The sequence below is a fragment of the Schistocerca piceifrons genome, chromosome 5 (assembly GCF_021461385.2).
Source record: "Schistocerca piceifrons isolate TAMUIC-IGC-003096 chromosome 5, iqSchPice1.1, whole genome shotgun sequence".
Lineage (NCBI taxonomy): Eukaryota > Metazoa > Arthropoda > Insecta > Orthoptera > Acrididae > Schistocerca > Schistocerca piceifrons.
In genome coordinates, this window is record NC_060142.1 from 500,733,980 (window position 1) to 500,806,068 (window position 72,089).

Genomic DNA, 72,089 nt, shown 5'->3' on the forward strand with positions numbered 1-72,089 from the left:
GCCGTAGCCTTCAGTGGTTCACAACCCCACAACAGGCCACAGCAATCAACACGCCCCACCGCCAGCCCACGCCGAACCCAGGGTTTTTGTGCGGTTCGGCGCATAGTAGTAGCCCTTGGGCGGCCTGAGCGAGGCATGTCATCGACATTTCCTGTCTCTCTGTATCTCCTCCATGTCCGAACACAATCGCTTTGGTTCACTCCGAGACGCCTGGACACTTCCCTTGTTAAAGGCCCTTCCTGGCACAAAGTAACAATGCGGACACGATCGAACCGCGGTTTGACCGTCTAGGCATGGTGAACTACAGACAACACGAGCCGTGTAGCTCCTTCCTGGTGGAATGGTTGGAACTGATCGGCTGTCGGACCCCTTCCGTCTGATAGGCGCTGCTCATGCATGGTTGTTTACATCTTTGGGGGGGGGGGGGGGGGGTTAAGTGACATCTCTGAACAGTCAAACGGACTGTGTCTGTGATATAATATCCACAGTCAACAGTCAACGTCTATCGTCAGGAGTTCTGGGAACTGGGGTGATACAAAACCTTTTTTGAGATATATATATATATATATACACACTCTTGGAAATGGAAAAAAGAACACATTGACACCGGTGTGTCAGACCCACCATACTTGCTCCGGACACTGCGAGAGGGCTGTACAAGCAATGATCACACGCACGGCACAGCGGACACACCAGGAACCGCGGTGTTGGCCGTCGAATGGCGCTAGCTGCGCAGCATTTGTGCACCGCCGCCGCCAGTGTCAGCCAGTTTGCCGTGGCATACGGAGCTCCATCGCAGTCTTTAACACTGGTAGCATGCCGCGACAGCGTGGACGTGAACCGTGTGTGCAGTTGACGGACTTTGAGCGAGGGCGTATAGTGGGCATGCGGGAGGCCGGGTGGACGTACCGCCGAATTGCTCAACACGTGGGGCGTGAGGTCTCCACAGTACATCGATGTTGTCGCCAGTGGTCGGCGGAAGGTGCACGTGCCCGTCGACCTGGGACCGGACGGCAGTGACGCACGGATGCACGCCAAGACCGTAGGATCCTACACAGTGCCGTAGGGGACCGCACTGCCACTTCCCAGCAAATTAGGGACACTGTTGCTCCTGGGGTATCGGCGAGGACCATTCGCAACCGTCTCCATGAAGCTGGGCTACGGTCCCGCACACCGTTAGGCCGTCTTCCGCTCACGCTCCAACATCGTGCAGCCCGCCTCCAGTGGTGTCGCGACAGGCGTGAATGGAGGGACGAATGGAGACGTGTCGTCTTCAGCGATGAGAGTCGCTTCTGCCTAGGTGCCAATGATGGTCGTATGCGTGTTTGGCGCCGTGCAGGTGAGCGCCACAATCAGGACTGCATACGACCGAGGCACACAGGGTCAACACCCGGCATCATGGTGTGGGGAGCGATCTCCTACACTGGCCGTACACCACTGGTGATCGTCGAGGGGACACTGAATAGTGCACGGTACATCCAAACCGTCATCGAACCCATCGTTCTACCATTCCTAGACCGGCAAGGGAACTTGCTGTTCCAACAGGACAATGCACGTCCCGTGCCACCCAACGTGCTCTAGAAGGTGTAAGTCAACTACCCTGGCCAGCAAGATCTCCGGATCTGTCCCCCATTGAGCATGTTTGGGACTGGATGAAGCGTCGTCTCACGCGGTCTGCACGTCCAGCACGAACGCTGGTCCAACTGAGGCGCCAGGTGGAAATGGCATGGCAAGCCGTTCCACAGGACTACATCCAGCATCTCTACGATCGTCTCCATGGGAGAATAGCAGCCTGCATTGCTGCGAAAGGTGGATATACACTGTACTAGTGCCGACATTGTGCATGCTCTGTTGCCTGTGTCTATGTGCCTGTGGTTCTGTCAGTGTGATCATGTGATGTATCTGACCCCAGGAATGTGTCAATAAAGTTTCCCTTTCCTGGGACAATGAATTCGCGGTGTTCTTATTTCAATTTCCAGGAGTGTATATATATATATATATATATATATATATATATATATATATATATATATATATATATATATATACTGTGTGTGTAAAAAGAAAGTATGTATTTATCAAAATCGTTCCTCTCTCTTTCGTCCACCACATCAAAGTCGCTACGAATTCCTAAGCAAACTTCACGCCAAGTATTTTTGCTCGCGTCTCCGCCCTTGAATTTGTCGAGGATTTCATCCCACAAAAAAAAGGCCTCACTTTAATTAATGTAATTATAAATTCCTTCTCCGTATGTAGATTACTCGTGTTTGTAATAGAAAACATCCAGTTAACAACTGTGTATGGTCACGAAGCTCGGCTCAAACTAAGAAAATAAAAAGAAAGACTAGAGCTCGACCGTAAAACTACTAGCTAGGCGGTGACGGCAAAACTACCATCGGCGCCAAGCCGTACAGCTATCGCTGTCAGCAGATTTACCGCTCTTTTTGTTCGTTTGATGTGCAAGCTCTAATTTACTTCAGTGCACTACTGCTGGAACGGCGACGACGGTCAATCGACCGCAGCGGAAAAATCCACCGTGTGTGCAATTTTTAAATCGCTGCGTGAAGCTGAGACAAACTTTTAATCTTTGATTTATCATTTGGGGTTGTTCGGTTTTGTCAGCGGCGCCGGCAGCGGGGGAATGTAGCGGAACATTACTGAATGCAGTCACATGCGAATTCTAGGATTCCAGTCATCATTTCATACTGATAACTTAAGTATTTCAAAGGCTTTTGGTGAGACATTATTCAATGGAAAACAGACACATTTACTATTTCACTAACTATTTATCTTTGCGCTCTGTTTTTCGGGTTACTAGCCCACTGTCTAGCAGTACTGACAAATATGTTGTAAGAGGTCCATGACTAAGGAATTTATTGCTAGCGCACTCGAGCAGATGTAATTTCGATGGATTGCTCACGAGCTGCCTGCGATATGTAAGCTATACGAGAATCTCAGACCAGAGAGCAGTGTGGTATGCAGTAGTAGCTGTAGCTCGCAGCCTGACGGTTGGGCCGGTCGTGGGGAGCGATGGCGGTGCCTGAGCGATGTAGTATAAGGCAAAGGCAGCCGCGTGCATATGTAATTTGTAACAACTGACTTCGTACTATTTTTATATCAAGTTCCATGTAAATGTCTTTAAAAATCTTTTAATAATAATCTTTCTTATAAAAATAACTTTTGACAATCATTTATCTGAATTTAAAGATTTTACTAATTTCTCCTATCCATGGTCGTCCCCATTATCGTAAAGAAAAATCAGTTGTTTCTTTTTATACATAACAAATCTAGTGGTCAGCATTGCACTGGGCTGTGCCAGAAAAATTTCTTATAGGAGCAGATATATACGCGTTATCTGGCGACTTCATTGAGGTAAGAACTTTCAGTTTATTCAGAATGACTTTTCAGGGCCATGATGCAGCACTGCTGACGTCCAAAATTTGCCAGTTTAGATTCACAGTCAGTTAATTGTTGAAAGTTTATATATGAGTCACAATTTTATTGAGAGGTTAGTCACCTTATTATTCCGAGGTTACGGAAAGAATTTATCTGTTGGGAGGTTACACTAAAAGTGAATGTTATAATTATTTCATCTGTTGCAAGGTTACAATGTTACTGCGCAAACGGTGCAAAAGTAAACAACAAACAATTTACGACCACCAAAAAAATTAATCGTTAATACTCAATACGATATACAAAACAATACATTCATAATCGTAGGACACTACAGTAAATAAATGTGACGTTGACTTAATTGGGGCTCAAGTTAACAAACTAATAATATTAAGTTAATTGTTAATAGTAAATATAATATACAAAGTAATACATTCATTCTCATAGTACACAGCAGTAAATAAATTACAAACTTTTAATGTGTAATCAGTCAGATTTAGTATAAGAGATGATCAGTTTCCGTTCGGAGACCATAGAGTCCAAAATCGGTATGTCAAATAGGCAAAATCTCCGAGAGCACTGAGGAATCATCCCACCCACCCACCAGGTTGAAGACAGCCGCTTGGTGAAACACCGTGTCCTGCAACGTGAAGAACTCCGTAACTCCCTGCTGCACAGGGATTGTCAACCATTCAAGGCTATTTTTTTAACGGACGTAAGGCATGTGAATCGCATGGCGAGAGATCCGGGCTTTATGGCGGGTGCTCGAGTGCCACTCAATGGAGTAGGTGATGAGGCTACACTCCCAGATCGACCGGCGTCTTGGGTCAAATCGCAACCAGCATGGAACTTGGAGCACAGTTCCACAACGGTGGGTTTCGACAGACAGCTGCATCATACACACTGTTCATTCACCGATGCATGTGTGACTGTGTTTGTCTTTCTGCAGCTAAGGAGAGAATAACTGCACGTTGGTCATATTTTGACGCATTTGGTAATAACGACGCCATAGCTCGCGCTTCCACATTTACCACACTCACGTCGGGAGACACGAATACCACACTAATTCCCTGCCTACATGTCAGAGCTTATATACTCGTATCAGAGTCACGCAACGTTTCATGTACGCTGTAGCAACGCCCCCAAAGAGAAATTTTTCGATCAACCCTTACAGGATCTAGAACCGGAGAATAACTGAAGATTACCTGATCATTTAGAAGCTGTCCAGCATGGTTCTCGTACTGCCTCTTTGTCTACAGTATTTCAGACAGAGACAAGTTTTTCACATCGCGTCCAGATTGCAATATTTTTACATCTATCACACAACTCTATTTGGCTTCCACGCTGCGGAAAGGTGGAGTCTGTATTTTGCACGCTGCGGAAAGGTGGAGTCTGTATTTTGCAGCATCCAGATTCTGTGCTATACTTTAACTGTGGTGCACATTGACCTCCGTCTTTCTCCGATATAGTAGGATGGTACACCCAGATTGGGTTCACTGAGGACCGTTAGTCTTTGTGGTTATACAAATTTCGACCTACTATCTCTGTGGTGTAACAGGTCACTTGATAAATAATTGTTTATTTTTTCCATAAACTTTTTGTTCTCAGCTGTTTGATGATAACTTTTTAGTGTTTCATAGCAGCACATTTAGGTTAATTTAAAATTCATATTACCTGTAAGCAGAGGAAATAGAATGAACACTGTCCTTCAATGTCGCCTCTGCTTAGCTTATCTTAGCAACACGTTTTAAAGTATACTTGATCTGATCAGAAGTATTTGGATACCTGTTAACAGACATTAATAGTGATTGTGTTCTCCCTTCTCTTTTATGGCAGCTTGAACTGTGCTGGGGACACTTTCAGTGAAGTGCATGGAGGTCTGTCCAGGAATGGCAGCCCATCCTTCCTCAAGAGCTGAAACTAGAGAAGGTAAGGATGTTGGACGCCAGGGACTGGAGCGAACTGGACTTTCTGACTCATTCCAGCCATGTTCCACTCCGCTGACGTTGGAACTCGGGGCAGGCCAGTCCGTTTCACGAATGTTCCTGTCCACAGACCACTGATTCGCAGATGCTGCTTTATCAGAGGGTGCATTGTCACGTTGATACAACCGTCGTCTCCGGAATGCTCCTATACTGTACGTAGTACTCGCTACTCTAAAATCTGTTCATATCCTTCCCTATTTAGCGGTTTCTTTAGTGCAACGATGGGGTCACAACCTAATCACGAAAGCCACCACATCCTCTGTTGCCGTGATATATAATGGGAGGTGACGTACTCCAGGCATTCGCCAAGCCCAAACCCAACCATCGGACTGCCACAGGGTATAGCATGATTCATAACGCCAAATCACCAGCTTCCAGTCATCCATTGTCCAGTGACGACTCAAACGTCGCTAACCATTGAGTACAGAACGGTATAGCTGATGAGGAGCTCCTCGACCATTCGACCTCATTCTTTTTAGCTCACTACGCACTCTTACTGTGTTAGCTGGACGGCTGGTTACGCTTTGGAATTCGCGAGTGATTCCTTCTGCTGATTTCATGCGATTTTAACGAGCAGCCTCGGCAATACTCTACGATTTCTGTCCGCAAGTGAATGAGGTTTGCTGGTCTTGGCTTTTCCTCTTCACCATCACATCAACAGTCGACTTGGGTACTTTTAGATGTAGAAATGTCCCTGATGGAGTTGTTGCTCCGGTGACATCCAATAACTAGTGCACATTAGAAGCCAATGGGCTCTCCTGACCTAGCCGGCCGCTGTGACCGAGCGGTTCTAGGCCCTTCAGTCCGGAACCGCGCTGCTGCTACGGTCGCAGGTTCGAATCCTGCCTCGGGCATGGAAGTGTGTGATGTCCTTAGGTTAGTTAGGTTTAGGTAGTTCTAAGTCTAGGGGACTGATGACTTCCAGATGTTAAGTCCCATAATGCTTAGAGCCATTTGAACCATCTCCTGACCTACTGTGCTGTTACTGATTCTCCACTGACGTCACAGTACACGTCGCCTTCCTTTATATTGGCTGTTCTGCCTCCCTTGACATCTAATGGTCAATAACGCATTACATAGTGATGCCTGGAAACTTCTGATCGTGTAGTGTATATGCAGCTAGCTGTAATTTTTAGATTTTACGGTTTACGTTTGGTATAGCAGGGCGTGAAGAGACAGCTTTTCAGCATTAATGCAACAAGGTGATCACAAAATTTAGAGTGTCTCTCCATTGTACTTGTGTGGAGTACCGATGGTGATTTTATCGATACAGCCTGGAGTACCAACTATCGCTTGCCCGCATAGCATGCTCCTATGTGAGTGCAACGCAGGGCAGAAACGTGGAGTGAAGAGCCGTAGAGTCCTAATGAGGCAGGAGCGGAGAGCGCTCGCAGCCGAAGTGGAGAAGAGTGGCAATGGGCGCAGGGCGCACAGCCCCACTACGCTTCCGCTCTACAGACGGGCGCCACCCACAGCCAGCCAGCACTGCTGTATGGACAGTGGACACACACGCTCACTAGCTACAGACGGTGCCGTCGGTCAATTAACATTATAGCACATCCTTTGGGTTCTCTTTAACTCCACGATCATATACACTCCCGGAAATGGAAAAAAGAACACATTGACACCGGTATGTCAGACCCACCATACTTGCTCCGGACACTGCGAGAGGGCTGTACAAGCAATGATCACACGCACGGCACAGCGGACACACCAGAAACCGCGGTGTTGGCCGTCGAATGGCGCTAGCTGCGCAGCATTTGTGCACCGCCGCCGTCAGTGTCAGCCAGTTTCCCGTGGCATACGGAGCTCCATTGCAGTCTTTAACACTGGTGGCATGCCGCGACAGCGTGGACGTGAACCGTATGTGCAGTTGACGGACTTTGAGCGAGGGCGTATAGTGGGCACGCGGGAGGCCGGGTGGACGTACCGCCGAATTGCTCAACACGTGGGGCGTGAGGTCTCCACAGTACATCGATGTTGTCGCCAGTGGTCGGCGGAAGGTGCACGTGCCCGTCGACCTGGGACCGGACCGCAGCGACGCACGGATGCACGCCAAGACCGTAGGATCCTACGCAGTGCCGTAGGGGACCGCACCGCCACTTCCCAGCAAATTAGGGACACTGTTGCTCCTGGGGTATCGGCGAGGACCATTCGCAACCGTCTCCATGAAGCTGGGCTACGGTCCCGCACACCGTTAGGCCGTCTTCCGCTCACGCCCCAACATCGTGCAGCCCGCCTCCAGTGGTGTCGCGACAGGCGTGAATGGAGGGACGAATGGAGACGTGTCGTCTTCAGCGATGAGAGTCGCTACAGGCTTGGTGCCAATGATGGTCGTATGCGTGTTTGGCGCCGTGCAGGTGAGCGCCACAATCAGGACTGCATACGACCGAGGCACACAGGGCCAACACCCGGCATCATGGTGTGGGGAGCGATCTCCTACACTGGCCGTACACCACTGGTGATCGTCGAGGGGACACTGAATAGTGCACGGTACATCCAAACCGTCATCGAACCCATCGTTCTACCATTCCTAGACCGGCAAGGGAACTTGCTGTTCCAACAGGACAATGCACGTCCGCATGTATCCCGTGCCACCCAACGTGCTCTAGAAGGTGTAAGTCAACTACCCTGGCCAGCAAGATCTCCGGATCTGTCCCCCATTGAGCATGTTTGGGACTGGATGAAGCGTCGTCTCACGCGGTCTGCACGTCCAGCACGAACGCTGGTCCAACTGAGGCGCCAGGTGGAAATGGCATGGCAAGCCGTTCCACAGGACTACATCCAGCATCTCTACGATCGTCTCCATGGGAGAATAGCAGCCTGCATTGCTGCGAAAGGTGGATATACACTGTACTAGTGCCGACATTGTGCATGCTCTGTTGCCTGTGCCTATGTGCCTGTGGTTCTGTCAGTGTGATCATGTGATGTATCTGACCCCAGGAATGTGTCAATAAAGTTTCCCCTTCCTGGGACAATGAATTCACGGTGTTCTTATTTCAATTTCCAGGAGTGTACATCGGAACTTCGGAATGTTTTTAAAAGAAATGATCAAGTACTGCACTGTACAGATAATTAATACATGTACACACAATTTAACTTGTGGGGATATTGCTGTGCAAAGATGAACTTGGCAATGTGTAAGTTCCAGCAAACGTTAAGTCAAAATGAACTCTTATTTCGATCAAATAAAGCAGTGGCTCCGATCTGTTTAAGACATAGCCCACTTCGCGAGAGAAGTGTGAGATGTAGCTGATACGAATTTCCTAGTAAGCCATTTGTTAAAAACCTAGGCGTATATATCCAGGGTGGTCAGTAACAGCCCAGTAAGCTTGTAATGGTGTCACACGGCAGGTTCTGCTCAGAAATAATTGTTAAGACAAAAATTCGATACGTTGTGCTGTGTCCGAGTTATTTAGCACTGAAGTTGACCAGTCAGGTCGTAGCGCTCGCAAATTAAGCAACCTGCCAGAGAGAGTGTCGCCAGATTTGTTCTTCGTTTGATTTCCTCAAACCGAACAAACGTAGCTTTCTCTCTACTAGCTTAAACGCATAATTTCCGAAAAAGGCATATTTTAACTGGTATTGAGCATCTGAATAAGCGGTTGCTCAAGGACCCATCGGTGCCTGTGGATTTCCTCATGGCTTGAATTTGCGCGGGCTGACTAGCATGCTAAATAACCTAAATAACTCGAAACAGCTCCACAATTATTTCTCAGCACAACCTGCCCTGCACCACGCCTACCAGTTTTTCAGACTCTTTCTGACAATATATATAGGGTGGTTCATTGATCACGACTGGGCCAAATATCTCACGAAATAAGCGTCAAACGAAAATCCTACAAAGAACGAAACTTGTCTATCTTGAAGGGGAAAAACAGATGGCGCTATGGTTGGCCCGATAGAAGGCGCTGCCATAGGTCAAACGGATATCAACTGCGTATTTTTAAATAGGAACCCCCATTTTTTATTACATATTCATGTAGTACGTAAGGAAATATGAATGTTTTAGTTGGACCACTTTTTTCGCTTTGTGACAGATGGCGCTGTAATAGTCACAAACATATGGTTCACAATTTTAGTCGAACAGTTGGTAACAGGTAGGTTTTTTAAATTAAAATACAGAACGAAGGTACGTTTGAACATTTTATTTCGATTCTACCAATGTGATACATGTACCTTTGTGAACTTATCATTTCTGACAACGCATGCGCCATTCTGTCAAGCAGTGAAACATCTTGTAATAACATCGGTAGAACATTACGTAGGAAATCAGCATACATTCCACCATTTAGATGGCCATCGATAAAATGCGGGCCAATTATCCTTCCTCCCATTAAGCCGCACCATACATTAACCCACCCTGATGTTCCACTTGTCGCAGCCATCGTGGATTTTCCGTTGCCCAGCAGTGCATATTATGCCGGTTTACGTTACCGCTGTTGGTGAATGACGCTTCGTCGCTAAATAGAACGTGTGCAAAAAATCTCTCACCATCCCGTAATTTCTCCTGTGCCCAGTGGCAGAACTGTACACGACGTTCAAAGTCGTCGCCCTGCAATTCCTGGTGCATAGCAATATGGTACGGGGGGCAATCGATGTTTATATAGCATTCTCGAACCGACGTTTTTGAGATTCCCGATTCTCGCGTAATTTGTCTGCTACTGATGTGCGGATTAGCCGCGACAGCAGCTAAAACACCTACTTGGGCATCATCATTTGCTGCAGGTCGTGGTTGACGTTTCACATGTGGCTAACACTTCCGGTATCCTTAAATAACTTAACTATCCGGCGACCGGTCCGGACACTTGGATGACGTCGTCCAGGATACCGAGCAGCATACACAGCACGCGTGTGTTGGGTATTTTGATCATAACAGCCATAAATCAACACGATATCGACCTTTTCCGCAATTGGTAAACGGTCCATTTTAACACGGGTAATATATCACGAAGCAGATACAGTCCGTACTTATACGTTTGTGACTATTACAGCGCCATCTATCACAAAGCGAAAAAAGTGGTCCAACTAAAATATTCATATTTCTTTACGTACTACACGAATATGTAATAAAAATGGGGGTTCCTATTTAAAAAAACGCAGTTGATATCCGTTTGACCTATGGCAGCGCCTTCTAGCGCCATCTGGCTTCCCCCTTCAAGCTAGACGAGTTTCGTTCTTTTTAGTTTTTTCGTTTGATTCTTATTTCGTGAGATATTTGGCCCGGTGACTATCAATGGACCACCTTGTATAGCCTGTATTTTGAGTGTGGATATACTTATTTGTTACGTGTGAGTCTAATCAAGATTACTCTCGTAAATCGACAGACTGCAGTACAAAGCGAAGAATGTGTGTAGGTAACTAACGATATCGACACCAGTTAATGCGGTACTATAGAGGCAGTAACAGCGTTATGTGCACGTGACGCAGCAAGGAAAGCGGAGAGGAGGTGAATGGGGAATCGTTCTGACGACGATACAGACTCCAAATGAGAAAATCCACTGACACAAGCGGCTTTGACAAGGGGCAAAGTGCTATTGCTCGGCCTCTGGGAACGAACATCTCGAAAGCGACGAAGCTGGTCGGCTGTTGGCGTGCTGTTTTCGTGAGCAACCATGGAAAGTGGTTGAACAACGATGAAAGCACGAGTAGGCGACAGGGTATGGGACTTCCAAGCGCCTTCACGCAACGCAAATACCGTGTGCTCGCCAGCTCTATAAAGCAGGACAGATGACAATCTTTGGCGGATGTCACGAAGAGTCCAGTCCCGGTGCGGGCACAAATATTTCGGAGCACACCGTTTGTGTTGTTGTTGTGGTCTTCAGTCCACAGACTGGTTTGATGCAGCTCTCCATGCTACTCTATCCTGTGCTAACTTCTTCATCTCCCAGTACTTACTGCAACCTACATCCTTCTGAATCTGCTTAGTGTATTCATCTCTTGGTCTCCCTCTACGATTTTTACCCTCCACGCTGCCCTCCAATATTAAATTAGTGATCCCTTGATGCCTCAGAACATGTCCTACCAACCGATCCCTTCTTCTAGTCAAGTTGTGCCACAAACTTCTCCCCAATCCTATCCAATACTTCCTCATTACTTATGTGATCTACCCATCTAATCTTCAGCATTCTTCTGTAGCTCCACATTTCAAAAGCTTCTATTCTCTTCTGGTCTAAACTATTTATTGTCCATGTTTCACTTCCATATATGGCTACACTCCATACAAATACTTTCAGAAACCACTTCCTGACGCTTAAATCTATACTCGATGTTAAAAAATTTCTCTTCTTCAGAAACGCTTTCCTTGTCATTTCCAGTCTACATTTTATATCCTTTCTACTTCGACCATCATCAATTATTTTACTCCCCAAATAGCAAAACTCCTTCACTACTTTAAGCGTCTCATTTCCTAATCTAATACCCTCAGCATCACCCGATTTAATTCGACTACATTCCATTATCCTCGTTTTGCTTTTGTTGATGTTCATCTTATATCTTTCTTTCAAGGCACTGTCCCTTCCGTTCAACTGCTCTTTTAAGTCCTTTGCTGTCTCTGACAGAATTACAATGTCATCGGCGAACCTCAAAGTTTTTATTTCTTCTCCATTGATTTTAATTCCTACTCTGAATTTTTCTTTTGTTTCCTTTACTGCTTGCTCAATATACAGATTGAATAACATCAGGGGGAGGGTACAAACCTGTCTCACTCCCTTCCCAACCACTGCTTCCCTTTCATGTCCCTCGAATCTTATAACTGCCATCTGGTTTCTGTACCAATTGTAAACAGCCTTTCGCTCCCTGTATTTTATCCCTGCCACCTTCAGAATTTGAAAGAGAGTATTCCAATCAACATTGTCAAAATCTTTCTCTAAGTCTACAAATGCTAGAAACGTAGGTTTGCCTTTCCTTAATCTTTCTTCTAAGATAAGTCGTAGGGTCAGTATTGCCTCATGTGTTCCAACATTTCTACGGAATCCAAACTGATCTTCCCCGAGGTCGGCTTCTACCAGTTTTACCATTCGTCTGTAAAGAATTCGTGTTAGTATTTTGCAGCAGTGGCTTATTAAACTGATAGTTCGGTAATTTTCACATCTGTCAACACCTGCTTTCTTTGGGATTGGAATTATTATATTGTTCTTGAAGTCTAAGGGTATTTCGCCTGCCTCATACATCTTGCTCACTATATGGTAGAGTTTTGTTAGGTCTGGCTCTCCCAAGACTGTCATTAGTTTTAATGGAATGTTGTCTACTACCGGGGCCTTGTTTCGACTCAGGTCTTTCAGTGGTCTGTCAAACTCTTCACGCAATATCATATCTCCTAATTCATAGTCAGCTCAGTGCACTGGATTCAGTGCTTTACCAAACATTTCAACAAGTTATTTATCTCCTTCAAAAATAAATATTACATGTGTAAGTAATTTATATATAAATATATAATAGCCTGTATTTCTAGTGGGGATGTACTTATTTGTTACGTGTGAGCCTCATCAAGATTACTGTCGTAAATCGACAGATTGCAATACAAAGCCATGAATGTGTGTAGGGAACAAACGATATCGAGACCAGTTAATGCGCTACTATAGACGCAGTGGGTATCCCCTGGTAGCGTTGTGTGCACGTGACGCGGCAAGGAAAGCGGAAAGGAGGTGAATGGGAAATCGTTCTGACGACGATACAGACTGCAAATGAGAAAATCCACTGACATAAACGGCTTTGGCAAAGCACAGAATCCTATTGTTTGGCGTCTTGGAACGAACATCTCGATAGCGGAGAAGCTGATCGGCTAATGGCGTGCTGTTTTCGTGAGCTTCCATGGAAAGTGGTTGAAGAACGATGAAAGCACGAGTAGGCGACAGGGTATTGGATTACCAAGCGCCTTCACACAACGCGAAAACCGTATGCTCGCCAGCTCTATAAAGCAGAACAGTCGACGACGTTTGGCGGATGTCACGAAAGAGTTCAGTGTGGTGCGGGCACAAGTATACTACTGGCCATTGAAATTGCTAAATCACGAAGATGACGTGCTATAGACAAAAATTTAACCGACAGGAAGAAGATGCTGTGATATGCATATGATTAGCTTTTCAGAGCATTCACACAAGGTTGGCGCCGGTGGCGACACCTACAACGTGCTGACATGAAGAAAGTTTCCAACCGATTTCTCATACACAAACTGCAGTTGACCGGCGTTGCCTAGTGAAACGTTGTTGTGATGCCTCGTGAAAGGAGGAGAAATACGTACCATCACGTTTCCGACTTTGATAAAGGTCGGATTCTAGCCTATCGCGATTGCGGTTTATCGTATCGCTACATTTCTGCTCGCGTAGGTCGAGATCCAATGACTGTTAGCAGAATATGGAATCGGTAGATTCAGGAGGGTAAAACGGAACGCCGTGCTGGATTCCAACGGCCTCGTATCACTAGCAGTCGAGATGACAGGCACCTTATCCGCATGGCTGTAACGGATCGTGCAGCCACGTCTCGGTCCCTGAGTCAACAGATGGGGACGTTTGTAAGACAACTATCTGCACGAACAGTTCGACGACGTTTGCAGCAACATGGACTATCAGCTCGGAGACCGTGGCTGCGGTTACCCTTGACGCTGCATCACAGACAGGAGTGCCTGCGATGGCGTACTCGATGACGAACCTGGGTGGACGAACGGCAAAACGTCATTTTTTCGGATGAATCCAGGTTCTGTTTACAGCATCATGATGGTCGCATCTGTGTTTGGCGACATCGCGTGAACGCACATTGGAAGCGTGTATTCGTCATCGCCATACTGGCGTATGACCCGGCGTGATGGTATGGGGTGCCATTGGTTACACGTCTCGGTCACCTCTTGTTCCCATTGACGGTACTTTGAACAGTGGACGTTACATTTCAGATGTCTTACAACCCGTGGTTCTACCCTTCATTGCCGGCCGGAATAGCCATCCGGTTCTAGGCGCTACAGTCTGGAACCGAGCGACCGCTACGAACGCAGGTTCGAATCCTGCCTCAGGCATGGATGTGTGTGATGTCCTTAGGTTAGTTAGGTTTAATTAGTTCTAAGTTCTAGGCGACTGATGACCTCAGAAGTTAAGTCGCATAGTGGTCAGAGCCATTTGAACCATTTCTGCCCTTCATTCTATCCCTCCGAAACCCTGCATTTCAGCAGGGTAATGCACGAACGCATGTTGTAGGTCCGTACCGGGCCTTTCTGGATACAGAAAATGTTCGACTGCTGCCCTGGCCAGCACATTCTCCAGATCTGTCACCAATTGAAAACGTCTGGTCAATGGTGGCCGAGGAACTGGCTCGTCACAATACGCCAGTCACTACTCTTGATGAACTGTGGTATCGTGTTGAAGCTGCATGGGTAGGCCGTTATTACGGCTAGAGGTGGTTGTTCTGGGTACTGATTTCTCAGGATCTATACACCCAAATTGCGTGAAAATGTAATCACATGTCGGTTCTAGTATAATATATCTGTCCAATGAATACCAGTTTATCATCTGCATTTCTTCTTGGTGTAGCAATTTTAGTGGCCTGTAGTGTATTTCGGAGCACACCGTTTAGCGTACATTTTTGAACACGGTGCTCCGCAACGTGTTCGCTTGTTGACCCATCGACATAGTTACATTGGAATGGCTTCGCAATCAGAAAGACTGGACCGTGGTTTAATGGAAAAATGTCGCCTGATCGGATGAATCACGTTACTCGCTGCGCCACATCAATGGTCGTGTCTGGATGTGCCATCATCAACGTGAACGGTTGTGTGAAACACGTGCCGTGCAGCAGGCGCCGGTCAAAATCGTGCTACAATGGTTTGAAGAGCGCGATAGTGGGCTCATGTTGATGTGTTAGCCACTAAATTCTCATGATCTGAACCCGACAGAACATATCAAGGACGTTATGGGGAACTAACACAACGCCAGACTCACAACAGAACACAGTCCCATGATTTGCAGGAATCGCCTGACTCTTGCTTAGACATCTGGTGCCAGATACTTCCGGAAATCTACCGAGAAGTTGTCGACTCAAGAAGCTTTGCGGTAGTGCATTCCAAAACTGGACCAACACGTATTAAGCAGATGCTCAATGTTTTGGCTCGTCAGTGTATCTGACAAAGGGAAAAATGATTAAAATTTATTCCTGACATTCACTTAATTTTAATACGTACGGATGTACTACCTAAAGCGAATACGAAATTTTTTGCCATACCTGGAAGCCAGCCGGTGTAGCCGAGCGGTTCTAGGTACTTCAATCCGGAACTGCGCGACTGCTACGGTCGCAGGTTCGAATCCTGCCTCGGGCGTGGATGTGTATGATGTTCTTAGGTTGGTTAGATTTAAGTAGTTCTAATTTCTAGGGAACTGATGACTTCAGATATTAAGTCCTATAGTGCTCAGAGTCATTTGAACCATCTGAACCATATCTGGACTCTAAGCTCTATTTCCCACACATCACGAGCACTCGTCTTATCAAAAAGGCTGTCCGAGCACGCTCCGTACACTTACACAACTTCCATATGTCACACAACTATCTATTTCTTGTATTTTTCAAGAGTAACACATGGAACGTTACACTTTCATGTGGATGTTACTGAACTTTTACGATCGTAATTGTACGAGTACATCTCTGAACTCCAATCATGATTTGCCTAAAGCCTATTCAAAGGAACTTCCTACACTGGAGGGATACTCACCACCAGTTCCGACTAGTATCTTGTAAAGCCTAGTTTACACCAGAATGAACGAGCTCAACCGAACGAAAATTATCACTGTTTAAACAGTAACCAAACGCGAGGGGACTCAATTCGGTCGTTTTCCATTCGCGTTCGCCTACGCTTCCTCACGTTTTGCTGGTTCTCGATCTTTCAGAGATCTACCAAAGGAAGTTTGCGTCTTCTCTATTTTGACTCTAGCAGCTCTGAGAGCATTCGCCTGATGTTTTGCGAACTTTTGCTGCTGACCTGGATTGCATGGACGGTGCAGTAGTTTGAAGAGAATGTGTTTGTAATAGCAGAAAATTGATGGCATAGGTTCTTGTGATACGCCAGAGGACAAAGGCTATACCAGAGGATATCCGACTGATACGAAACGAAGCACTGGTAAGCTGCCACCTAGCTTTGATTAAAATAACTTTACAGTTATTTTGGTATTGAAGTTTGTAGGCATTGAACTAATTGTTCATGACAGCAGAGAAAGCCAGGTTTACGCCGAAGGCACACGCAAGATTTTCGTTTTTTAATTCCTACCCGAGTGCTTGCAACCAATTGCCGTGCCAAAGCCTTTACTATTTGTGTACACTAGTTCCCACCAAAATAATGTCGATTAGATTTTGTTTTAAAGGAAACACAGTTTAGATGAACACTGACTTTATTATTCTTTAGTCTGAGGTAAAATTTCTCTACATGACTATCACATTCCCGCAACAATCAAAATCACCCGTATAACACAGTTCCTTTGAGTTAACTATCGGTACTTTACGGTCACCTTTAAGAAACCATCACTCGAAGCAAAAATGTCTACTGAACATGGGCCCTAAATTTTATACCTAAATAGCTATGAACACTTCCTCATCTTCGATACTGTGAAAGAAATCTCTTCTACTGCAAGTTCTTTGCTTTCCATATTTTGAAGTACGGACCAAGACAAGAAACATGAACTCCAAAGTGCATACCTTAAGAACAATGAGCACTTCTTTAGTAGAAGACATGTGCTTCACGGTAGCAAAGATAACTAAGTGCTCAAAGCTCTTAAGATATTCCTTTCAGAGCCCGTGAATACTTACTTTTAGCTTAGAATAATTGTTCCTGTCACATCTTTGAATACTGACCATTAGTCCTGGGACGCCCAGTATAATGTTTCATAAAGCCCGAAATTAAACTTAATCTTTGGTCTACATATTTCCATAAGCGATTACATTCCGTTCAAGTATTCGGGATCTTCTGGGTATTCCGACCAAACCACGTCAGCCTCACAGAGAAAATCGATACGTGGCAAACCAAGCCCTGCTTGAAGTACATTGATCAGCCAGAACATTATGACCAGCTACCTAATAACTGGCACATCCACCGTTGGCACTGATAACAGGGGCGATGCGTCGTGGTATGGAACCATTGAGGCCTTGGCAGGTCTCTTGAGGCAGTTGGAACCACATCTGCACACACAAGTCATCTAATCCTCGTAGATTCCGGGAAGGGGGCAATGACCTCTGACGTTACATTCAGTCGCATCCCAAATGTGTTGGATCTGGCGAATGGGTGCGGGCGGGAGGGCGGGGGGGGGGGGGGGGGGGAGGGGAAGGGGGGTGGAGCACATCAATTGGAACTCGCTACTGTGTTCCTCGGTCCACTCCATTATATTGCTGGCATTGTGACATGGTGCATTATCTTGCTGAAAAATGCCACTTTCGTTGGGAACATGATGGAGGTGTGCACGTGGTCTCCAACCAGTGTGCGATATTCCTTAGCCATCATAGTGCCTTGCACGAGCTCCACTGAACTAATGGATGGCCACTCGAATGTTCCCCAGAGCATTACCGAACTATCAGTTTAATAAGTCACTGTTGAAAAATACTAACGCGCATTCTTTACAGACGAATGGAAAAACTGGTTGAAGCCGACCTCGGCGAAGATCAGTTTGGATTCCGTAGAAATATTGGAACACGTGAGGCAATACTGACCTTACGACTTATCTTAGAAGAAAGATTAAGGAAAGGCAAACCTACGTTTCTAGCATTTGTAGACCTGGAGAAAGATTTTGACAATGTTGACTGGAATACTCTCTTTCAAATTCTGAAGGTGGCAGGGGTAAAATACAGGGAGCGAAAGGCTATTTACATTTGTACAGAAACCAGATGGCAGTTATAAGAGTCGAGGGACATGAAGGGGAAGCAGTGGTTGGGGAGGTAGTCAGACAGGGTTGTAGCCTCTACCCGATGTTATTCAATCTGTATATTGAGCAAGCAGTGAACAAAACAAAAGAAAAATTCGGAGTAGGTATTAAAATCCACGGATAAGAAATAAAAACTTTGAGGTTCGCCGATGACATTGTAATTCTGCCAGAGACAGCAAAGGACTTGGAAGAGCAGTTGAACGGAATGGACAGTGTCTTGAAAGGAGATATAAGATGAACATCGACAAAAGCAAAACGAGGATAATGGAATGTAGTCAAATTAAATCGGGTGATGCTGAGGGAATTAGATTAGGAAATGAGACACTTAAAGTAGTAAAGGAGTTTTGCTATTTGGGGAGCAAAATAACTGATGATGGTCGAAGTAGAGAGGATATAAAATGTAGACTGTCAATGGCAAGGAAAGCGTTTCTGAAGAAGAGAAATGTGTTAACATCGAGTATAAATTTAAGTGTCAGGAAGTCGTTTCTAAAAGTATTTGTATGGAGTGTAGCCATGTATGAAAGTGAAACATGGGCGATAAATAGTTTGGACAAGAAGAGAATAGAAGCTTTTGAAATGTGGTGCAACAGAAGAATGCTGAAGATTAGATGTGTAGATCACATAACTAATGAGGAGGTATTGAATAGAATTGGGGAGGAGTTTGTGGCACAACTTGACTAGAAGATGGGATCGGTTGGTAGGAGATGTTCTGAGGCATCAAGTGACAAACACGATAAATACCTTAGATGCTTCCATGGAGTGAATGATCATAAGATTTTTGGTTATTTTAATTAAAATGTACCACCAGAATAAATTTCCTCGAACGTGAACAAGTACGTATATATATCGATTACGCTGAGTAATATTAGAGATGTAGGAAGCGTGATTATTCTCGTTGCTTATTTCCATTGCAGCTTTAATACATGGTTGATGCATCACTGCTATTTAAGAGATTTTTGATGTAATAACCGAATAAAGTTCGTTTTTCTGTGATCACGCTAGCTGGCCTCTAACAGATTGCACACCACAATCTGTTAAGTAGCTTATGTGACAGCTTGTATGCATATTCACATTTCATTAATCATGAAGAGACATTATCTACTTTGAATGTACTTTAATAAAATCCTAGAAGTGTTTCACATACGTAACTGAAGATATTAGGAACTGTCTCAGATATAGTAACTGTTCAAGTACGAAACAGTTTTAACGTAAACGTCTTCAGCTGCCAATGACGAGAGCATAATTGCTAGCCTTTTTTTAGCTTATATTGCTCGTTAATTCTAATACGTATTTCATCCCTCCCCTCTCCACCTCCCCCCCCCCCAATTGTAATGTAATGAGAAACCAAGGAAAACCGTCAGCCGAGATACGTGCAAAGTTTTGGAAGGCTGGCGCTACAATTCAGTGGTAAGTGTACTATATCTAAATCTACATACATACAACGCAAACCACCGTGCGGTGCGCGGCGGAGGGTACCCTGTACCACTACTATTCGTTTTCCTTCCTGTTCCATTCCCAAACAGAGTAAGGGAAAAACGACTATCTATAGGCCACCATATGAGCCCTGAAATCTTATGCTTATTTTCCTTATACGAATGTACGTTGGCGGCAGTAGGAGCGTTCTGCAGTCAGCTTTAAATGCCAGTTCTCTAAGTTCTCTCAATAGTGTTCCTCGAAAAGAACGGTGCCTTCCCCTTCAAGGATTCCCATTGTGACCCCGAAGCATTTCCGTAATACTTGTGTGCTGATCGAACCTACCTGTAACAAATATTGGAGCCGGCTTCTGAACTGCTTCGATGTCTTCCTTCAATCTAACCTGATAAGTATCCCAAACACTCGAGCAGTATTGAAGAATGTGTCGCACGAGTGTCTTATATGCGGCCTCCTTTACAGAAAACTCACTGCCCTAAAACTCGCCCAATAAACCGAAGTCCACCATTCGCCTTCCCCACCGCAATCCTCACATACCCGTTCCATGTCATATCGCTTCGCAACGATACGCCTAGGTCCTCTTCCAGAGGTTGCCCCTCAGTCTGCAAGATCCGGGCGGTCGCAGAGGGTGGGCTTACTGGTAGTAGGGAGCTCCAACGTCAGGCGCGTAATGGAACCCCTTACGGATATGGCAGCAAGAGAGGGGAAGAAAACCAATGTGCACTCCGTGTGCATACCGGGCGGAGTCATTCCAGATGTGGAAAGGGTCCTTCCGGATGCCATGAAGGGTATAGGGTGCACCCATCTGCAGGTGGTCGCTCATGTCGTCACCAATGATGTGTGTCGCTATGGATCGGAGGAAATCCTCTCTGGCTTCCGGCGGCTATCTGATTTGGTGAAGACTGCCAGTCTCGCTAGAGGGATGAAAGCAGAGCTCACCATCTGCAGCATCGTCGACAGGACTGACTGCGGCCCTTTGGTACAGTGCCCAGTGGAAGGTCTGAATCAGAGGCTGAGACGGTTCTGTGACCGTGTGGTCTGCAGATTCCTCGACTTGCGCCGTAGAGTGGTGGGGTTTCGGGTTCCGCTGGATAGGTCAGGAGTCCACTACACGCAGCAAGCGGCTACACGGGTAGCAGGGGTTGTGTGGCGTGGACTGGGCGGTTTTTTGAGGTTAGATGGCCTCAGGCAAGTGCAGAAAGGGCAACAGCCTCAAAGGGTGCGGAGCAAAGTCAGAACATGCGGGGACCAAGCAGCAATCGGAATTGTAATTGTAAACTATCGAAGCTGCATTGGTAAAGTACCGGAACTTCAAGCGCTGATAGAAAGCACCGAAGCTGAAATCGTTATAGGTACAGAAAGCTGGCTGAAGTCAGAGATAAATTCTGCCGAAATTTTTACAAAGGCACAGACGGTGTTAAGAAAGGATAGATTGCATGTAACCGGTGGTGGCGGTTTGTCGCTGTTAGTAGTAGTTTATCCTGTAGTGAAGTAGAAGTGGATAGTTCCTGTGAATTATTATGGGTGGAGGTTACACTCAACAACCTAGCTAGGTTAATAATTGGCTCCTTTTAGGGACCACCCGACTCAGCAGCATTAGTGGCAGAACAACTGAGAGAAAATTTGGAATACACCTCACATAAATTTTCTCAGCATGTTATAGTCTTAGGTGGAGATTACAATTTACCAGATATAGACTGGGACACTCAGATGTTTAGGACGGGTGGTAGGGGCAGAGCATCGAGTGACATTGTACTGAGTGCACTATCCGAAAATTACCTCGAGCAATTAAACAGAGAACCGACTCGTGGAGATAACATCTTGGACCTACTGATAACAAACAGACCCGAACAGGGAATCAGTGATCATAAGGCCGTTGCAGCATTCCTGAATATGGAAGTTAATAGGAATATAAAAAAAGGGAGGAAGGTTTATCTGTTTAGCAAGAGTAATAGAAGGCAGATTTCAGACTACCTAACAGATCAAAACGAAAATTTCTGTTCCGACACTGACAATGTTGAGTGTTTATGGAAAAAATTCAAGGCAATCGTAAAATGCGTTTTAGACAGGTACGTGCCGAGTAAAACTGTGAGGGACGAGAAAAACCCACCGTGGTTCAACAACAAAGTTAGGAAACTACTGCGAAAGCAAAGAGAGCTTCACTCCAAGTTTAAACGCAGCCAAAACCTCTCAGACAAACAGAAGCTAAACGATGTCAAAGTTAGCGTAAGGAGGGCTATGCGTGAAGCGTTCAGTGAATTCGAAAGTAAAATTCTATGTACCGACTTGACAGAAAATCCTAGGAAGTTCTGGTCTTACGTTAAACCAGTAAGTGGCTCGAAACAGCATATCCAGACACTCCGGGATTATGATGGCATTGAAACAGAGAATGACACGCGTAAAGCTGAAATACTAAACACCTTTTTCCAAAGCTGTTTCACAGAGGAAGACCGCACTGCAGTTCCTTCCCTAAATCCTCGCACAAACGAAAAAATGGCTGACATCGAAATAAGGAATAGAAAAGCAACTGGAATCACTCAACAGAGGAATGTCCACTGGACCTGACGGGATACCAATTCGATTCTACACAGAGTACGAGAAAGAACTTGCCCCCCTTCTAACAGCCGTGTACCGCAAGTCTCTAGAGGAACGGAAGGTTCCAAATGATTGGAAAGAGCACTGGTAGTCCCAGTCTTCAAGAAGGGTCGTCGAGCAGATGCGCAAAACTATAGACCTATATCCCTGACGTCGATCTGTTGTAGAATTTTAGAATATGTTTTCGCTCGAGAATCATGTCGTTTTTGGAAACCCAGAATCTACTCTGTAGGAATCAACATGGATTCCGGAAACACCGATTGTGTGAGACCCAACTCGCTTTATTTGTTCATGAGACCCAGAAAATATTAGATACAGGCTCCCAGGTAGATACTATTTTCCTTGACTTCCGGAAGGCGTTCGATACATTTCCGCACTGTCGCCTGATAAACAAAGTAAGAGCCTACGGGATATCAGATCAGCTGTGTGGCTGGATTGAAGAGTTTTTAGCAAACAGAACACAGCATGTTGTTATCAATGGAGAGACGTCTACAGACGTTAAAGTAACCTCTGGCGTGCCACAGGGGAGTGTTATGGGACCGTTGCTTTTCACAATATATATAAATGACCTAGTAGATAGTGTCGGAAGTTCCATGAAGCTTTTCGCGGATGATGCTGTAGTATACAGAGAAGTTGCAGCATTAGAAAATTGTAGCGAAATGCAGGAAGATCTGCAGCGGATAGGCACTTGGTGCAGGGAGTGGCAACTGACCCTTAACATAGACAAATGTCATGTATTGCGAATACATAGTGTAACGCCGGAAATGCATATCCTCCTATTTCTATCTATTGTACTATAATTTGTTTTCCTTATTTTTGTTACCTGAATATATGACATTTCTGTGTCTTTACATATTGTAATTGTTTTACTATTTGTATATATATATTTATGCATTTATGTCGATGTATAATTGGTTTGTTTCGTAAATATTATTTGTATTTTTACGCTGGGTCTTGCCTAGGGAAAACTGCTGTCGAACGATTACATCGATAGGTCGTGTGAAGAATCAAAGTGTGTAGGATCTTTGGTAGTGTTAACTCTGCCGCGTGGAGCGCGGGCAGAGCAGTAGGAGTCTGGCTGGAGTAGGGAGTGGAGCAGGTGTGTTGTGTGACGCTCCCGCGAGTTGCCGCGCTTTCGGGGTTTGGCAGCATGTAATTGCGCTCGACTCGCGATGATAGTTTCTGACATGGTGTCGCGGACGGGAAGCATTAGCTGGCGCACATCAAGAGCCCGTTTCGCCTGGTGACCGTGTCGAGAAGAAGGCGCGCCAACATCCAGCTTCTGCAACAGCGACGGCCGACAATGAGTGACTGTCGCCACCTCCTTGATCGACGGCTTCAAACCTTCAATCAACCAACAAGGAAGACTAAAAGCACGTAAAATTACAGAACTGTATGGCAGACCTCAGCTTTTCAAATTGTCCCATTTGCCTCGCAAAATTACAGCAACTTAGCATGAACCTTTGTTGCTCATTGTCCCAATTGCATTGCCAAGCAGGGTCCCTTCCTTTTCCGAAATGAACCCGAGTGTCGTTGAAATTCAAACGCCAGCATAATTCCATTTCACTGCTTTAATTTCAAAGTTCGATTTTAGTATTCAGAGCTGGCTACAATAGTTAGATTACACAAGCACAAATTAAGAGTGCGAGTTTTGTTACCGTATTTTAGCTTACCTGTGACTGCAGCTCAGCTTGGTACGTACTAAATTTTACTATTGTTAATTGTTCAGAATCGTTTAATTCAAGTTCAAAGTTAAATCTCTTCTTTCTAAATTGCGTAGATTCAAGTAGCTTTAGAAATGATTGTTGAGGTGGTCCAAGACTAACTGTATTTCGATGTGCTTCAGAAAGAAAGCTCACTATTAACTTCAGTCACTAAGTTAACTTTCGATTTTCCGGTTTCATCAATTCTTTTGCTAAATTAAGTGAAGCGAAATTTATTACTTCTGACAAACTTTTAGTTTTCACACTACACGTGTCAACCTTCAGTTGCCACGCTTCTAGTGCTAATTATATGTGTAATAACCTTTCTTTTTCAGTTATTATAGTAATTGTCCATAGGACTGGCGACCGTAATTTCCCCCAAATCTCAAATATCTAATTACCGCTAGTTGATTGTTAACGTAACGGCCGCACATTTACTTTCTTTATTAACTTTATCCCTATTTCAAAATTAATTTCCACCAGTTTCACTTGCATTTTTCCTTTCATTTAGATGTAACCCTTTCCTCCCTCTTTACCGACAGGTTAACTTCGGTGACGATTGCTTTTCCAAAATTCCCATTAGGTACACGCGGTTTCATTTTTCACTGTCATTAAGGTCGATAAGCGAGGGGGAGGTTACACGTGGCGACCTAGTGACAGGACAATCTTCAAATTTGAGGTTGTTCTGGACACGAATTTTGCATTGTACAAATCTCGTAACAAAGTACTGGTTACGAAATGGTCGATACGTCAGCGAGAATATTAGTGTGAGGAATCCTAATTAGATTTGAGATTTGGCATTTATATTGAAAATTATTAAAATGAGTGAAGGCAACAATTACCAAAATTTGGTAGGCTTGGATAAGGAACAATCGGTCGAACAATGGGGAACGCGCACCGCGGTACCCATTGTTCAGGGACAGGCGGCTAGCATGAAAGACGCGACCGCCGAAACGCAACAAAGAGCAGAAATGGAATTCCACACTTTAGAAAATGTTTCGGAGTCGGAAGTGAAAACCAAATGCGAATCCCTTGATGACGAATACGGGGGGACAATTAAAGAGGAAGCCGCTACGGAAGTAAAACCGGTAGTTTCCGGGAATTTAACTGATTTATTGAATGTTTTGATTAACGAAATCAAGAGTCAATCGGCCAAGCAAGAAGCTCAGTCTGAAAAACTTGAACGAAAGCTAGACAGTCACAACAAAGCTATTAACGTTGTTATCAACAATGTTGGAGTTGTTAACACAAAAGTTGATAAAATCAAAGAAGATATTGTTGTAATTAATACCGAAATCGGTAATCTTAAACATGAAATGATAGGCGTTCAGGCGGAAATTGCGAGCATAAATACTCGTTTTAATTCCGAAATTAGCAGAATCGAGAAAAGTGTAGGAGAATCAGTTGCTCCGATCATCGAGAATAAGGTGACGGAACAAATTCAATTAGTGAAAAAAGAGGATCAAAAGAAGGTGGAAACTTTAAAGGCTTTAGTATCCGAAGTAGATACCAAAGTGACGAAGCAGGCTAATACCTGCGAAGAGAAAAAGAGGGAAGTGGAAACGCTTGCGACAACCACTTGCCAAGTAATTACGAGAGTGTCGGAATTAGAAAAGAAACTTGACGAAAAACAGAGCTATGTGCCAATCTATGCACATAGTTCGGAATTGTTGACGAAAGAGGAGCGGTTCGACCCCTTGAAAAAAGGCGGTATACACGCGACGGATTTCATTAAGAATTGTGAAAGAGTTTTACCCAGATCATGGACTGATGAGAGAAAAATTAATGCGATTATTGATGTGTTGGCTGGTGATGCCAAGCGTTGGGGCTTAAACCTCAACATTACGAACCTGAGTTTTGACGAATTTAAAATTTTGTTTCTGGCTGAATACTGGTCAGAGCAAAAACAGCAAAGTGTCTGGCGCGAATTTGTCGTATCGAGGCCTTTCGATGCGAATTCGCGCGGTTCGATGAAGGAGTTTTGTGAGGGCTGGATCCGCAAGTTGGAATATTTGCGTGATCGCCGCACGGAATCCGAAATAGTCTGGGAGCTCTACAAAAAGCTTCCAGATGATACAAAACGCTATGTAGGAAGCAATTACAGGACAATAAATGATTTCCTGGAAAGAGTGGAGGACGAGGACAACTGGCGCAATAATCGCGACAGTGGTAGAGGCCGTGGTAACAACGGGTACAACAGCAACCACAACAACGATAACCATGGGAATAATGAATACCGCAACCATGGCAGCAATAACAATAATGGTTCGGACCGTAATAACAATCGGTACAATGCAAATAATAACAGGAATGACGGAAACCAGTATCATACTAGCGTGATACGGACTTCACAGAATAGTAATAACGCCAGAGGGTGTGATCAGCCGCCTCAGCAGCAACCGAGGAGCGTATCTGCTGGGACGAGACAGGGAAACCATTAGCCGCGCCGGTGAGGGGCCGACCGGGCGTGGAGAAATTTTGGCGGCCCAATAACAGGAGAAAACTCAGGTGTCGTCGTTATGAAAATTCCGTATGGAATAATCAACGGCGGGAGAGTGTGCCAGTGTTAAGAGAAAGGAGTGCGCCCACAAGTAGTAGATCAGCTGTAGACACGGCAGTAGAAAATACATTCACTGTCAGTGAGAACAATTTAAGTAGTGTTCCGGAAATCGATTATAAAGTGGCAGCTGTAATACCCACAGTGGAACTGGAGATTGAGTTTAAGAATGATTCGCAAGTGTTGAGAGAAGATCAGATGTCGGATAAAACGTCCGTCATCGAGCGAGGGGATGCAGAGAGGGATGAGGTCTGGTTAAGGCAGTTCGGTCGCTTATACGACGAACTAAGAGATTATAGGGGCCTGTATGGGAGAAGTGTTTATGGGGAGCGCGTGCAGGATTTTCCGCGTCTCGTCCCGCAGGAAGATAGTGTTTGTGAAATGATAGAAAGTTCTGGCCCTAACCGGCAGACTTTACTAGAAATAGTTGATGTTAATGGGGAGCACGAGCAAGATTGGTCATGTTTCGTCCCGCAAGAGTTGGATGTTGAAGTAGTAACGGAAAGTTCTGGCCCTAACCGGCAGACCTTACCGAAAGTTTCAGTGGTAGAAGTAGCCGACCCATCCGACGCAAACCTCCAGTATAAACATTGCGAAAGTATTAAGGAGAAAGATTGCGAAAATTTTAGTGATAGCCGGACACGATTGGTAGAAAAGCACATAGATTACAGCATGTATGAGGTTGGAGCTGACATTATACGGTCAGACGATAACAGTGTAGGTTGCGCAGATCTAGAGGAAGTAATTGCAGATACTACTGGGCACATTTCTCCAGGTAGATTGGCAGATGAGATAAATCTGACTAAAGAGGAATCAACGAAGGAGACAATTGGTGAATTGACAACAAAGCAACACTCACTAGTTGACGAGTTACAGGAAAAGGTTTCGGTATTGGAGGCGAAGCTAGAGACTAAGCCTCAGGACAAACGTGTTGAAATTAAAACTGTATGTGAACAGAGGCTGAAAAAGCCGCCAGATACGCCGGATTTGGGATCAAAGCCGGATGGTTTTCTCTGGAATGACCTGGATATAGACGAGGATTTACTGTGGGAAAATAAAGAAACAGTCGAGGACAAGTGTAGACGGGTAGTAGTGTCTGTTAATATGCACGACCTACAACTAAACGTGTTGATTGAAGCCGGTGCAGAATTGAGTGTTGTATCTGGGAAAATATTTGAGTTACTGAAAGATAGACCTGGCATCGTAGTTATGCCAGTAACAGGAGTGAAAATTATCGGTGCTACTGGGAAGGCCAGTAAACCGGTCACAAAACAGATTTTTCTCCACTTCGAGATATGTGGGGCACGATTTGAACAAGAGTTTGTCGTCGTGCCAGACTTGACTACGGAAGTAATTATCGGGTTAGATTGGCTATTAAAGTACCGTGCAGTGGTTAATTGCGAAAGCAAAACTTTGACATGTACGTCACAACGTAAAACAACAGTGGTTAGCTTTGACGAGGCAGGAGACGGTGTGCATGGGCAATACCAGCCTATACACATTGTTAACTGGCCGGATGGCATTGACGTAGGAATGAGTTTGAACTGCCGTAACATGAGGAATATCGGCATTGACAAAAGTGTAGAAAGTGAATTGGAAGAGATAATCAAATTCCCTCCACGGATTGACATTAGTATTGGTGTGAAAAAAGATCGTTTGCGAGAAGTAATGAAGCTAAAAGCCGATGCTCGCATACGTCGTCATGACGCTAAAGCGCGTTTTGCTGTTTGCAATCGGAGACTTAGTACTTGTAAAAGCTCATGAGAAATCGAGCGAGATAGACGACGAAATCTCTAAATTTAAGTTTGTTTATAATGGACCATATAAAGTCATTGGTATACCTCACACAAATGCTTATTGCTTAGAGTATCCAAGCTCTGGAAAACTATTAGGTATACGGAACATTGTAGACCCGAAATTGTACCAACCTAGGATTGATTAATACCACAGAATGGGTAATTTGTACAGTACGTAAAATAGAGTGTAAGATTTAACGATTTGCTAGATTGCCATGCTTTTGACTGACCAAGGTCATTAAATAAGTTGTAATTAATAAGTAATTAATTTTGATTAATCAATTTAATTTTAATCAATTTAATCATGATCTAATCAACTGAAAAATCCAAGCTGCTAGTTTAAGTTTTCAGCTGAGTCACAGTAGATTAAGGAATGTAAATATGATTTTGTAAATAGCTGTAAGATTCCATAAATATGTGATTTACTAGTCATTGCCGATGTACTTAGACGCTGTTTTAAGTTTCAGGCTAGTACATGCGTGTGATGATGGACAGTGTTGAGTTATCCACTGTGATAGTGTTTATGGACTCCTTGAGATTACTCGGGAGTGAGTTTTACCGAAAGAATTCAGTGAAACGGACGTTCTGGAAATGCCGTTACAAGGGCGAGAGAGATCAAGCGTGCCGCACACGCGGGCGCAACAATACTGGCGAGGCGAGCCGCTGTCGGCTCTTGTGCCGCTGTCGGCATTCTTTGTACTTGCGGGTACGGAAGGCGGAATTGTTTTTTCTTCCTGGACAGCTGAAAGAATTCTACTGTCAATATTTATGGTTTTTTCGATCTCCTGTACATTATTTTCTTGTTTAGCGTTAAATAGATTCTCGTGGCGAGAATATTAATTATGAAAAGGTTATACAAAATGTGTAGTCTATTTAATTATTTATTTGCGTATTTTGATATACCTGTTTTCTATGACCATGTAATCTGATTAATTTTGTAAATAGTATTCCATTTCTTGATAGTGCTAGGAATTTAGATTTTTAGAATAGGTAAACCATTTTCTATGTTTTCTATGAATTTTAATATGTTGTCAACCTGTTTTATTTTGATCAAGATGACAGAGTGGAATAAGGTTAGGAGTGTCTCCACTCAAATATTATCGTCTAAAAATTGGTTTATGGTTAATTAGGCGAATGCTAAATTTTGTTGATGTTTTGAGCTGATGCATTTCCGCTGTTTCTTCTTTGGGACATTTTCTGAGTCTGTTTACGTTACACGAACATCCTCAGACAATGTGGGGCACGTGTAACGCCGGAAATGCATATCCTCCTATTTCCATCTATAGTACTATAATTTGTTTTCCTTATTTTTGTTACCTGAATATATGACATTTCTGTGTCTTTACATACTGTAATTGTTTTACTATTTGTATATATATATTTATGCATTTATGTCGATGTATAATTGGTTTGTTTCGTAAATATTATTTGTATTTTTACGCTGGGTCTTGCCTAGGGAAAACTGCTATCGAACGATTACATCGATAGGTCGTGTGAAGAATCAAAGTGTGTAGGATCTTTGGTAGTGTTAACTCTGCCGCGTGGAGCGCGGGCAGAGCAGTAGTAGTCTGGCTGGAGTAGGGAGTGGAGCAGGTGTGTTGTGTGACGCTCCCGCGAGTTGCCGCGCTTTCGGGGTTTGGCAGCATGCAATTGCGCTCGACTTGCTATGATAGTTTCTGACACGGTGTCGCGGACAGGAAGCATTAGCTGGCGCACATCAAGAGCCCGTTTCGCCTGGTGACCGTGTCGAGAAGAAGGCGCGCCAACATCCAGCTTCTGCAACAGCGACGGCCGACAATGAGTGACTGTCGCCACCTCCTGGATCGACGGCTTCAAACCTTCAATCAACCAACAAGGAAGACTAAAAGCACGTAAAATTTCAGAACTGTATGGCAGACCTCAGCTTTTCAAATTGTCCCATTTGCCTCGCAAAATTACAGCAACTTAGCATGAACCTTTGTTGCTCATTGTCCCAATTGCATTGCCAAGCAGGGTCACTTCCTTTTCCGAAATGAACCCGAGTGTCGTTGAAATTCAAACGCCAGCATAATTCCATTTCACTGCTTTAATTTTAAAGTTCAGTTTTAGTATTCAGAACTGGCTACAATAGTTAGATTACACAAGCACAAATTAAGAGTGCGAGTTTTGTTACCGTATTTTAGCTTACCTGTGACTGCAGCTCAGCTTGGTACGTACTAAATTTTACTATTGTTAATTGTTCAGAATCGTTTAATTCAAGTTCAAAGTTAAATCTCTTCTTTCTAAATTGCGTAGATTCAAGTAGCTTTAGAAATGATTGTTGAGGTAGTCCAAGACTAACTGTATTTCGATGTGCTTCAGAAAGAAAGCTCACTATTAACTTCAGTCACTAAATTAACTCTCGATTTTCCGGTTTCATCAATTCTTTTGCTAAATTAAGTGTAGCGAAATTTATTACTTCTGACAAACTTTCAGTTTTCACACTACACGTGTCAACCCTCAGTTGCCACGCTTCTAGTGCTAATTATATGTGTAATAACCTTTCTTTTTCAGTTATTATAGCAATTGTCCATAGGACTGGCGACCGTAATTTCCCCCAAAATCTCAAATATCTAATTACCGCTAGTTGATTGTTAACGTAACGGCCGCACATTTACTTTCTTTATTAACTTTATCCCTATTTCAAAATTAATTTCCACCAGTTTCACTTGCATTTTTCCTTTCATTTAGATGTAACCCTTTCCTCCCTCTTTACCGACAGGTTAACTTCGGTGACGATTGCTTTTCCAAAATTCCCATTAGGTACACGCGGTTTCATTTTTCACTGTCATTAAGGTCGATAAGCGAGGGGGAGGTTACAATAGAAAGAAGGATCCTTTATTGTATGATTATATGATAGCGGAACAAACACTGGTAGCAGTTACTTCTGTAAAATATCTGGGAGTATGCGTGCGGAACGATTTGAAGTGGAATGATCATATAAAATTAATTGTTGGTAAGGCGGGTACCAGGTTGAGATTCATTGGGAGAGTCCTTAGAAAATGTAGTCCATCAACAAAAGGGGTGGCTTACAAAACACTCGTTCGGCCTATACTTGAGAATTGCTCATCAGTGTGGGATCCGTGCCAGATCGGGTTGACAGAAGAGATAGAGAAGATCCAAAGAAGAGCGGCGCGTTTCGTCACAGGGTTATTTGGTAACCGTGATAGCGTTATGGAGATGTTTAGCAAACTAAAGTGGCAGACTCTGCAAGAGAGGAGCTCTGCGTCGCGGTGTAGCTTGCTCGCCAGGTTTCGAGAGGGTGCGTTTCTGGATGAGGTATCGAATATATTGCTTCCCCCTACTTATACCTCCCGAGGAGATCACGAATGTAAAATTAGAGAGATTTGAGCGCGCACGGAGGCTTTCAGACAGTCGTTCTTCCCGCGAATCATACGCGACTGGAACAGAAAAGGGAGGTAATGACAGTGGCACGTTAAGTGCCCTCCGCCACACACCGTTGGGTGGCTTGCGGAGTATAAATGTAGATGTAGATGTAGATGAATTGACCTGGCTTTGTGAAGTGGCACACTGCTAATACTATATTCGAACATTACGGGATTGCTTTTCCTACTCAACTGCATTACCTCAGTTTTCTAAATTTACAGCAAGCTGACATACATCAAACCAATTAGAAAATTTGTTTAAGTCATCTTGCATACTCCTAAAATAACTTAAGTTCGACAACTTGCCGTACACGACAGCATCGTTAGCAAACAACCGTAGATTGATACGCAACCCGTCCATCAGATCTTTTACGTCTAAAGAAAATAATAGCGGTCCTGTCACACTAAACCTGGAGCGCTTCTAATGATACCCTTGTCTCTGGTGACTACTCGCCGTCGAGGATAACGCACTGGGTTCTGTTCCATAAGAGGTCTTTGAGCCACTCACATATCTGGGAACCTATTGCGCCTGCTCGTACTTGCGTTAAAAGCCTGCAGTGGGGTACCGTGTAAAACGCTATTCAGAATTCTAGGAATATGGAATACAAGCGCTTCATACTTGCGTACAATTTCAGCCACTCAAGCCAACATTCTTCGTTTCCTACACTAATCTGCTTGCTTCATCAAAATCAACGCGGTTGCCATAAAAACGAATCCTATCTGAATGCCACAGTTTTGCATCGTTGTTATACCTAGTTAGAAACCGTAAGTGAAACTTTTGCGAATGCTCGTTCCCTAGTGTTCGCTCCGTATAAAGTACGCTTAAGTGGTTTCCATAACTATTTCATATATACAGGGTGGTCCATTGATCGTGACCGGACCAAATATCTCACGAAGCAAGCGTCAAACGAAAAAACTACAGAGAACGAAACTTGTCTAGCATCAAGGGGGAAGCCAGATGGCACTATGGTTGGCCCGCTAGATGGCGCTGCCATAGGTCAAACGGATATCAACTGCGTTTTTTTTTTTTTGAGATAGGAACCCCCATTTTTTATTACATATTCGTGTAGTACGTAAAGAAATATGAATGTTTTAGTTGGACCACTTTTTTTGCTTTGTGATAGATGGCGCTGTAATAGTGACAAACATATGGCTCCCCATTTGTTTGATAATTAAAAGTTGTGTGACCTCATGATCACGAAACAAACAAAACTTATCAGAATCTGCGGAAAAAATTAATATTTGGCTCAAAATTTGTAAAAATCTAATTCCTCTCTCTCAAACCCCACCCTATGGGGAGAGAGGGAGAGTTTTAGTTTTAGCGAATCAAAATTTACGAAGGAAATAAGTATTTTTTATTTATCTGTAATCATTTTCCACGCAAAAACTAGAACGTGGATTTTCTTGAATTACAGCACCAACTACCAAGAATCAAAACAAATTTTTAAGACAAAATGTACGTAGTATTTATGTAGAATCTGATTGTGCATTAAAAAATGGGGGTTCCCATTTGAAATTTTAAAGTTGCCTCCCGCCCCACCCCCAGGAGGCTGGGGTGGCGGGATAATTTTAGCACCAGCAGATGTCCCCCTTGAAAATAATCAACTTTAGATCTATACATTTTTTCGTGTGTAGCTTATTGTTCGAGTTATTCTGGTTTGTCAACTTAAAATTTACACCCTATCCTGTCAAGGAAGTTGTTGCCTTCCACATCAACATTCCGTAAGTCAGCTGACCGTGAGTCTCGGTACCGCTAACTGATCCCCCTTCTCTGTTCCATTCGTGAAATGGGTCGTGGGAAGAAAGATTGCCAGTAAGCCTCTGTATTAGCTCTAATTTCTCAGAGTTCCTCGTTGTGATAATTTCACGAGACGTATGAGCGAGGAAGTAATATGTTGTCCGACTCTTCCCGGTAATTACTCTCTCAAAGTTTCAATAGTAAACGTCTCCGTGGTGCACAATGCATCTCTTGTAGCGTCTGCAACTGGGGTTCGTTGAGCACCTCTGTAACGCTCTCGCGCCGACTAAAAGATCCCGTGAAGAAACGCGCCGCTCTTCGTTGGAACTTCTCAATCTCTTATAGCAGCCCTTCCTGATAAGTGTCGCAGATTGATGAACAATACTCGGCCGAACAAGGGCCAAGCAGCTTTTTGGTGGATGAAGTACATATCCTTAAGATTCTTCCTGTGAATCTCAGTCTGGCGTCTGCCTTTTCTGCTACTCGTTTTATATGATCATTCCACTTAAGGTCGCCAGGTACTTGTCGATATTTTTCGGCATGTACTGTTTCCAGAAATGTTTTATCAGTAGTGTGGATGTACGGCAATGGACTTCTTTTCCAAAGTAAGCGCAGTACATTACATTCATTTACTCTCTTGGTCAACTGCCATTTCCTGATTTCCTGCACCACTCATCAATCCTCTGAGGGCCCTTCTGCAAATCATTACTGTCTCCTGGCATTACTGCCTCCTTTTAAACAACCGTTATGATCTGCGAATAGCCTTAAAGAGCTTCCGACGGATTCTAATAGAGCATTTATATACATTGTAAACATATCACGCTTCCTTGTGGTACACCCGAAATTATTTTTTACATTTGTTGATGTTGTTCTGTTAAGCGACGTGTTGAGGTCCGTCTGCAAGGAGGTCTCGAATTCAGTCGCAAATCTGGTCCGATACTCGGTAAACCCGAATGTTTCTCACTAAACATCAGTACGAGACAGTGTTAAATGCCTTCCTGAAGTCGAGGAACATCGCACCAACATCAGCGCCGATGTCCACAGCGCTGTAGATGTCGTGGAGGAACACAACTAACCGATTTTCTGTTTGCGGAATCCATGCTGATTTTTATAGAGGAGATGAATGAAGAGTATTTATTTCATGTAACAGCAACAGGGGCACTGCAGCCATTAAGCTTCTCTGACGTGTTTGGCACCTGCGCATTCAGATGAGTCTTTATGACGCTCTGCGTGGGACGCATCGATGTACAGCCTATACAGGAGTGGGTGGTAATGTCAACAACACAAGCTGTGCCCTATTACAAAGGCATGATCAGGAAAATTACTAACGATATTCTGCAAGTTCTGTCTGAAGCGCTCTACAACTACAGATGCTGACCCAGGTGGTCTATAAAAGCATCTGATAACCATTTTTACCGTTATCTGATACTCAGTTTCATCCAGATTAATTTACATTCGAAATCTGTGATAATCTCGCTAGATTTTATCGAATTTTTTACTGCAATAAACACGCCGCCACCATTGGCGGCTAACCTATCCTTACGATAAACATTTCAATCTGAACTTAGAAGTTCGTTGTCATTGACGTCTGGTTTGAACCAGCTTTCTGTTCCCAATACTATCTGTGCATTATAACCTTCAGTAAGCGATACTTCTTCTGCGACCTTTCCTTGATCGCTCCTACAGTTGACTAAAATCATATTAATCTTTTCTATCTCTGATCTGCGAGGACCAAGATTTTATGTGGTGGCTGGCTCTGAGCACTATGGGACTTAACTTCTGAGGTCATCAGTCCCCTAGAACTTAGAACTACTTAAACCTAACTAACCTAAGGACATCACACACATCCATGCCCGAGGCAGGGTTCGAACCTGTGACCGTAGCAGTCGCGCGGTTCCGGACTGCGCCCCTAGAACCGCGAGACCACCGCGGCCGGCTTTTATGTGGTCACGATGGAAGATTTAACATGCAAATCGTCTTTGATCGCAAAGGTGGGGTTCTCTGACCTAAAAAAAAGCCCCACGTGCTCGCCACACGTACTCTGCTACCCTTGTAAGGTGGCAGAATAAATGATGGTCAGATTCGCACCTTCATGAGAGCTTTATACATCGCAACGGGAAGGCGAATGTGGCAACTAACTTGATTTGCCGGTATTGAGCAAATTTGCCTAGCAGTACGTAATGCAAAAAGGGATGACATTCACCCGACGGTAGTTTACACATCGTTCCTATCATGCATGTTTGAGCGGAATGTGAAACAAGCAGCGAGAGGCGTTTTAGTTTGGAATCCAGAGGGACAACGCAGAGGCAATGCCGCGATACAAGGGGTACCATGGAAACCACTTAAAGGGGTGTCCCAGGCGAAAAGTCAATGGCCGACCAGATGACTCAGATGGGGAGAGGAAGTATAACGGCCCATCTGAGGAGGAACAGGAAAGCTTTTAGAAAACTGCATTTCGGAATTCCAAATGGATACGAAACAAGACCAGTGACGCATTTTCGATCACATGTCCAGCGAGTGGTACACACGTGAGAGAGTCAATGTACGCATTTAGGTGTCTGGAACTCGCACATAACATCCGATTGGCAGAAACGCGCCAGGAAGGAGGAAAGAGGCAAAGTTTCGACGCAGTTTAATGGTAGGGACCTTGCAATTGGTAGAGAGAGTTTCCACAAATAAGAGAAGCGCTCCTATTGGTCGAAAAAAGGCATGAGGTGAAGAACGAAAGAACCCAGGTGGGGAGACAGTTCGGCTATGAGTAACACAAGAGGAAAATTTTCGTGGACTCTTCTCTGACTTGGCGTCAAGTGCAGAACTGAGCGTATGACACACTGTATGACGCAGAGGAGTAATCTGTGTGGACACTGCGTTCACAGCAGCTGATACCCAGCTAGAAATTAGCTGTAGCATAGTTTAGCTCCAACTGTAAAGAAACGAACCAGCCAATTAGTTAATTGTTCTTTCAAGAACTGAGAGGGCACTATAATATGCATGCTGCTCCAGCAATTTGCGTGTATAACCCCACATTCTAAGACTAGGGATGAGTAATGTTCTCTCGTATAATGAGAAATATAGGGAAAGTTTCTGCTGGAAAATTCAGCAAAGGTGTAATTAGTTTTATAGGAATTTCAGCGAAAGAGAGCGGCCTAGCAGACGACAGCTCATTGCAGCTTAAGGTAAATACCGCGTGCAGAGGTGTAAACTTGTTGGTTCACCAGCTTTCGTCCACTGTAAACTCGACCGACCTTGGGTAATCTTCTGCTCAATTTATAATATAAAAAATGGTAAAAATGGCTCTGAACACTATGGTTCAAATGGCTCTGAGCACTATGGGACTTAACTGCTGTGGGCATCAGTCCCCTAGAACTTAGAACTACTTAAACCTAACTAACCTAAGGACATCACACACATCCATGCCCGAGGCAGGATTCGAACCTGCGACCGTAGCAGTCGCGCGGCTCCGGACTGAGTGCCTAGAACCGCGAGACCACCGCGGCCGGCTGAGGACTACGGGACTTAACATCTGAGGTCATCAGTCTCCTAGAACTTAGAACTACTTAACCCTAACTAACCTAAGGACATCACACACATCCATGCCGGAGGCAGGATTCGAACCTGCGACCGTAGCGGTCGCGTGGTTCCAGACTGAAGCGTCTAGAACCGCTCGGTCACTCCGGCCGGCTTTGTCACATAACTAACCATCCACCGTAGACTTGACTGTCATCCTAAAAATATACCGAACTTTGAACCGGAATCGGATGATTTTCGTAGTACTGGCCAACATCATAAGAACAATTTTGTAAAGAAACTTCTAGTTAAACTTTAATATTGTTGTGTTTAGGATGATTTAACCTTCTGAGAGTTAATATTTAATATTGTTGTGTTTAGGATTATTTCACTTTTTGATGTTGACGAGATGCATTATCCTGACAACTGGTTTTTTGCTGTCACATTGAAAACTGTGTAAAAGCGTGTATTTTTGTGCTAATATTGCGACGTTAAACATGTCATTTCAACTTACACAGTTGTCTTCAATTCTAGAATAAGTAAAGCAAAAATATTGCACCTTACACCCTAATAGCCGCTTCCTACATGTAGGGCACGCCTGACCTATTAAGGGAAACCCTACGACTCTGCACCCAATAGCGGAGGTCGAGAAATTCGCATCCGATACTGTCGCAGAATCGTCTGAGCCTCTGGTTTAGACCTTCCACTCTGCTCCAAACCAGAGGTCCATCATCAACCAGGGGTACGATGCTACAAATAGACAGCTTAGCGTGCACCCCGCTTGCATTGCTAGTTGCCATCACCAAATTAGCCAGCCACCGAAAGGAGCCGAGGATGATCTCGGAACCCAAGCGGCAGGCGTCATTCGTGCCGACATGTGCCACTACATGCAGCCGCTAGCACCCAGTGCCTAACACTTTGCGGAAAACCGCTGTCATTCAAAACAGCTTAAAATCATCTCGTAATGGATGAATACAGGTCCCGTGTGGTTCTCAAGGGATTCTTATACGGTTCTTCCTGCAAAATAGTGGCAAGTTCAGGTAACGTAGATAGTGGATTGCAATCACGTAGCCTTTTCTCCAGAGCAGACAACAAGGTCTCAATAACACTGATATCTGGTAACCGTGGTGGCCAGAGGAGATGTGACAATTCATCCTCTTGCTCACAATGCCAGTCCTATACGAGGCGAGCAGTGTGAATAGTGGCCCATACGTCTTGGAACAGGGCTCCACCATTGCGGAGTTAACATTGTATCATAGGTTGGACCTGATCAGCAAAAATGATTACATGTTCCTTGCCGACAGTATTGCGACCTTGCAGAGTAACCGTGGAGCCAATGCAAAACTATGACATGGCTGCCAAAACCATAACCGAACCCCGGACGTTTCACTCCCAGGACGTAAAATCGGATGAAAGTTGGAAATGTCGTGCACAAATCCTCTACTGAACAAATACTTTCTTCCATTGCTCCATCTAAACTTTGTGTTCTGCCTTGTGGCAGGTCTTGTCGTGGCGGGAGCTTCGTCAGAGAGGTCCACCGCACGAGCGTCTAGGGACGTGATTACAGTGGTGGTTTCCCGTTGTCTGCCACTGATGATGATGAAATGACAATGAGGACAACACAACACCCAGTCCCTGAGCGGAGAAAACCTCCGATCCAGCCGGGAATCGAACCCGGGCCCCTTGGCATGATAGACTGCCGTGCTGCCGGCCGGTGTGGCCGAGCGGTTCTAGGCGCTTCAGTCCAGAACCGCGCTGCTGCTACGGTCGCAGGTTCGAATACTGCCTCAGGCATGGATGTGTGTGATGTCCTTAGGATAGTTAGGTTTAAGTAGCTCTAAGTTTTAGGGGACTGATGACCTCAGATGTTAAGTCCCATAGTGCTCAGAGCCATTTGAACCATTTAAGGCTTCGGCACCACGTTTTCCTGTTACGGGCCTTTGTATTACTGATGAGCGGTTTAGAAATTCCAGCTCGCCCAGAATTTCCCTGCTTATGGAGCTCCCTTCATGTTGCTTCGGTGCTGACAGGTTGTGCGAGTGCGCCATTTAGTACTGCAGTGACGTTTGCAGTTGTTGTCCTCCTATTTTTCTTCAGAATTTTCTTCAATGACCATCCGTTACGACCACTCTTCACACAGTGTTGTCCGTGTTGTGACTTACCGGATCATGTTTTTCCGCTCTCTCTGCATGAGGTATATATCTTTGATTGTGGTGCCTCTTGAAACACCAAACACTTCGGCTACCTTTGTGTGGAAGCACCCAACATATGTGCACCAATAATTTTCCCACGTTCTAATTCACTTAGTTCAGGCATGAAGCACTCACAACAATACAGAACACTGTTTTAACCAGGACTGGCACTAGCAACGCATTGAGGACACTGCGCCGGCCGAAGTGGCCGATCGGCTCTAGGCGTTACAGTCTGGAACCGCGCGACCGCTGCGGTCGCAAGTTCGAATCCTGCCTCGGGCATGGATGTGTGTGATGTCCCTAGGTTAGTTAGGTTTAAGTAGTTCTGAGTCCTAGGAGACCGATGACTTCAGAAGTTAAGTCCCATAGTGCTCAGAGCCATTTTTTGAGGACGCTGCACAGGTGCTGCTCGTGATCAAATACAACAGCGCAACCTGCAGGCGTAGTTAGCATCTTAGTTATGTTCAAGCATGCAATTCTTGTGGTCTTCCATATTTTTCTCCATCGTCCTGTACGTATGTTTGTACCTTTATCAAATTAAAAAGGTAGACTAGTTACGAAGTTATCTAGATACAGAGTTAAATGAAGTACGGTGTAAATTTATTCTTCCATTACTTGAGTATGCTGCACCAAATCTCAACAATTATTTCTGAGAAACTTCCGCCAACATTATTATTTTAATTTTTGGCTTTATAAGTTCGTCATTGTTATAAGACCTCTTCACTACTTCAAACTTCAAATATCATCACGGTGCAGATATATTAAGACCTCAATTGCTTTTCCCTTACTACTGAAACTTTCTTGAATACTTCTATACCTCCTCATAACTTCGTTAATTAAATGCTAAAGTGATTCTTTAAGTTTAGCAGATTATAAATGTCTTTCACTTTCCAGTATTGGAAACCGTCTGCTTCTGACAACCTCTCCATGTAAAATACATCACTTTCGCATTCCTCTGACGCAAAGTCTTCCTTCAAAACAGGAAAATATTTTACATTCTCATTTTATTTAGCTACTTCAGTCAAAGTGCCTTCTTCGACATCTACGTACATTAATTATCTACCTCACATTTTACCTTATCAGCATCACACACTTCCAGGTTTCCAACATAGGACATAGTATTTATTTCAGTATTCAGATCAAATCCTATTGGAGGCACCTTCTCGTCTACAAATGTTTACAATACTGGCCACACTGTTATTTGAATCGCTTGCCATATCACTGAATGACGTAAACATCTGTATGTGAAAGTGTTAAGCTCTGACATGTCTTTTTACTGTGATTTGTGTCCCAGACCACTATATTTCCAACAAAAATGATAGTATTTCGATATGCAACCTCACTGGCACACACAGCAAATGAATCCCAACTACCCTTCTGATTAATGATATGTACTTGTAACTCCAATGCACTTGAATAAGGGCAGCATGTTGTGAAAGTGCGTCGTGCCAATTAAATACTACTAAAAGACCTGAAGCAATAGAAATAATTTCATAACTTTATCTTTCGAAATTTCTATTTTACCACTTAATTCACTTTTACATTCCATCAGTTTGGCACTTAACGTTGACATTCATATCTGTTATTTGATGCCGGCCGGTGTGGCCGAGCGGTTCTAGACGTTTCAGTCTGGAACCGCACAACCGCTACGGTCGCAGGTTCGAATCCTGCCTCGGTCGTGGATGTGTGTGATATCCTTAGGTTAGTTGAGTTTAAGTAGTTCTAAGGGACTGATGACCTCAGATGTTAAGTCCCATAGTGCTCAGAGCCATTTGAACCAATTTTGCAATTTGATACTCAGATTATTTTTTTCCACTTTTTGATTCAATAAAACTCCTAACTTGTTTCAGTATTTGGTCTAATTAATTTTCATCTGCGGACTTTGATCACCTCCCCCCTCCATTATTTCTGCCCCCTTTTCCAACTTTCCTTTTGTTATTGTCATACTGAGCATTGTTGAAGTTCTTAACAGTGAAAAAAATGTTACTTGCATATTTTTTTTGTAAAAATCACCTCACAGACATGTCACTTAAAATACAACACTTTACTTATCTTCACAGCATACAGTATAGTTAGTAGTCCACGCTGCAGTCCTGAACTCTCCAGCCCAACCATGTGTTTAATCCTTTCTTTATTATACTCGCCTCCTGGGTAATTTCCCTGTCGTTCCATTTTGTGCCAGTCCTTTTTCTTTGTGTTAGTATTTGCAAAATCCATTAACGGCTCCCGGCTACTGAACTCCCTTATTAGCGTTTTCTTTCCTCCTACAACTTCATTTGTGCTACACGCATATTAGAGTTTCATTTGATTAACTGAAAAGTTATACTGGTACAATGAAGCTGTAATTGAGTAATTTTATGTTTGTATCAACTGTACTCTTAAAGTAAACGTTGAACATAATCATCACAGTCTTAGGCACTGTTTAGGAACAAGTACGATCAGAAAATAAAGTGTTTCTTCTAGTCACACAATTTGTACTCTAAGCTCTACAGTATGTTTTTCCTCATAAACACTGTCTGAGAACTATACAGTATGAGTTCTCTCCAAGAACTGCTTTGTGCATGTACCGCCAGAGTCAGGCAGCAGCGGTAAGCCAAGGCACACGCAGCAACAGGGAAGTAACCGAGTTTGTAACTTTTACAAGTTCCTAACCAGGAGCGAATTTTATAATATCATCTGTGTGCTTTAATAGTTTGGTCTCTTGAGTTTCTGTGTCTTAATTTAATATCTAATAGCCAAAGTTCTTGTGTTTTTATTTGTGTGGGAAAGTAAACAGAATTTGTGACATATTACAAGTTCCTGATCAGAGGCGAATTATTTAGTTTCACTTGAGTGCTTCGGTAGTTAGGTTTTTTGAATCTCTCCGTGTTAATCTAATTTATTACACACAGTTCCTGCGTTTTTGTCAAGGTCTACAGTAGAGTTGCGCAGCACAAGCCGATAGTGCGTTTATCTGCATACTTCAGTTTTCCATGGTCTTTACTATGGACAAGGATTGCGATTGTTATTTGTGGATGCCAGCCGAGTTCGTGACACTTCACTTGCAGCTCCAGGCTGTGATAGCCTCGGTTACACAGCATGAGGCTGCAGTGGATGGGCGCCACTGTTGTGGGCCGGCCATGGGATTCAATGAACGTCCAGCACGTCCGGAGTCCTCTGATTGGTCCTCACCAGTGGCCAACCCAGTTACTGCTCACACTGAGGTTGACCCAACTGTGGTCGAGTGGGAGGTCGCCCCGGGGCGTAGCAGGCGGCGAAAGACTTCCCAGGAGGCCGCACGTAAGGCCTTCCCAGTCTGCCTGACAAAAAGGTTCCTGGTGCTGTCTGCGCCTGACACGGTCAATGAGCCAGCTGCCGTCGCTTGTTCTGTTTCAGAGGAAACTTTTCAGCCCGCAAGATCCGGACAATCACAGAGGGAGGGATTATTGATAGTTGGGAGCTCCAACGTTAGGCGCGTTATGGGGTGCCTTAGGGACATGGCTGCCAAGAAGGGAAAGAAAACCAATGTGCACTCTGTGTGCATACCGGGTGGAGGCATTCCAGACGTGGAACAGATCCTCCCAGATGCCATGAAGTGCACAGGGTGCAGCCAGCTGCAGGTCGTGACTCACGTCGGTAGCAATGACGTGTGTCACTTTGGATTAGAAGAAATTGGTTTCGAGTGGCTAACAGAAGTACTACAGGCTGACAGTCTTGCTTGCAGCCGTCCGGAGTGGCCGAGCGGTTCTAGGCGCTACGGTCTGGAAACGCGCGACCGCTACGGTCGCAGGTTCGAATCCTACCTCGGGCATGGATGTGTGTGATGTCCTTAGGTTAGTTAGGTTTAAGTAGTTCCAAGTTCTAGGGGACTGATGACCTCAGAAGTCCCATAGTTCTCAGAGCCATCTTTGGTTCAAAAAAATGATTCAAATGGCTCTGAGCACTATGGGACTCAACTGCTGTGGTCATAAGTCCCCTAGAACTTAGAACTACTTAAACCTAACTAACCGAAGGACATCACACACATCCATGCCCGAGGCAGGATTCGAACCTGCGACCGTAGCGGTCGTGCGGTTCCAGACTGTAGCGCCTTCAACCGCTCGGCCACTCCGGCCGGCCAGCCATCTTTGGGCTACTAAACAATTAAAAGTCTAAAATGACAGCGCAGAGAGACGTAGCAAGACATATCGACAACGTAGGATTCGGCTTGGTTACAATTAGAAACAGAACACTTTTTAAAGAAGCAGTAGGAAGGCAGACTTTCAGGACAGAAAAAATTAAAAACTGGAAGAAAGTGTACTCGAGAAGGAATAAGTTCTCGAAGAATGATCTCAGTCTGGGGCCAAATGAAACTGCAGCGAAAAAAAAAAGAGGAACCTTTGTTGATATATCGTACCCTCTAAAAGCATTACTAAAAATTAAAAAAATATCAGAATCTCTTATTAACTGTTTTGATCTTAGAAAACGGTTCCTCTATCGGAAACATCAATTACAGTCGCATGAGCGACTTCCCGTCCCCATCAGCTTAAGACGTCTCGTCCGCTTCCTGTTAACAACCTCACCGAGAGATGCTTACAGGAAAAAATCTACTCAGAGCCCACATTGATGGTTAAATAAACGGCAGAATCATCCCGATTAACGCTTTCGTTGTTTCTCTAAATTCCACGAGATAAATTTATGAAGAAAAATGCATTTGGAATTGGCAAATAGCATTTACTCAGTTGTTTTCAAAATGCATGTGATAATATGAGTAGGAAGAGGTTATATTGCGCCCTAAGAGAAAAGGAAATTCCCGACAAGTTGGTGAGATTGGTGAGGATGACAATGAGACATGCGCATTGCGTAAGACTCCAATCAAGCTGCAATTGTTTGGGGTCGTCTGGGATTCACCAGTTGTAACAAGTGAATCTGTGACTAAATTGCCTCGTCCGGAATAGGACTGTAGTTGCAATTAATTCCAAAATTTATATCGGAGTCGAGTACCCCAATAAATATTTCGAGGCCTTGTCAAAGGACAATTACTGTGTGGGCTTTCAGCTAAAGACAGTGCAGTAGCAGGAGCACTTTTCACCTCTGAACGTAATGTAATTCAAGAGTTATTTATACATACTTTTGTTTGTTACGTAAATTTGTTTACGACAGTGTATCACTTTGTGTTAGTTGAGAGTCTTTAACCAAAATCTGTATATCTTGTGTTGAACAATAATTTTTCTTGAATCAATTGGTGAGATTATGGCTTTACACTAGCATCTTTCGAGTCTAAACCATTCACTACATTAGCGCAGAAGATTTCTTGATTTATACTCATTTCAAACTGAAATATTGTAGTCTGTGTTTTCATGTAGATGTAAAGGGTATTAGCGGTAGAAGTACAGTTGTCTATATTGACGACTGACTACAGTGTACGGAACAACATTACACCAGTATTTACTTCATTTCCAGACTTGTAACTATAGCTATTAGAAGTAGTATTTTTTTAGGTCGGTTAGTGCCTCCAAGTACAGGTGGCAATAACAAGCCATTATAAATTATTTTCCCCTGGGTATCAGGATAGATGTTGAAGTGTCGACGTGTGGCCGTAAAACGTTTAGTCTATAACGACAGGCGCATCCACTTTCTGGTGCCTTTACGATTCTGCAGACAACATTCGGCAGTAAATTATGTGTCGTGTTTGCGGCTAGACTGTTAGACGCAGATAAAAAACAACTAACACAATACAGTGGGTACATATAAAGGTACAAATCATAACAATATCTGCACATACCGCTAACACCCTGTCTAACCTTAAAATCATCACAACATCTTTGCAAACAGCTGTCTTTGAACAGCTAGAAGCTATCGCTGATGTCGTGTAGATTGCTTGCTCGGTAATTTCCAAGAATGATTGCCTCTCGAAGTCGCTGGGTCCAAACGATACATATCGAACGTGGGATCTTAAATCGATCATGCGACTCTGACGGGCGTTATGAGTATGTTTACGTTGGTCACGACAGCAACGACAAAAGAAGAGCGTTACAAAAATACATGTAATTGCTATAGAGACGACTTACCTTCCTCGTCGTCGGTGTTGTCGTCATGTGAAAGTCCATTACAGTGGTCTGGAATGATAATTTGGAAGTGTCGAACCATGTATTCTTCCTGATACTCGTTATTTTTCGCACTGTCCGCAATGAAATTGTAACGGTATTTCAGCATTGAAACTGTTCTTACGACGTTTTACACACTTCGCACCACCACAGTCTACTCAGTCCCTTCCATCCTCGTCCGGTAGTACTCCATATTTGCTACAAAATGTCGAACAATTTTCTACGCTGCATAAACATGGAATTAGATTCTTCCATGTGAGAGAATCCGACGAAGAAACGTCAAGAACACCAGACATCCCACCCACTAACGACATAAATCGTCTGCATTTCCATAGCAACTCACAAATAATTCGCGGAAGTATGTAATTTAGAGCAAGTAAGGGAACGACGGAAAACAGATAAAAATGACGATCACAAATAATTGATCACATCGCCCGCCACCGGGGTCGCATGATCGATTTACGATCGCGCGTTCGATATTTATCGTTTGGACCCAGCGACTTCGATAGGCAATCATTTTTGGAAATTACCTGTTCAATCTTAACCTCTGTAATTATGACCTCGAAAACTGAAAGGCGCTTCACAAGTAAATGTATAACAAATATAATTTTAGAACACTAACGCCGTGTATTTCAGTTATTAACATTTCTATTATAATTTTTTTTGGTACACTATATTAAAAGCTGGTAGGGGTATTTTCGACACCATAAAATTGTGTGAGCCATGGGTTTTCAAAGATTAAAGATACTTTTTTTGCGAAAAAACAGTTACTAACGTTAAGAAACATTTATTGTTTTACAACATTGTACGGAAAATCTGGCGTTCTACGGATCGGAGCGTGGAATGTCAGATCCCTTAATCGAGCAGGTAGGTTAGACAATTTAAAAAGGCAAATGGATAGGTTAAAGTTAGATATAGTGGGAATTAGTGACGTTCGGTGGCAGGAGGAACAGGACTTTTGGTCAGGTGAATACAGGGTTATAAATACAAAATCAAATAGGGGTAATGCAGGAGTAGGTTTAATAATGAATAAAAAATAGGAGCACGGGTAAGCTACTACAAACAGCATAGTGAACGCATTTTAGTGGTCAAGATAAACACGAAGCCCACGCCTACTACCGTAGTACAAGTTTATATGCCAACTAGCTCTGCAGATGATGAAGAAATTGATGAAATGTATGATGAGATAAAAGAAATTATTCAGATAGTGAAGGGAGACGAAAACTTAATAGTCATGGGTGACTGTAATTCGAGTGTAGGAAAAGGGAGAGAATGAAACATAGTAGGTGAATATGGATTGGGGGTAAGAAATGAAAGAGAAGCCGTCTGTTAGAATTTTGCACAGAGCATAACTTAATCATAGCTAACACTTGGTTCAAGAATCATAAAAGAAGGTTATATACATGGAAGAACCCTGGAGATACTAAAAGGTTTAAGATAGATTATACACTCCTGGAAATGGAAAAAAGAACACATTAACACCGGTGTGTCAGACCCACCATACTTGCTCCGGACACTGCGAGAGGGCTGTACAAGCAATGATCACACGCACGGCACAGCGGACACACCAGGAACCGCGGTGTTGGCCGTCGAATGGCGCTAGCTGCGCAGCATTTGTGCACCGCCGCCGTCAGTGTCAGCCAGTTTCCCGTGGCATACGGAGCTCCATCGCAGTCTTTAACACTGGTAGCATGCCGCGACAGCGTGGACGTGAACCGTATGTGCAGCTGACGGACTTTGAGCGAGGGCGTATAGTGGGCATGCGGGAGGCCGGGTGGACGTACCGCCGAATTGCTCAACACGTGGGGCGTGAGGTCTCCACAGTACATCGATGTTGTCGCCAGTGGTCGGCGGAAGGTGCACGTGCCCGTCGACCTGGGACCGGACCGCAGCGACGCACGGACGCACGCCAAGACCGTAGGATCCTACGCAGTGCCGTAGGGGACCGCACCGCCACTTCCCAGCAAATTAGGGACACTCTTGCTCCTGGGGTATCGGCGAGGACCATTCGCAACCGTCTCCATGAAGCTGGGCTACGGTCCCGCACACCGTTAGGCCGTCTTCCGCTCACGCCCCAACATCGTGCAGCCCGCCTCCAGTGGTGTCGCGACAGGCGTGAATGGAGGGACGAATGGAGACGTGTCGTCTTCAGCGATGAGAGTCGCTTCTGTCTTGGTGCCAATGATGGTCGTATGCGTGTTTGGCGCCGTGCAGGTGAGCGCCACAATCAGGACTGCATACGACCGAGGCACACAGGGCCAACACCCGGCATCATGGTGTGGGGAGCGATCTCCTACACTGGCCGTACACCACTGGTGATCGTCGAGGGGACACTGAATAGTGCACGGTACATCCAAACCGTCATCGAACCCATCGTTCTACCATTCCTAGACCGGCAAGGGAACTTGCTGTTCCAACAGGACAATGCACGTCCGCATGTATCCCGTGCCACCCAACGTGCTCTAGAAGGTGTAAGTCAACTACCCTGGCCAGCAAGATCTCCGGATCTGTCCCCCATTGGGCATGTTTGGGACTGGATGAAGCGTCGTCTCACGCGGTCTGCGCGTCCAGCACGAACGCTGGTCCAACTGAGGCGCCAGGTGGAAATGGCATGGCAAGCCGTTCCACAGGACTACATCCAGCATCTCTATGATCGTCTCCATGGGAGAATAGCAGCCTGCATTGCTGCGAAAGGTGGATATACACTGTACTAGTGCCGACATTGTGCATGCTCTGTTGCCTGTGTCTATGTGCCTGTGGTTCTGTCAGTGTGATCATGTGATGTATCTGACCCCAGGAATGTGTCAATAAAGTTTCCCCTTCCTGGGACAATGAATTCACGGTGTTCTTATTTCAATTTTCAGGAGTGTATAATGGTAAGACAGAGATTTAGGAACCAGGTTTTAAATTGTAAGACATTTCCAGGGGCAGGTGTGGACTCTGACCACGATCTATTGGTTATGAACTGCAGATTAAAATTGAAGAAACTGCAAAAAGGTGGGAATTTAAGGAGATGGGACCTGGATAAACGGACTAAACCAGTGGTTGTGCAGAGTTTCAGGGAGAGCATAAGGCAACAATTGACAGGAATGGGGGAAAGAAATACAGTAGAAGAAGAATGGGCAGCTTTGAGGAATGAAATAGCGAAGGCAGCAAGGATCAAGTAGGTAAAAAGACGAGAGCTAGTAGAAATCCTTGGGTAAAAGAAGAGATACTGAATTTAATTGATGAAAGGAGAAAATACAAAAATGCAGTAAGAGAAGCAGGCAAAAAGGAATACAAACATCTCAAAAATGAGATCGACGGGAAGTGCATAATGGCTAAGCAGGGATGGCTAGAGGGAAAATGTAAGGATGTAGAGGCTTATCTCACTAGGGGTAAGATAGACACTGCCTACAGGAAAATGAAAGAAACATTTGGGGAAAAGATAACCAGAGAACCACTTGTATGTATATTAAGAGCTCAGATGGAAACCCAGTTCTAACCAAAGAAGGAAAAGCAGAAAGGTGGAAGGAGTATATAGAGGGTCTATACAAGGGCGATGAACTTGAGGACAATATTATAGGAATGGAAGAGAATGTAGATGAAGATGAAATGGGAGATACGATACTGCGGGAAGAGTGTGACAGAGCACTGAAAGACCTGAACCGAAACAAGGCCCCGGGAGTAGACAACATTCCATTAGATCTACTGACGGCCTTGGGAGAGCCAGTCCTGACAAAACTCTACCATCTGGTAAGCAAGATGTATGAGACAGGCGAAATACCCTCAGACTTCAAGAAGAATATAATAATTCCAATCCCAAAGAAAGCAGGTGTTGACAGATGTGAAAATTACTGAACTATCAGTTTAATAAGTCACAGCTGCAAAATACTAACACGAATTCTTTACAGACGAATGGAAAAACTGATAGAAGCCGACCTCGGCGAAGATCAGTTTGAACTCCGTAGAAATATTGGAACACGTGAGGCAATACTGACCTTACGACTTATCTTAGAAGAAAGATTAAGGAAAGGCAAACCTACGTTTGTAGCATTTGTAGACCTGGAGAAAGCTTTTGACAATGTTGACTGGAATACTCTCTTTCAAATTCTAAAGGTGGCAGGGGTAAAATACAGGGAGCGAAAGGCTATTTACAATTTGTACAGAAACCAGATGGCAGTTATAAGAGTCGAGGGGCATGAAAGGGAAGCAGTGGTTGGGAAGGGGGTCAGACAGGGTTGTAGCTTCTCCCCAATGTTATTCAATCTGTATATTGAGCAAGCAGTGAACAAAACAAAAGAAAAATTCGGAGTAGGTATTAAAATCCATGGAGAAGAAATAAAAACTTTGAGGTTCGCTGATGACATTTTAATTCTGTCAGAGACAGCAAAGGACTTGGAAGAGCAGTTGAACGGAATGGACAGTGTCTTGAAAGGAGGATATAAGATGAACATCAACAAAAGCAAAACGAGGATAATGGAATGTAGTCGAATCTAGTCGGGTGATGCTGAGGGAATTAGATTAGGAAATGAGACACTTAAAGTAGTAAAGGAGTTTTGCTATTTGGGGAGCAAAATAACTGATGATGGTCGAAGTAGAGAAGATATAAAATGTAGACTGGCAATGGCAAGGAAAGCGTTTCTGAAGGAGAGAAATTTGTTAATATCGAGTATAGATTTAAGTGTCAGGAAGTCTTTTCTAAAAGTATTTGTATGGAGTGTAGCCATGTATGGAAGTGAAACATGGACAATAAATAGTTTGGACAGGTAGAGAATAGAAGCTTTCGAAATGTGGTGCTACAGAAGAATGCTGAAGATTAGATGGGTAGATCACGTAACTAATGAGGAGGTATTGAATAGAAGTGGGGAGAAGAGGTGTTAGTGGCACAACTTGACGAGAAGAAGGGACCGGTTGGTAGGATATGTTCTGAGGCATCAAGGGATCACAAATTTAGCATTGGAGGGCAGCATGGAGGGTAAAAATCGTAGAGGGAGACCAAGAGATGAATACGCTAAGCAGATTCAGAAGGATGTAGGTTGCAGTAGGTACTGGGAGATGAAGAAACTTGCACAGGATAGAGTAGCATGGAGAGCTGCATCAAACAAGTCTCAGGACTGAAGACCACAACAAGAACACTGAAAATCTTATTGATAGTAAGCGTGTCTCGAAGAAATCTTAACGGCCAGGAACCAGCAGAGAATTCTCTAGAACAGCTGGAATCTCATCACTTAAATAATTCATCGCACAGACATCAAATGTCAAAGATTCATCGCCGCCGAAGCTGTTGTAACTGCAAGTATCAATGTCAAACACAAACAGACTTACGAAACACTTCCATTCGATACAGCTGGGGATTGTTCGAGTGAAATATAAATAAATCTGGGATATTGTCTGTAATCGAGAGAAAAATGGAACCCATGTTTTGGAATACCGCATTCATCGCAAATATATGTACTTTTCCACAGATAAGGGTATGGATGTGAAGCAGTGTGAAGTGAATGGAACCTGTAAAACGAGATGAATGGAGAGCGAATGGAAAACTCCGACTTGTTGGATGAATTAATGGAAAGCGCAGCGCGTCTGCGAAGAGGTTCGCCTGTAAGGCTGCAGGGCGACCTATTCTGCAGGGCCGATCGAGCGCATGGAATCCCCATCACGTCGGGCCATCGGGAGAAATCGAAGGCATTCAGAGCGTCTGCTAGCGTTGTAACCGGTCGATTTAGCACACGCGAAAGTGTCGCGCTGACGCTCAGAGAGCTTAAATGGAGATCAGTGCATGAAAGGAGTTGTTTCCTCGCAAAACTTTCTGTCCACATTTAGAGGGCCAAAGCACTGATGTATAAAATTTAAGGACGAAAGTAACTTTCGCATGATATGTCACTGCTAAGTAATATACGAGGGTAATCCCAAAAGTAAGGTCTCCTATTTTTTTATAAGTACATAGACCTGTTTACTTCCACAGTGGTTTACATCAGTTTACAGCTTGAACATTTAGCTATTTTTCGACATAATCACCATTTCTGTCGATGCATTTTTGTAGACGCTATGGCAGTTTTTGCATGCCCATGTCATACCACCTCGCCCCCTTGTTGTTCAGAAAGTTAGGTATCTCTTCTTTCACCATGTCGTCAAGAGCTGAATCGCTTTCTGGCCAAATGTTCTTTTAACTAGGGAACAGGTGATAGTCACTGGGCGCCAAGTCAGGACGATAGGGTGGGTGGGTGATTTATGTTCCACTGAAACTGTTGCAGGAGAGCAACTGTTTGCCGAGCGATGTGTGGGCGAACGTTCTCATGGAGAATGCGTACGCCCTGGCTCAACATTCCTCTTCTCCGGTTCTGAATTGCCCGTTTGAATTTTCTCAGAGTCTCACAGTACCTATCACCGTTAATTGCGGTCTCAGTGGGGATAAAGTCGACCAATAATACCTCTTTCCGATCCCAAAAAACGGTTGTCATTACTTTACCGGCAGACAGTATTTGTTTCAATTTCCGCAGCTTTGGCGAAGAAGGATGCCGCCACTGGCGTGACTGTTGCTGGGTCTTAGGTGTTAAGTGGTATGCCCAGGTTTCGTCACCCGTTACAGTTGAGTCCAGAACGTTGTCCTCTTCGGCTGCAAGGCGGTGAAGAAGTGCGCGGGAAGCATCAACTCGTTGCCGCATGTGGTCCTCAGGCAGCAAGCGTGGCACCCGTCCTGCGCACACCTCCCGGTAGTTCAATGTTCCCGTTAAAATTCTGTGAGCGGTGCTTCGGGAAACCTCAGGAACCAACGTGCAGAGATGATCCAATGTGATCCGCCGATCATCAAACATGCTCTGCTCAACCTTCAACACTGTCTCCTCAGAAATTGACGGTCTCCTGCTCCTTTGTTCGTCGAGAATTTCGGCCCGACCAGCTGCAAACTCTCTAAACCACATACGAACATTTTTGACATCCATGCACCACTCGCTATACATTTCCGTCAATTGGCGATGGATTTCAATCGGCACAGTGCCCTTTGCGTTCAAGAACTGAATAACTGCGTGCAATTCGCACTTGGCGGTAACATCCAACGGTAGCTCCATTCTCAACGGCTCAGCGCGGCGTGAGCATGTTTACACACAGCGCGCGAAGCACTCTTCATAATAGTGTGATCAACTGCCACACAAACATAGTTCTGTACTGATAAAAAAAATAGGAGACCTTACTTTTGGGATTACCCTCGTAGCTCTATGAGACGTGGAGCAAAAATAGAAAATACTGCAACAATAAGGTACAGAAGTAACAAAGAAATACGAATTAAGATGAACAGAAATGACACTTTCATTCAAAGGCAATAATTGCACTGAAGTGCTATTTCAGCCGTAAATAGAAATATTTAAAAAGGTAGGAAGATTTTTCTGTTTAGCAAAAGTGACAAAAAGCAGATTTCAGAGTACCTGACGGCTCAACACAAAAGTTTTGTCTCAAGTACAGATAGTGTTGAGGATCAGTGGACAAAGTTCAAAACTATCGTACAATATGCGTTAGATGAGTATGTGCCAAGCAAGATCGTAAGAGATGGAAAAGAGCCACCGTGGTACAACAACCGAGTTAGAAAACTGCTGCGGAAGCAAAGGGAACTTCACAACAAACATAAACATAGCCAAAGCCTTGCAGACAAACAAAAATTACTCGAAGCAAAATGTACTGTGAGGATGGCTATGCGAGAGGCGTTCAATGAATTCGAAAGTAAAGTTCTATGTACTGACTTGGCAGAAAATCCTAAGAAATTTTGGTCTTATGTCAATGCGGTAGGTGGATCAAAACAAAATGTCCAGACACTCTGTGACCAAAATGGTACTGAAACAGAGGATGACAGACTAAAGGCCGAAATACTAAATGTCACTTTCCAAAGCTGTTTCACAGAGGAAGACTGCACTGTAGTTCCTTCTCTAGATTGTCGCATAGATGACAAAATGGTAGATATCGAAATAGACGACAGAGGGATAGAGAAACAATTAAAATCGCTCAAAAGAGGAAAGGCCGCTGGACCTGATGGGATACCAGTTCGATTTTACACAGAGTACGCGAAAGAACTTGCCCCCTTCTTGCAGCGGTGTACCGTAAGTCTCTAGAAGAGCGTAGCGTTCCACAGGATTGGGAAAGGGCACATGTCATCCCCGTTTTCAAGAAGGGTTGTCGAACAGATGTGCAAAACTATAGACCTATATCTCTAACGTCGATCGGTTGTAGAATTTTGGAGCACGTATTGTGTTCGAGTATAATGACTTTTCTGGAGACTAGAAATCTACTCTGTAGGAATCAGCATGGATTTCGAAAAAGACGATCGTGTGAAACCCAGGTCGCGCTATTCGTCCACGAGACTCAGAGGGCCATAGACACGGGTTCCCGGGTAGATGCCGTGTTTCTTGACTTCCGCAAGGCGTTCGATACAGTTCCCCACAGTCGTTTAATGAATAAAGCAAGAGCATATTGACTATCAGACCAATTGTGTGATTGGATTGAAGTATTCCTAGATAACAGAACGCAGCATGTCATTCTCAATGGAGAGAAGTATTCCGAAGTAAGAGTGATTTCAGGTGTGCCGCAGGGGAGTGTCGTAGGACCGTTGCTGTTCACAGTATACATAAATGACCTTGTGGATGACATCGGAAGTTCACTGAGGCTTTTTGCGGATGATGCTGTGGTATATCGAGTGGTTGTAACAATGGAAAATTGTTTTGAAATGCAGGAGGATCTGCAGCGAATTGACTCATGGTGCAGGGAATGGCAATTGAATCTCAATGTAGACAAGTGTTATGTGCTGCGAATACATAGAAAGATAGATCCCTTATCATTTAACTGTAATATAGCAGGTCAGCAACTGGAACCAGGTAATTCCATAAATTATCTGGGAGTAGGCATTAGGAGTGACTTAAAATGGAATGATCATATAAAGTTGATCGTCGGTAAAGCAGATGCCAGACTGAGATTCATTGGGAGAATACTAAGGAAATCCGAAAACAAAGGAAGTAGGTTACAGAACGCTTGTTCGCCCACTGCTTGAATGCTGCTCATCAGTGTGGGATCCGTACCAGATAGGGTTGATAGAAGAGATAGAGAAGATCCAACGGAGAGCAGCGCGCTTCGTTACAGGATCATTTAGTAATCGCGAAAGCGTTACGGAGATGATAGATAAACTCCAGTGGAAGGCTGCAAGAGAGACGCCCAGTAGCTCGGTACGGGCTTTTGTTCAAGTTTCGAGAACATACCTTCACCGAGGAGTCAAGCAGTACATTGCTCCCTCCTACGTATATCTCGCGAAGAGACCATGAGGATAAAATCAGAGAAATTAGAGCCCACACAGAGGCATACCGACAATCCTCCTTTCCACGAGCAATACGAGACTGGAATAGAAGGGAGAACCGATAGAGGTACTCAAGGTAATCTCGCCACACACCGTCAGGTGGTTTGCGGAGTGTGGATGTAGATGTACGTTGTAAAAGGCGGGACATGATTCTTAATAGGGCGTGTGATAATGACGGACGTCAATGCATGCTATGGAACCTGCTCCCATGGTGGATATAAGGCCCATAGGGAGTTCTTGTGATAGGGAGTACCATTTTTCCACCAGCAAAGTTGGAAATTGGTCGTTATTGCATGTGGGCGTGTTGCAATATGTCTCCTCAGCGCATTGGGATCGAGCAGTCCAGTTCATATGCTGAATATCCAATTCCTCCACCTCGCTGTTCGATGCGGTAGCACACTGTAAACCATACAAATTTAGACAGAACAGGACGCGCGCCTGGAAAGAAAATGGGTCAAATGTATCTGAGCACTATGGGACTAAACATCTGAGGACATCAGTCCCCTAGAACTTAGAACTACTTAAACCTAACTAACCTAAGGACATCACACACATCCATGCCCGAGGCATGATTCGAACCTGCGACCGTAGCGGTCGCGCGCTTCCAAACTGTAGCGCCTAGAACCGCTCGGCCACTCCGACAGGCCTGAAAAGAAACACATAGGGGGATGTGTACAGCATCATAATAATGTTGAGTGGTGGGTCTACCCGGCTCATAAATTTGGAGATCAGTATGCCCATGCAACATTATGCCTCTCCACACCATAACACCTGGACCACCAGAACCATTATGTTCGACAATGCTCGACGTACCCCAATATGGCGAGGGATGGGAACACACAATGCACCCAGGAACATTTTCGAACATCATAGTTTTGGTGGTCCAGGTGTCTTGGCATTGCAGGCCGCTGTGGACGAGCGATTCTAGGCGCTTCAGTCCGGAACCGCGCGACTGCTACGGTCGCAGGTTCGAATCCTGCCTCTGGTATGGATGTGTGTGTTGTCCTTAGGTTAGTTGGGTTTAAGTAGTTCTAAGTTCTAGGGGACTGATGTTGTAACCTCCCCCCTCACTTATCGACCTTAATGACAGTGAAAAATTAAACCGCGTGTACCTAATGGAAATTTGTGAAAAGCAATCGTCACCGAAGTTAATCTGTCGGTAAAGAGGGAGGAAAGGGTTACATCTAAATGAAAGGAAAAATGAAAATGAAAATGGTGGAAATTAATTTTGAGAAAAGGATAAAATTAATAAAGAAAGTAAATGTGCGGTCGTTACGTTAACAAGTAATTGGCGTTAATTAGATATTTGAGATTTGGGGAAAATTACGGTCGCCAGTCCTATGGACAACTACTATAATAACTGAAAATGAAAGACTAATGCACATATAATTAGCACTAAAAGCGTGGCAACTGAAGGTTGACACGTGTTGTGTGAAAACTGAATGTTTGTCAGAAGTAATAAATTTTGCTACACTCAGACTTAATTTAGCAAAAGAATTAATAAAACCGGAAAATTGAAAGTTAATTTAGTGACTGAAATTAATAGTGAACTTTGTTTCTGAAGCATTACGAAATTCAATAAAATAAGGTTAGTCTTGGGCTACCTCAACAATCATTTCAAAAGCTACTTGAATCTACGCAATTTAGAAATAAGAGATTTAACTTTGAACTTGAATTAAATGATTCTGAACAATTAACAATAGTAAATTTAGTACGTACTAAGCTGAGCTGCAGTTACAGGTAAGCTGAAATATGGTAACAAAACTCGCACTCTTAATTTGTGCTTGTGTAATCTAAATATTTTAGCCAGCTATGAATACCTTAACTGAACTTTGATATTAAAGCAGTGAAATGGAATGATATTACTTTAATGCTGGCGTCTGAATTTCAACGACACTCGGGTTCATTTCGGAAAAGGAAGGGACCCTGCTTGGTAATGCAATTGGGACAATGAGCAACGAAGGTTCATGTTAAGTTGCTGTAATTTTGTGATGCAACAATTTTAAAAGCTGAGGTCTGCCATACAGTTCTAAAACTTTACGTGCTTCCAGTCTTCCTTGTTGGTTGATTGAAGGTTTGAAGTCGTCGGTCGAGGAGGTGGCGACAGTCACTCATTGTCGGCCGTCGCTGTTGCAGAAGCTGGATGTTGGCGCGCCTTCTTCTCGACACGGTCACCAGGCGAAACGGGCTCTTGATGTGCGCCAGCTAATGCTTCCTGTCCGCGACACCGTGTCAGAAACTATCATAGCAAGTCGAGCGCAATTACATGCTGCCAAACCCCGAAAGCGCGGCAACTCGCGGGAGCGTCACACAACACACCTGCTCAACCGCACTACTCCAGCCAGACTCTGCTCTGCCCGCGCTCCAAGCGGCCGAGTTCACACTACCAAAGATCCTAAACACTTTGGTTCTCCACACGACCTATCGATGTATTCGTTCGATAGCATAGTTTTCCCTAGGCAAGACCCAGCGTAAAATACAAATAATATTTACAAAACAAACCAATTATACATCGACATAAATGCATAAATATACATATACAAATAGTAAAACAATTACAATATATAAAGACACAGAAATGTCATATCTTGAGGTAACAAAACAAGGAAAAAAATTATAGTACAATAGATGGAAATAGGAGGATATGCATTTTCGGCGTTACGATGTCCTCAGATGTTAAGTCCCATAGTGCGCAGAGCCATTTGAACCATTTTTATCTTGGAATGGGGAGGCATAATGAAGCAAGGGCATATTGATCTACACAATTCTGAACACGACCGATGTTATTGTGACACTGTACTCACTCCAAATGTGCGTTTTTCAGGGGTGCACTCGGCACTGATTTCATTTTTTTGTTTTTTTTTTTTTTTTTTTAGGATGACAATGTGCGAACACGTCGTATGTTGTACGCAGAGAAGCTGCTGGAACGGGAGGATATTCGGTGAATGGACTGATCTGCCCATCACTCCAACTTAAACCCCATCGATCACGTGTGGGATGTGCTGGGGAAACGTATTGCAGCTCGTCAACATTCACCATTACACCAAGGACCATTCAGCATCTATCAAGAGTGCTACCGAGGTGGCGCAGTGGTTAGCAGACTGAACTCGCATTCGGGAGGACGACGGCTCAAAGCCGTGTCTGGCCATTCGGATTTATGTTTTCCGTGATTTCTGTAAATCACTTCAGGACAATGCAGGGATGGTTCCTTTGACAGGGAACGGCCGATTTCCTTCCCCATTCTTTCCTCATTCTAGCTTGCGCTCCGTCTTTAATGACCTCGTTTTCGACGGGATGTTAAACACTAAACTCCTCGTCCTCCTCCTCAACATGCTCATGGACGAATGGAGCTCCCTAACACAAGAATTCCTCACTGCCTTCCGGCCAGAGTGGAAGCACTTTCCAGACCAAGCATGGCCTTCCGTGGTGATCACACACCCAATTAAAAACTAAGTCCCGCCTTTTGTAATGTCCACAGGACGAACATGAATCGCTGTAACTTCATTGTAATTAATGTCTTTGAATAAAAGTGCCATTTCTGTTCGTCTTTGGGTAAGTCTTTCAGTTACGTTTTGTACTATACTGTACTATGTATGGTATGTATGGTCCTGCCTGCACGGTTAGCCCTGCAGTCTAACACACGGCTTTCCGGACTGGGAAGGTGCGCCTGGTGCCCGGCACGAATCCGCCCGGCGGACATGTGTCGAGGTCCGGTGAGCAGGAGTCTGTGGTTGGTTTTTAGGCGGTTTTCCATCTGCCTCGGCGAATGCGGGCTGGTTCCTCTAATTTCGCCTCAGCTACACTATGTCGTATGTCGGCGATTGCTGCGCAAACAGTTCTCCACATACGCGTACACCACCATTACTCTACCGTGCAAACATAGCGATACGCTCGTCTGGTGTGAGACATTCCCTGGCGGCGGGGGGAGGGGGGGGGGGTCCACCGGAGCCGAACCGCACAATAACGCTGAAAGAGTGGTTCAGTGTGGGGCGGCGGAGGGGTTAAGTGGACTGCGGTAGTAGTTGTGGGGTTGTCGAGCACTGTGACTGCAGCAGGGACAGAGCTTCTCCATCGTTTCTAGGGCCCCGGATAACATACAATACAATACAATACTATGTATGGTCCAAGTTTCTCAAGCTGTGTTATATGGCATGAGACATCATGCGAAAGCTACTTTCGTCTTTACATTTTGTGATCAAAAGTTTCCGGACGACTGGCTGAAAATGACTTACAAGTTCGTGGCACTCTCCATCGGTAATGCTGGAATTCAATATGGTGTTGGCCCACCCTTTGACTTGATGACGGCTTCCACTCTCGCAGGCATCAGGTGCTGGAAGGTTTCTTGGGGAATGGCAGCCCAGTCTTCACGAAGTGTTGTACTGAGGAGAGGTATCAATGTTGGTCGGTGTGCCTGGCACGAAGTCGGCGTTCCAAAACATCCTAAAGGTGTTCTGTAGGATTCAGGTCAGGACGCTGTGCAGGCCAGTCCAATACAGCGATGTTATTGTAGTGTAACCATTCCGCCACAGGCCGTGCATTATGAACAGGTGCTCGATCGTGCTGAAAGATGGACTGAAAGATGCAACCGCCATCCCCGAATTGTTCTTAAACAGTGGGAAGCAAGAAGGTGCTTAAAACATCCTGTGCTGTGATAGTGCCTCGCAAAACAACAAGGGGTGCAAGCCCCCTCCATGAAAAACACGACCACATCATAACACCACCGCCTCCGATATTTACTGTTGGCACTGCACACGCTGGCAGATGATGTTCACCGGGCATTCGCCATACCCATACCCTCCCATCGGATACCCACATTGTGTACCATGATCCCTCACTCCAAACAACGTTTTTCCACTGTTCAATCGTTCAATGTTTGCGCTCCTTACACGAAGCGAGGCATTGCTTGGCATTTACCGGCGTGATGTATGGCTTATGAGCAACTGATCGACCATGAAATGCAAGTTTTCTCACCTGCTGCCTAATTGTGATAGTACTTGCAGTGGATCCTGATGTAGTTTGGAATTCCTGTGTGATGGTCTGGATAGATGTCTGCCCGTTACACATTACGGCCCTCTTCAACTGTCGCCAGTCTCTGTAAGTCAACAGACAAGGTCGGCCTGTACTCTTTTGTGCTATACGTGTCCCTTCATGATTCCACTTCACAATAACATCGGAAACAGTGAATCTAGGGATGTTTAGGAGTGTGGAAGTTTCGCCTACAGACGTATGACACAAGTGACACCCTGACCACGTTCGAAGTCCGTGAGTTCCGCGGAGCGCCCCATTCTGCTCTCTCACGATGTCTAAATGACTACTGAGGTCGCTGATATGGAGTACCTGGCGGTAGTTGACAGGGCAATGAAAAAAGTATGTTTTTCGGGGTGTCCGGATACTTTTGATCACATTGTGTATATTTTGCACACCAATGTATATTCTATAATACTTCTGCTGCTCCACAGCGTACTTCACGTTAGTGTGTGTGTTTGTGTGTGTGTGTTTCTGTGTGTACAAAAAACAATCTTTATAAACAAATTACTTACCCCAAAATCTAGAACGTTTTTGATGGGTAAGTAAATACAGAATCGCAGTCGAACCAAGTAGTGATGTAGAAAGCAGTCTTGTAGTCCGTTGGTACAGGTTCTGTGGCATGTTCACAAAATCAAACTATCTCCTGAACGAAGAGAAGTCCTATTTATAATAAATAATATCGAATAATGCAGATCATACTTCTCTTTAATTAGTAAGAAACTTCCAGAGTGTTTTGGGAAACACAAGGTGAAATATGCAGGTAGCCAGACATAAACGGACTATCTTTCAGTGCATAGTTCATGACTCGGTTCGTAATGCTACAGTTGTAACTTGGCGACAGTGTATAGGTTATTTCTGTAATACTATTTATACAAATATCTAAAGGCTGTAGCCATAGATGCCATACTTTGATATTTAACTTTAAAAACTTACACTACAAATGTCACGCCTTTGATAAATCATCATTGTACCATAGCACATAAATGGTGCTCTTTCATAGCATGCAAGCTGTAATACAATAAATATTAAATGCAAGGAGACTTTAACTACCTAGATGTAAAACTTCCTGGCAGATTAAAACTGTGTGCCCGACCGAGACTAGAACTCGGGACCTTTGCCTTTCGCGGGCAAGTGCTCTACCATCTGAGATACCCAAGCACGACTCAGGCCCGCTCCTCACAGCTTTACTTCTTGCAGTATCTCGTCTCCTACCTTCCAAACTTTACAGAAGCTCTTCTGCGAACCTTGTAGAACTAGCACTCCTGAAAGAAAGGATACTGCGGAGACATGGCTTAGCCACAGGCTGGGGGATGTTTCCAGAATGAGATTTTCACTCTGCAGCGGAGTGTGCGCTGACATGAAACTTCCTGTGATGCAAAAACTACAAAACTGGAAAATACAAAATCCGTTCTAGTGGATTCTGCCGTCTATTCACAAACTTGTCGAGTTCGAGGATGTTAATCTACATATAATCTTTCATTCAAGTTTTACCAACAATATGTCGTAAAATAAAATAGAAATGACACAATGAAAGTTAATTAACCTTCACATAACGACTAAGAAACTCCCTCAAGTATTTACCAGCTTCAAGAATAATCACTGTAAAGCTTTGTTTTGAAGTGCGGCCGGCCGGAGTGGCCGAGCGGTTCTAGGCGCTACAGTCTGGAACCGCGCGACCGCTACGGTCGCAGGTTCGAATCCTGCCTCGGGTATGGATGTGTGTGATGTTCTTAGGTTAGTTAGGTTTAAATAGATCTAAGTTCTAGGGGACTGATGACCTCAGACGTTAAGTCCCATAGTGCTCAGAGCAATTTGAACCATTTTTTTTAAGTGCGAAGTAAATAGTTCAAACTGGTAAATAAGTCGCCCGTTGACAGCTAACGAAATGTTACTTCCAGCCTTACCACTGCAGTTTCCCAAGCTGAAAATCTAAAATCTCGCTGTGGCTTCCTTCTGAAATTTTCAAACAAATGTAAGAAAGGTAAAAGAACAGACCCACAAAATTATAGACCAACTTCTGTTTGGTGCTGAATTCTTGAACATATTCTCAGTTCGAACACGATAAACTTTCTTGAGACTAAGAAGCTTATGTCCACGAATTATCATGGTTATAGAAAGCATCGCTCGCGCGGAACTCAGGTTGGCCTTTTCTCACATGATATACTGCGAACTATAGATGAAGGGGTACAGGCGTTGACGAAGGTAGGAGCATACGAAGTAACTTCACAGATATGTGAGTGGCTCGAAGACCTTTTACGGGCCGGCCGATGTGGCCGAGCGGTTCTAGGCGCTTCAATCCGGAACCAAGCGGCTGCTACGGTCGCAGGTTCGGATCCTGCCTCGGGCATGGATGTGTGTGAGGTCCTTAGGTTAGTTGGGTTTAAGTAGTTCTAAGTCTAGGGGACTGATGACCTCAAGTGCTTAGAGCCATTTGAACTTCTTACGTAACAGAACCCAGTATGTTGTCCTCGACGGCGAGCGTTCATCAGAGACAAGGGTATCGTCAGGTGTGTCCGAGGGAAGTGTGATAGGACCACTATTGTCCTCTATATACATAAATAATTTGGCGGACAGGGTGAGTAGCAATCTTCGGTTGTTTGCTGATGATGCTGTGGTATACAGTAAGGTGTCGTACTTGAGTAACTGTAGGAAGATACAAGACGACTTACACAAAATTTCCAGTCGATGTTATGAATGGCAGCTAGCCCTAAATGTAGAAACATGTGAGTTAATGAGGATGTAATTTTCGGTTACAGTATTGCTACAGTCCTGCTTGACACAGTCAAGTGTTTTAAATATCAATGGTTCAAATGGCTCTTAGCACTATGGGACTTAACTGCTGAGGTCATCAGTCCCCTAGAACTTACAAGGGAACCTCCCCATCGCACCCCCCTCAGATTTAGTTATAAGTTGGCACAGTGGATAGGCCTTGAAAAACTGAACACAGATCAATCGAGAAAACAGGAAGAAGTTGTGTGGAACTATGAAAAAATGAGCAAAATATACAAAATGAGTAGTCCATGCGCAGATAGGTGGCAACATCAAGGATACTCTGAATGTAAGAGCGCCGTGATCCCGTGGTTAGCGTGTGCAGCTGCGACGCGAGAGGTTCTTGGTTCAAGTCTCCACTCGAGTGAAAAATTTTTCTTTATTTTCCCAAAATTATGACCTGTCCATTCGTTCATTGACGTCTCTGTTCACTGTAATAAGTTTAGTGTCTGTGTTTTGCGACCGCACCGCAAAACCGTGCGATTAGTAGACGAAACGACGTGCCTCTCCAATGGGAACCGAAAACATTTGATCGCAAGGTCATAGGTCAACCGATTCCTCCACAGGAAAACACGTCTGATATATCCTATACGACACTGGTGACGGCATGTGCGTCACATGACAGGAATATGTTGTCGACCCACCTAACTTGTACACTTGGCGAATGGGTAAAAAGATTCTTCTACATTGCCCGATTAAGGTTTTCTTGTGGATGTTAGAATTACTCCCAAAAAAGTGATGAAAACATAAGAGTTTGTCACACAAACTGCAACAAATGAATCCAACAGTTTCACAGTCGCACAATTTTCCCTGTGCTCTGTCAAAACATACGTTTTTAACGTTTTCAAATTTTTCCAAGCAAATCTGAACATGTCCTGGAATTTTGGAGCGCGAATTTGATTATGTGTGAGTGCCTGAATTTTGATAATTGTCTGAAAATAAAAAATAAAATTTTACGCTCGAAGTAAGACTTGAACCAAGTACCTCTCGTTCCGCAGCTGCACATGCTAACCACGGGACCACGGCGCTCCTGGTCTCACATAACCCTTAAGTTGCTTATCTTCGCATGGACTACTCAGTTTGTATATTTTGTTTATTTTTTTCATAGTTCCACACAACTTCTTCCTGTTTTCTCGATTGATCTGTGTTCAGTTTTTCAAGGCCTATCCACTGTGCCAACTTATAACTAAATCTGAGGGGGGTGCGATGGGGAGGTTCCCTTGTTAGAACTACTTAAACCTAACTAACCTAAGGACATCACACACATCCATGCCCGAGGCAGGATTCAAACCTGCGACCGTAGCGGTCACGCGGTTCCAGACTGAAGCGCCTAGAACCGCTCGTCGACTCAGGTCAGCTATAAATATCTGGGCATAACATTGCAGAGCGATATGAGGTGCAACGAGCATGTGAGAATTGTGGCAGGGAAGGTGAATGATTGACTTCGGTTTATTGAGACAATGTTAAGAAAGAGTGGTTCACCTATAAATGTGACTGCATATAGGAAGATTGTGCGACCTACAAGGGTTGTTTGAAAAGTCCGTAAAAAATAAAAACTACTTACGTGTTTGGAGTAAACCATTTTTATTTTTAGACGTAGTCTCCTTTTAGACTTATACACTTCATCCAACGCTGTTCCAATTTGTTGATCCCATCCGAATAATAGGAATTGTCCAAGTCTGCAAAATACCTATTAGTTGTTGCAATCACCTCCTTGTTGGAATAAAATCTTTGTCTTGCCAGCCATTTCTTCAATTTGGGGAACAAACAGTTGTCCAAGGGAGCGAAGTCTGGAGAATAGGGGGGATGTGAAACGAGCTGGAATCCTATTTCCATTAATTTTGCGACCACAACTGCTGAGGTGTGTGCTGATGCATTGTCGTGATGGAAAAGGACATTTTTGCGGCCCAATCGCCGGCGGTTCTCTTGCAGCTCGGTTTTCAAACGGCCCAATAACGATGAAAAATATGCACCTGTAATAGTTTCACCCTTTTCCAGATAGTCGATGAGGATTATCCCTTGCGAATCACAAAAGACAGTCGCCATAACCTTTCCGGCCGAAGGAGTGGTCTTCGCCTTTTTTGCTGCCGATTCTCCCTTGGTGACTCATTGTTTAGATTGTTCTTTGATCTCAGGAGTATAGTAATGTATCCATGTTTCATCCACAGTGACGAAACGATGCTTAAAGTCCTGTGGATTCTTCTTGAACAGTTGCAAATCATCCTTGCAACACTTCACACGATTCCGTTTTAGGTCAAGCGTGAGCAATTGCGGAACCCATCTTGCGGATAGATTTCTCATGTCCAAATGTTTATGCAAAATATAATGTACCCATTCATTTGAGATGCCCACAGCACTAGCAATCTCACGCACCTTAACTCTTCTGTCATCCATCACAATATCATGGATTTTATCAATAATTTATGGAGTCGTAACCTCCACAGGCGTCCAGAATGTTCAGCATCACTTGTGCCCATATGGCCACTCCGAAAATTTTTAAACCACTTATAAACTGTTCTAATCGAAAGTGCAGAGTCATCGTAATGTTTATCAAGCTTCTCTTTAGTCTCCTGAGGCGTTTTGCCTTTCATAAAGTAATGTTTAATCAGCACACGAAATTCTTTTTCGTCCATTTTTTGACAATCACTCGACTTCACACGAATGCCAAACATAAACAAATAAACCAATATGGCTGAAACTTGGTGTGCGTTCTTTCCAAAGATGCTAATAACTAAACATGATCTCAATACGCGCCGGTGGTGCCATCTCCCGGACTGTGCACGGACTTTTCAAACGCCCCTCGTATTCTTGAGTACTGCTCGAGTGTTTGGTATCCGTACCATGTCGGATTGAAGGAACACATCTAAGAAATCAGAGGCGGGCTGCTAGAGAGAAGGTGACGTTCTTTTTGAGAAACACTACTGAGAAAATGTACAGAACCTGCCTTTGAAGCTGACTGACGAATGATTCTACTGCCACCAACATACATTGCGCGTAAGAACCATGAAGATACGATACGAGAAATTAGGTCCCATACGGAGGCGTAAAGACAGTCGTTTTCCCCTCGCTCTATTAGTGAGTCGAACAGGAGGGGAAATGAAATGACAAGTAGTGATACAGGGCACCCCCCGCCACGCACCATACGGTGGCTTGCGGGATATCTAGGTAGGTATAGATGAACGTTTTTATTTCACGCACCTCTGTTGTTTAGATACTTCTTTATCTAAAATGCAACACAAACTCCGAAGCAAAGGAGGGGATCCAAAGCAGACTGTTTGGGTAATGAGCAGTGTGAGGAAACGAGAATGCCCCTTCGCACATGCGTTCTCTCTATAAATTTCTGTGAATACCTTTTTATTCCCGTGCATCTGTGACTGTGCACGAGGAAAGAGGCATCGTGTAGATATACCTTTACAGCGTTAACAGCAACAGTCAGGGCGGAGATTGCGCTACGTGAATGTAGAAGACACGAATCCCTTTTTTTTTCATAGTGATCATATTGAGGAGATTACTGACAGTGAAAGCTATGTACAACTAATGTTATTATAAAGAAAATTAAGTTTTTACTACTGCTTTCATGATTAGTTTCGTTTCGAAATGGAACCACTGAGGCAGTATGTATTTTTGATATAAATTTATTAAACATTAGGCCAATTATTGCTTATTATTTGGGACTATTATTTGTTTAGGCGTTACGTATTTATGGAAGTTATGAGATGTGGGATTGTGTCTGGGGAAAATGTGAAATTGCTTTCAAATGTTTGTCATGGAATGTCCCAATACTTCCACAGTGAAACTGCATCCTTAAAACCACTTATTGTGTATTTTTTACCAATTTCTTCTCGATAATCGTTGCTTACTATGAAGATGAAGACCAATTTTGTGAAAAATTTTAAAGTAAAATTATTTTTTATATTATTGGGATTAATAGTCTTAACTGAAGCAAATATGTTGTTTAATGGAATGATATGCTTTTTTAACGGCATTTGAAAGATCTTAAAAAGGAGAGTGCAGTTGTATAGCCCTTGTAAATGTTGGCGTTGCAAGTTTTTGCTAAATTATCCGGCGCTGAGCTAAAATTGAAAGGTTGTTGTCGTTGTGATTTTCATGAATAAAAAGTTCTCGGTTTTCAAGCTGCATCAATTCGAATAAAATCCTCGAGCTTTCGATGATCATCTCCGCCATCGTCGTCAGAAGTTCACTGACCGTCAGGGCTTCTTTTTTTTTCTTTATTGTGACTTCATTCCCCTGCCCTATATGGGCAGGGGAGGGCTGTCAGCGGCACAATCCACCGCTCTTCAGCCGAATGACATGACAACTAAGACAAGAATAAAATGTTACATATAAGGTGGTTAATAGGGGGACATAAAACAGAGTAAGGGGAGATAATGGAGGTGAAAATACACTGACACTGAAACGTTCATGGGGGGACAATTAAAAAAGTCGACATAAAGTTAAAAAACGCAGTTGGCGATTCGTAGAGCACAAAAAAAGACACTGAAGTCACACACACAGGTTAAAAGTGGGCCACAGTATAAAATACACTCTAGAAAATCACACTTTAAACCCACTTGGAGCACACACAATGACGAATAAAACTGCCAGGTGGGACCTGCCGAGGGAGAGGCCTGAGAGGACAGGAAAGGAGAAGAGAGCAAGGTGCAGCAGGGGAGGCGGTGGGGCTACTTTTTTTCTTTATTTTATTTCATTTCCCCATTGGGGCAGGTTGGCAGCAGCATATGCGCTGTTCTTCAGCCGAAGGACAAAGAACATACAATAGAAGACATTTAAAAACAACATAAAGGAGAAAACATGGTGTACATAGATATAAAAAAGGGGGTGACATTATGGAAGACAGTAAACAAAAAGGGGTGACTGTAAAATGGAGAGAAAAACCGTAAAAAAGTAGTGCACACAAAAAAAAACACACACTGTGACTATTGGAAGAACACAAGGTGAAGTATGACCGGAGCCAGAGTTGCTGTTGCTTAATACGTAAAGTCGCTAGCCGGTGTTAAAAAATCCGCTAGATATGTAAAATAACGGTCACTAAAAATCCACTAGATGTCGCTAAACTTTCTTAAGGGCAATGATATATCGGGGGGGGGGGGGGGGGATTTATTACATTTATTTTCAGCTCTTCGGTATTGCCAGACAATAATGTACTACAACGCCTACAACATATTTTTAATGGTCCTGTTTTGCTTTTATTCTAGCAATATTTTAGAAACTTGGTATAAAGCACTACAAATAACATTAATTTATTGATAAATAGTACCGAAACAACAAAATTAGTCTAACATATGCACAGTTATAAAAATCTGAAAAAATTAAATTTGGAAGCGAAGTCATTAAATGTTCCGCTCAATCGAAATTATTCGTGTCTCAAGCTTCCGATCTGAAAAGACAAAATGAAAAGTATGCTTTTAGCTATTAAAATTCTGTAGTTGTAACAATGTACATGAGATTATTAATAACATAAAATACATACACTGAGACATTTTAAACGTTTTACATTGATAGCTCAAATAATGTAGCTACTCATAACTACGAAGTCATTACATGTTCCACTCAATCGAAATTATTCGTGTCTCAAGCTTCCGATCTGAAAAGACAAAATGAAAAGTATGCTTTTAGCTATTAAAATTCTGTAGTTGTAACAATGTACATGAGATTATTAATAAAATAAAATACATACACTGAGACATTTTAAACGTTTTACATTGATAGCTCAAATAATGTAGCTACTCATAACTCCAACTTTTATTATGAGACAAACCCTGACATCGAGGAAAAAATCGGCTGTTTCACATAAAAAGACCAATGCCACTCAAAAATATATGGAATAGCTAATTTTTTGCGAATTCACGGCTGGTCCCATAGCAGAAGTTGTTCACAATGATGAGTAACTTCGATTCGACTTCTGATGCAACATGTCACGATGTATATATTTCGCAGCACTTTCATGAAAGAAAATATAATTATTAGATGAATGCTTTTACCTAAATTTCAAAATCATGAAAGAAGTCTCCAGGATCATCGATTGCTAAGACTGAAGAAGAAGTAGAAGCCTCTCCAGTTTCTCTTGGTCTCATTTACCGACTTGGTTAATAACATCTTCTGGGAAATCATAAGTCAAGCAACTCATGTTTTTAATCTTGAGTTGGTTTCTGATGAGAAGAAGGGAATTTACAGTTTTTTCAGAAAATCTGTTCCAAAGCTTATTTTTCACAATATTCGTGGAGCTAAACACCCTTTCTACGTTGGCGTTTGAATGTGGTAAAGATTGGACAGCAATAGCGAAATCACTTAAATCCTTGAAGGTGTTTATTCCAATAACATTTTTATATTCGGCTTCTTTAGTCCAAAAGCTAATAGTGTCCCCGTTTAGCGGATGCCAATCAACGAAGTGAATAGTTTGCCACTGCTGCAAGATTTTGTCAATTTTTTCGTCAGGGTATCCACTTTCCTTTACAAGATTAGTTAATGACGTGTCTTTTGATTGTTTCAAAGTTTCTTCCTCACTCAAGAGTGTTTTTCTAAAGCTTTGTAGTTGGCTGGCAGTCTTTTTTGGGTTTCTTCTCCTAACTTTACATTAAAATCAGTAAACCGTTTTTTTATTCCTGCAATACTAACATTATGATTTACTGGAAGCTTCTGCACATGTGACTCAAAAAAATATCCGAGGTAGGGGACGGGATTAAGGTGATCTCTTATTTTGAGATCTATGTAGTCTTGGTCGGTTGTTACTGCCGTCAGCACCAGAATTCTTTGGCAGACTGAACGTAGCAAAGCCATCAAACAACTTAACAGTTTTACGAGGTTTGCTTTTTAACTCTCAAAGAGTTTGATTGTCTGTTGCACCTCACCAAGAATTGTTTTCAAAAAGTACATATAGAGTCGATTCTGTTCATTTGAATACATGTTATAAAACATATCCGCTGTGTAATATCGATCTTTAGTAGTCTTAAAATGCAATTTTAATTCACCCCACTGGGAAAAAATTCTTGCTATAGCCGGTTCGATAGATAGCCATCGTATGTCACACGCTTTCATTATTTTTAACGGTGCATCACCGCAATTAATTAGCTGAAAAATATTTGTACACTCAATTTGGCGCTTTGACGAATGTGAGAACCAGGTGTAGGTTTCACGGACCAGAAACTCTGTGTTTCGTGGAAAAGTGATTTCTGATGCGTGCGTTACTGCCAACTGTAATGAGTGACATACACAAGGTATCAAAATGAGATGTGGAAGATTGTGTTGCGTTTTCAGAATTGTATACACGCTGTGGCTGCAACCAGTCATAACAGCTGCATTATCGGTTCCTATTGCAATTAAATTTTGTAGTTTGAGGCCCTCAGCTTTTAAACACTGCACATTCCAACGCCATCAGAACTCTCCAGGGGCTGCAAAGCTAAAAACGCAGACACAACTTTTTTTTAAATTTAGACTGAAATATCTTACGACGATCCCGAGATATTTCCAGGTGCTTACATCTGTTGATTCATCTAATAATAAACTATATTTTTGGTCACCTAAGTCACTTAAAAGTTCCTTTTTGAAATGAGGCGCTAGAATATGATTTATTAGCCCCGTACATTTGGTTCTATGTAATTTCATGTCGTTTGTTGATTTCGAATCCTTAAAGCATTTTTTACACACGTCAGTCAAGTGATCAATGTTGGAAATTGAGCTATGTTCAGCAATGTACAACGCCATCGTACACTCAGCTCTTGCACATGAATTACTTGTTTTCACTGGTACTGCAGAAAATGTCAGTTGCTTATTTTGAGAAATTAGTTCATTTTTTGCTCTAAGTTTTTTCGTTTCCAAATGCTTTTTCAAATCGTTAATTTTTGCATACATTTCGGACTGACAATAGCTACAATAGGCTTTAGTTGAGTTACCTGGCACAGGCTTCAACCAATGTTTGAACTCCATGTAGTTTTCCCACTCTTTTCTGTAACTCTGGCTGTAGACCTTTCTTTTAGGCGGCACTTGCATGATTTTCTTAATAACTGCGTTAATTCCACACAAGTACTATCGTTACACAATCAACATCGATAATTTGTAAACAACTGCAAGAACTAACGACACGACAACACATCGATACAACTAAAATGAATTTGGCGTTCCAAACAGTCCAGTATTCTTGTTCTCACTCACTGTTGAGTCACGAAGCTCCTACAGTTTTTCTGCAGGTTCGCTACTGCAGTGCCGCCAAGCGGCTGTTCTGTATAAACGCTGCGAAACGATTGAGCGTTTTGTAAATGAAACAATTGAGCGTTTTGTAAATGAAGTGCAAAAGCACATTCAAAATAAAAATGCAGTCGTGTTTCGGACTTATTATGGCACTATAAATTGCAGCAGCTTTCAAAACTATAACTTTTTTCGATTTCCAGAGAATGCTGTGAGGAATGTGAATAATTATTATAGGAATTTAAAAAAATGCCCATTTTAACGTACTTTCACTTTTAGGCCTCCGAGAAAATATTTACATTTTCTATTCACTCGTTTGGCATCAGAACTTTGACACTTAACGAGACTGGCAAAAATCTCTTTATCATCTTTTCGTGATGTTGCTACTGTGTAAATGACTGACCGTTTCTCGGATACAAATAAGCTTGTCAGTTGACAACTTTTCCAGTCTTTACCTATTAATATACTAGTATTTGGTTTCATACTTCAGTTTCATTAAAAATGAAAAGTAAACACAGCTGTGCATTTTTGTGCTAGATTAAGGAAATATGTGGATCTCTTTGTACATAATTAAGATAGCCGTGTATAAGTTTCGAAGAAAATAGTTAAAATTAGCAGGTCGGAAGAAAGTTCATGAAAGCAAGGAAGCGTTTTGAATCGCAATTGACTACATTATGCGAGTATAAACGAAGAGCTAATTAAAGTCTTTAGCGGATACTGGTGGTGTAAAAGTATTTTGCGGTACAATATGCATGCGTTGAGTTTTCTCCATAAAGTAATCTTTTATTTTCCCTCCCCACAAGGCGAATTAGGGAAGTAAAGGAATGTTGATATTTATTAGGAAGAGAAAATTAGCACAACACTGAGGATGTAGCGGTGGTCCATAGCCGAAAGTGACTGAGTTTTAAGACCGGCTCATATGCAAAGGATTTAAAAGGTAACTTAGTCTTGACTGCCTAAAAAGTCACTAGAAGTCGCAAAAAAAATTTTTTCTCTAAAGCCACAATTTTGCCCGCTAAAAGTTCATAAAATACGCTAGTTCTAGCGACTTTGTCGCTAGAACGGCTACACTGACCGGAGCATAAAAGTATCGACGGATGGCGTAGCCCATAACAATCACAGACTAACACAAAGTACAAGTCCAGCACACAATTAAATTCACACTTCTCGACGCACAAAAGAACAAAACGGGACAGTGGAATGTTGGGAGAGTCCACTCGAAGGGAAGTAACGCAGGCAGGCGAACAATCATACGGCACCGGGGTTGCTACGGTTTATCGCTTATATAGGCTTGATGACATCAGCACCAGCCAATCACATAGACCCAATGTGGTGCGCGCACGAAAGTCGACCCGGGCAGCTAGCGGAGCTATTGCCCGTGGCAGCAACGGTGACGTCCGGTGGCGCCAGGGGCAGTCGCCACGTTTGAAACTGCCGCTCCCGCGTCGCGCATCTGTCTTTGCTTTCTTTCGATGTCCAACGCCCGCCCCCATGCCCTGCTGAGAGTGTACCCCTGGTCTCTGTTGAAAT